Here is a 59,329-nt window from a genome sequence, read left to right on the forward strand (position 1 = left end):
AAAATGTTCACACGCTTTGATTATTACAGCTAATATAAGATTAGATGTATAAAACCCTGCTACACAGACATACAGCAGACTCTACAGTAGGGTAAATATTGCTGTAATCCACTTTTTTTTTGACAAAATGGGAAGCAGAAGAGCTGACGGGAACCATCAGTTATTGATCAGTGCCTGCAGCTCACCACTAACAGCTAATAGCAAACAACTTCCTCTCTGAGTTTACTTTCATGAAGCTGCTGTGCTATTAACAGTGCATTAATGTAAAGTAACCTGCAGGGTTCAGTGCATTCTAAACAAATCCTCTGAGCTACTTTTACTGTTAATATGTTTTGAATTACTTCCACACATATTGTATGCAAATCAAAGCGTTTCACAAGTGACTGATAAAGGCTAATAATGCACAAATACCAGAAGCAAAACAAGAAAACACAATGAATAAAATAAAGACAATTACTGGTTAGAAAGTACATTTATTTATTCAGACATTTACTCTAATCACACGTTAGGAGAATTAATTGAGTAATAAGACAACTTAACTACAAAACTTACAGTTAAAAAACAATAGACAGTAAAAATAAATCAAACAATAATACAATTTAGAAAAGGAACAAACACCATAAATTATATATAAAGAAATGATTTTATTTTATTTTATTTTATTGTATTGTATTGTATTGTATTGTATTGTATTTTATTTTATTTTATTTTATTTTATTTTATTTTATTTTATTTTATTTTATTTGTTTTGTTTTGTTTTGCTTTGTGTTCTGTTCCGCCCAAACCCGGAAGCTCTTTTCTGATTGGCTGCAGTACGGACCAATGCGAGACAAGAGCGCGAGGAAGCAAACATGGAGGAAAGGCAGAACCTAAACAGTGCTGCTGCATCTTTAAAAAACACAAAGCGGTGATTGAAAGCAGATATTTAGCACTTTAAAACATTGTCGATGTATTTATTTCAAACGTGGACGTTCTCTGGAGGTGTTCGGCCGAAGTAAAATGTCACTGAGTGCGACGTGTGAGTCGGTCTCTCAGAAAAGAACTCTCTCGAGTCTCCTGGGTGAGTTTTCATAACGGAGCATTAAACATCATGTCAGAACAGTGAGAAATGAAGATATTAACTTAAAATATGCTCAGACTATCGTTAACTCTAGTTCTTTATGCCACCGGGTTAATAACTGTATAATTTCCTATTTGCTTTCCTGACGTTTATAGCGTTATTTCAACCATCTTTCACTGTTAGCATGGTTCCCTTAAATTGACAGATTTTTGAGTGGAATTTGGCATGGCCCGTTTACCAAACAAGATTACACCCCAGATTAGAATGGAATTATAATGAACTTCCAGGAAGTGAAAGAGAAATTAGAGAACGAGGAATTAGTAAAATAAAGCTCAAGAAACTTAAATGGAAAACTTGATATAATTATTCATACAGGGAACAAAATGAAGTCTCTCAAAACATGAGAAGATTGTAAAGAATTGTCTTTGGTGAGTTTGGATGGGGGGCGGCAGGTGGTTAGCTCTGATGCCTCACGGCTAGACAGGACTGCTTCCTTTCTGTGTGTAGTCTGCATGTTCTCTCTGTGTCTGCGTGGGTTCTCTCCAGGTTCTCCAGCTTCCTCCCACCGTCCAAAGACATGCTGGTTAGGTTCATTGGTGATTCTAAATTGGCCGTAGGTGTGAGTGTCTCTCTGTGTTAGCCCTGTGATAGACTGGAGACCTGTCCAGGGTGGACCCCCCCTCTAGACCAATGACAGCTGGGATAGGCTCCAGCCCCCCCCCCAGGACACAGGACAAGCAGGACAAATTAATGAATGAATGAGTTTGGAAAGGAGGAACCCAACTATCATAGTATAAAAATACAAAACAGAATTATTTTTTTCTTTCCCAGCTGGCCGTGTGGTGAAGAAGCCGAAGCAGGGAGATGGTCGGCGGCTGCAGGAGGCAGCGATCCAGCTCCTGGAGCAGCAGCAGGACCTCTGCAGCCTGTTCAGGGAGGTCGGGGTGAGTGAGAGCAGGGAAACTACAGCTTCTGTCGTGTTTTAAATCTCCCTCACATGTCGACTAATCTGACTGCAGCGAGAGGATGTCATGCATTTGATTTTATCTGATTGACTTGTGCTTCTTCTCTGATTTCACTAATACCTTCTTAATGTCTGCAGAATCCAGATTCATGCAACATTTTCCACTCTCAGGATGGAGAGCAGAACCAGATCCCGTCCACAGGCATCTCGTCTGCCATCGCAGGCTCACTGTTGGGTGAGTGTTTGAGATGAGTCCTCACAAATGTCCTCTGCATGAGCTCTGAAACCAAAATGAACAGAGGTGATGCTTTATACCTTAAATCCTGTGTGGCATTTGTAGATGAAACTTCTCCTCAAACATTTTAGGATTACGAAATGTGTAACAGGGCTCTTCAGATCTGGGTTTTTGCAGCCAATCAGAGATGGGCCATCACAAAAAGCGCTATTGCTCAAACACAGATCACCGGTTCTGTCTTAAAACGTATGCAGTGTTAAAACTATCTGACTTTTCGTTGGTTTGTTTGTGGACAGCGAGTGAGCTGAGGCGTCAGGCTGCAGAGATGGGCGTCTCGGTGGCGGTGCTGTCGGTGAAGATGGTGCTGGAGCGACTGAGGGAGATCACAGAGGACGAGAACGAGAGGAGAGAGATGCTCACGTCCTCTCAGAGAGTGAGTATCTTTTACCTTTTAGTTTTATTTAAAAGGTTTTTGATTTTCATTTTAAAGAAACACTTTCATTGACTTGTTGCACTTTTCTTTTTTAAATCACATTAGTATAGAGAAAGCTAATTCCAATATTAACTTCCTCTATTTCGTTTTAGACTCCAGAATAAAAGTGAGTTAATTTGTGCATTTAGAAATAAAACTCAAATAACAGTTGTTTGTAGCATTTGTTTTTTTCATTTCTGGTTTTTAAACCAAACTTGAAAAGACAAAAAATGCTGCTCTGTGCCCTGGGGTTTTATTTTCAAGTCCAAAAACAAAAAAGAACCAGATCATTAAGATTTGTTGTGTGCACGATGGTCGCTCTGTGGAAAATCGTTTTCCTTGAAAAGCCGGTCTGTTGTGCAAAAAGATTGAAGACTGCAGCTAGGGAGGTTGGATCGTGTCCTAGCTGACCCTGGGTGATAGACAGGCCCACCAGTCTATCACAGGGTTAACACAGAAAGGCAGACAATCATAAGCTCAGCTAATTAATCTAACATGCACGTCTTTGATGGGAGGAAGCTGGAGTACATGCAAACCCAGAGCCTTCTTGCTGTGAGGCCTCAGTGCTAACGTGGTTGGGCTTTCTGGTTTATTCCCCTGACGCCAACACAGCTCTGAACATTGAAAACAGCTGCTGAGTCACATCTGTGCCGCAGATCTGTTGGCACATTCTCGCTTCTGTGGTTTAACATAGTTCCTGCTTCTTCACTAACGGCTTGTTTCCACACAGCTATATTTCAGAGCACGTGTCAAATATTAAAAGTCATGGTGTATCACTAACAGAAAGCTGACAGCGTTGAGACACTTGAGATCTGATCTCAGTGTGTGTGTCTGTAAATGAGCAGCGCCATCATGTGGTCAGTAGAATATTGTAGCAGCTGCTGTCTCTAATGGATCTCTACCTACCGCTGGATCAGAACCATCAACAGCTGCTGGTTGACTTGGAGACATGATCCAGATGTTGGAACAAGATGGAAAGACTCTCACATGTTAAGATCTGATTTATTTATGATGGTAGTTATTTTAGAGAAGGAAGGAAGGATAGAAAGTAGGAAGGAGGGATTAGTTTCTAGTTTAGTTTGGTTCTCAGCTCCAAGACCAGAATCTTTTAAAAGGCTCTCATTACTAATGAACAGACATCACTGATTCATGTGATCATTTCTACTAGTGGTTGAATGAATGAGTTAAACTCCTCTTCCTCAGATCAGCCCTGTTGAGTAGGTGGTCTTTAATGTGACCCAGGACTCACTGTGTGTTCACACTACCAAAGGAAGGAGGTCACATGTGTCCCAGACCACCTCCACATGGGTGGAAGTCCAGTTGTCTTTGCTTCAGCTTTGTTTTTGGATTTTAAATCTCTAGTCCTGTTCTCGTCCTCTGCAGGTCCAGCTGTGTGTCCTGTTGGAGTCCAGCCGTGAACTGCAGTCACAGGGATCCCTCAACCCCAAACTCCTCTGGCAGGAGTACAGGAGAGATCAGGTGTGTGATCACATATATACATTTTTTCTACAAGAGTCCAAAACATGGAATTCATGTCTCTCAGATTCTCAGTCTGATTTCAAAACACAACTAAACACCTTTTCTTCATCATGAGTTGTCAGGTGGAAAAAACAACTTGATTGCCCAATAGAAAGTAATTAAAACTCAGTTTGGCTTTGTAGTAATTATTTCACTGATGAGAAATAAGGCAAAGCATGTCAGCCTTGTTTTATACACCATAGTATTAGTGAATAAATGAATACATTAATTAGTAGCTGAAGATAAAATTCAATTTCTAAATTCTTTCTTCTGTCTAGTGTCAAATCGAACCAAAATAAACTATCTGACTGTTGTTTTTCAGCGGCTACCTAAACTGGAGGTGGTGTACCATCTCCACTTTTACAACATCCTCAATCTGAAATACATCGTAGAGAGGTAAGATATATTTATTTGTTAGTTTTCATCTACCTGATGTACGCTTCAACACGTTTAGGATCCTCTGAAACCTGAAGAAGAAAATGATTAACTGTTCACTTTCTAATGATCTGTACTTGGGATGTCCTGACCTGTATCGGGGGCCGATACAGGTATTTTTAAAACGATCTGATCTGTATCAGGCTTCAGTCAAGAAGGTGAAGAAGAAGATGAAGAAGAGGGTGTTGAAGAAGAAGAAGATGGTGTTGAAGAAGGAGGAGAAGAAGAAGAAGAAGAGGGGGTTGAAGAAGAAGGAGGAGAAGATCAAGAAGATGGTGTTGGAGAAGAAGAAGATGGTGTTGAAGAAAGAGAAGAAGAAGATGGTGTTGGAGAAGAAGAAGAGGGTGTTGAAGAAAGAGAAGAAGACGAAGAGGGCGTTGAAGGAGGAGAAGAAGAAGAAGAAGAAGGTGTTGAAGAAGGAGGACAAGAAGAAGAAGATGGTGTTGGAGAAGAAGAACAGGGTGTTGAAGAAAGAGAAGAAGACGAAGAAGAGGGCGTTGAAAGAGAAGAAGAAGAAGAGGGTGGTGAAGCAGCAGCAGCAGCAGCAGAAGAACAACAACAACAACAAAATCCTGTGACTTAACATGTCAGCTGTGTGAACTTTAGGACCTTTAAGATCAGATCGGTCGGTGCTCAGTATTAAAAGATCGGTATCTGATCGAGGGGCAACAAAATCTTGATCGTTACATCCCTAATCTGTACTTTGATCAATAAACTTGTTGGTTTTCCTCAGCGATGATGGGGCGAGGTCGTGGTTGGTGTCTCAGCTGAAGGCTCTGTGTGACTGGACGCCTCCACAGGAAGAAGAAGAAGAAGAAACCAAACGGGTTCAACACAAAGTCTTGTCAAGTAGGAGCTCAGTTTTTTACTCGTCTGGTTGTAATTCTTCTTAAAGTTAGTTTAGTTTAGTTTCCATACCATTTTAATTCTCTAACAATCTACAAAGACTGTAAGAATATTTATTGTTTGGAGGGGGGCGGGGGGGTCATTATTGGTTTATTAAGACGAGGTGTCCTGTGTTTCAGCTGTGGTCGGGGTCTTGGTGGGAACAGGATTTGAGCTGAGCCATGAACCAGGGTCTGCAGACAGGAGGACGTCCCTGCTCTGTTGCTCGGTGCTGGACGACATGCTCTTCTGTGAGTCTACGTGTCCCACAAGCCGTCTCATATTATTAATTCAGTTCTTTTCTGTCTTTTTAATATTTTCATTGTCATCTGTCTTCGTCCTCCAGGGCTTCTAGACTCTGTGGACAAGAGTGTGGACCAGCAGTCTGCCGGAGCAGGAGTGGAGCTATGGTTTCTGTTTTCTATTTGTCTTATTAACACTTATATGATCAGATAGAAAGAGACCTGGGACTGTGTGAAAGACGGGTTAGACGCCTGCTAGCTTCCCCACATCTCCTCTGAGCTCTGTAAATGCAGCACAGCTGACTGGACGGTTGTTCTTTCACACGGTTCTCGGTAAACTCTGACACTGGAGTGTAAAGAAATTCCTCACGCTTGTCTGGTCCTGAAGAGGCTGCAGCAGCTCGCATGGCGTCTGCGATCAGTCTGCGTTACCGTCTGCATGCTTCACACACTGAGTCACAGCTGCTGTCTGATTATTTGTTTTATTGTTTCTCTACATTGTAGATTAACACTGAAGACCTCAGACCAAGCTGGACTCTGAAGGAACATGTGGAATTATGTTGTGGACAAACCAGAATGTGTTTTATGTTTTAGATTCAGAACCACTCAACTTTAAGACTTAAGAGTCAGACACTCTGGACAATTCAGAAAAACAACTTTTCCAATTTTCAAGAGAAAAATCATCAAACGCTCTGATGAGGAAAGAAAGACCAAGAATTAGCTCTGCTGCAGAAGAGAAGTTCATTCAGAAACCATCTCAGATTAGAGCAAGGAAAGGTTGGAAGAAAGGATAAGAGAGGGAAGGTAGGAAGGAATGAAAAGATGGAAGGAAGGATATAAGGAAGACAGAAGGAAAGGAAGGAAAGAAGGGTATAAGGAGGACAGAAGGAAGGAATGAGAGGTTGGAAGGAAGATATAGGAAGGAAAGATGAATAAAGGATAAGAGAAGGAAGGTAGGAAGGATATAAGAAGGACGGAAGGAAAGGTTGGAAAAAAGGATAAGAGGACGAAGGTAGGTAGGAAAGAAGGAAGGAAGGAATGAAAGAAAGGGAGGAAGGAAGGATATAAGAAGGAAGGAAGGAAAACTTGAAACAGGATAAAGGAAGGAAGGAAGGATAGAAGAAGGAATGGTATAAGAAAGAAGACACAAGATGGTTCAGGATGAGTTGGACCTAAGAGTAAAGCTCAGCGTCTGTGAACTCCTTCAAGACTGTTTGATGACCTCCTGAAAACTGATGGAGAAGATTCTCAAATATAAAACACATTCTGGTTCGTTTCACACTTTTTTTTGGTTTCCTAAATAATTACACGTGTCCTTCCTTAGTTTTGACGTGTTAAATTCAAATCTACAAAAAAAGGTGTATCCAAACTTTGACTGGTTCTGCACATTTAGACGTTTCTGTTTCTTCCACTTCGTCCGCTTGTTTCCTGCAGGATTCAGATGTTTGACGCATCGCTCTGTGGAGTTTCAGCGTCACCAGAAACCCTTCAACGGTTCTTCACACACTCGCTCACTCAGACTCTCACCTACAAGCCAAGACTAACGGGTAAAGACCAGTTAAATTAATTAAACAGCTTGAATCAGATGACACCTTATTTGTCCTGCACGTGCAAAGATGGACGACAGACAGCTCCTCTAAAGTGAAGCCAAAGCAAGTAGAGCTCCCCCTGGTGTCTGGCTGCAGTATAGGTCATAAGCTCCACCCCCTCCATGTTAGTGGGCGGGACTTGGGCCAAACTAAAACCCTAAAATACACGTCAGATACATTTCTGATCAGAATCTGGCTCCAAACTCACAAGATGGCGCCGCCCATATCCCCGGGAAAACAGAGTCAGTTTGGCCAATGACAGAAATTTATATATTTATATACAGTCTATGCTCTAAACTCTCTGAATCCTGTGTCCTCAGTGTCAGACGCCATCAGTCTGCAGAACGAGTGGACCTTTGCAAAAGCCAGTCGCCTGTTGACCTGTCTTTTCTGTAAGGTAAATGTTATATGTGACCCACCTTTGAATATAAGTTTATTTAAAGGTGGGTTTAAATAAACTTTTAATATTAATATTTTATAATCTAGGGTTAAGGTAGATTTTGTATATAAACCGTTATAAACTGGATGTTGTTGTGTTTTCTGTGAAAGCTGGCCGTGATCTTCAGTGTGGAGCAGCTCCTGCGTCACCTGCAGCAGGTCCTGGAAACCCACGAGGTCAACTGGAAACACGTCCTGTGCTTCCTGTCCACTCTGCTGGTTTATTACCAGAAGGCCCAGCCCAGCCTCACAGGTAAACAGTCACAGTACCCGGGTCTAAGCCCCACCAGGCACCGGATGAAAAAACACTGGAAAGCATCGTCTACTTTAACTTTTCATGACAGAATTAATTCTGAATCATATTAGAGGGAAGCTCAGGCACGTCTGTTGTGTTTCTGTGTCTCTGTGACAGAGCTGCTGTCCAGACTGTTGAGCTCCGCGTTTGAAGGCTACGACCTCGAGAACATGATCACGGCCTTCTTGTTGGCTCGACAGGGTTCGCTGGAGGGGCCAGCCTTCTTCCCGTCCTACAGCGACTGGTTCAAGGTTTCAGATCGGCTTCTCTGCACCAAATTCACAGTTTACTGATAGTTTTAATTTTCCCAGATTCGTGACTAGCAGCTGTTTTTCTCTGACGTAAACAGTAGATCATATTTACTTTACAGCGTTACACTGCCAGTTCATTAAGGAGGAATTAATGCATGACTGTCGTACTAGAATGCATTCACTAGTGTACCTAATAAACTGGCGAGTGAGTGTCTGTGGCTTTTTGGATCAATAATGTAAATATTATTTGCTCCATCTTGTACAGTAACTCTACTAGATCTAGATGTTGAAAGTTTAGTCAGGAAGGTGGTGATTCACCTGAAGATCATTGTGGAGGACGGAGTTTGTGGTGCTGTTAAACTGGATTTAATTAATTTCTGTTATTTAGCCCAGCCCACTGACTGCTACGTCAAAATATTAGGAACACGTGTTAATCCAATATTACTACAAAATGAGAACACAGTTGAATCAACATCTCTCAGTTATTAAAAACTAAACCTGAACACCAGACTAGAGTTACTGCAGGAATATGTTCACTAGTGTACCTAATGAAGTGGCCAGTTAGTGTATTTTCAGTATTTTGAAATGTCAAACTTTGAAGTCAAGTCACTTTATTACCTTTAACCATTTATACTATTTATCTATCACCTTAAGCTCTTTCAACACATTTAGTGAAACATTTTAAGGCTTTGTCCATTTTTTCTTTAAGATCTTTATTATAATATTTATTAATTACTATTAATCCATTACATCTGACTCTTCATTCTGTACTTTTAATGTTTTCTCTACTTGCTGCTGCTCAGCTTTATCTCTCTTCAGATGTCAGAGCTGACTCTGTGTGTAGACGTATATTTCTGCATGAATCATAATGTGGGATCACTTGTCATTGTCAAATTGTACGTTTCCTGTTTTTTAATAATTATAGATGCAGTGGTAAGATCTGGAGTTTCTCAGTTAATATTTATTATTATTTGTACTAGCAGACTTTTCTCTTCCTGTGTTCCCCTCAGATGTCTTTCGGTGGCGGCAGCAGCTTCCATGCGAGCAGTAAGAAATCTCTGGTGTTTCTGCTGAAGTTCCTGTCGGACCTGGTTCCCTTTGAGCCTCCACAGTACCTGAAGGTTTGTTACAAGCCTCCGACCAAGAGACTTCATTTATAGGATGCAGAAATGTTAGATCTTTGTTAGTTTCAGTCACGAAAAACTTCAGAACTTAAAGTAATTTTCGAAAAAATTTTCTATTTTCTCAGACTGATCGTATTTATAAATTAGTTTAGATTCACTCACTTTGTCACCACAATACAAAACACAATCTTACAATGTCTTATGAAAAATAGAGTGAGATTTTCATCCCCTTTATCCCCTTCATGTCTCCTTTAAATTTGTTCTCATTACTTGTTTAATCAGTGATTTTGATTTAACTCTAAATTCTTTATTATGGCCTGGAAAAAAGTTAAATTCATATTTCTGATCATACATTTGAAAAGACAAATTGTGCCTCATTTTAAATAAATATCTGGTCGGCCCATAATTTAGAGTCAGTTCTTAATTTTGTCCCCCTCTATGATTGAGTTTGACACCACTGCATTAGTGTTTAATTCAACCCAGTTTAACAACACCACACACTCCAGGTGAATCACACACAACTCAACATTGTTTAGATCACTAGTGTACCTAATGAAGTGGCCAGTGTGTTTTTATTTGCTGCACTTTTGACTAAGCTCTGAATCACGAGCCTTGAACATCTAGATCCAAAACGTACGTTAACCTGTAAGATGGAGCAATTAATCTTTACATTAATGTGACATATTTTTCTGTGTGTGTGTGTTAGTCACATATTTGTTTGTATTATATAAACTCACTGGCCAGTTCATTAGGAACACTAGTAAATGCATAATTATGCCTGTTTCAACATCAAAATGAACATTAGAACAGTCGTGGAGGAGGATTTAGGTTAGAATACATTCACTAGTGTACCTAATAAACTGGCAAAGGAGTGTTTATTTATTGGCAAGAACTCTGGCCACTAAAATCCTATTTTCCATTAATCCTTTGCTTCATAAAACTGTTGAAAAATACCATCAAGTAGCTTTAGTTTAACTTTTCTCATGAAACCCAGATAAACTGTATTACCAAAGCAAACTCTGCTCTTACGTGTAGTATTTATCAGCCCACGAGAAAGAACTTGAGCTACAAGCCAGTATCAGAAATGTGTTATTTTACCAGGACGGTGTGAGCTCAGCTCTGACGTCTAACACCTGCCTGTGATTCTCACCTGGTAGGCTCACATCCTGCACCCCCCATACGTACCTGTGAAGCACCGCAGCCTCCTGATGGAGTACGTCTCCCTGGCCAAGACCAGACTGGCCGACCTCAAGGTAAATAAAAAGTAAAATGAATAAAGTTTATTCTTACTGTGTCACATTATTTTAAATAAAATATGTGTGTGTTCCTGTGTGCTCACGTTCAGGAGTCGGTGGAGGACATGGGTTTATATGAGGACGTGTCTGGTGCAGGTGCTTCAGCGCAGGTAACAGTGACACCCGGTGGTTTGTTGGGGTATTTTATGTTTTCATTCTGGAGGGCAGTGTCAACCTGCCACTTCATTAGGTACACTAACAAATGCAGTAAATCTTCTTGTTGAAAGTTTGACGTTTCAACAGTTTGAATATACACTCACTGGCCACTTCATTAGTTACACTGATGGACTCATTCTAATCTAAATCCTGGTTTGTGACTGATTGATGTGGAATAAATAAAGGCTTGTCTTAATCTTGTCTTCTCTTGTCCTCTCTTCTCTTATCCTCTCTTCTCTTGTCTTCTCTTGTCTCATCTTCTCTTGTCCTCTCTTGTCCTCTCTTCTCTTGTCTTCTCTTGTCTCATCTTCTCTCATCTTCTCTTGTCCTCTCTTGTCTCATCTTCTCTTGTCTTCTCTTGTCTTTTCATCTCTTCTCTTGTCCCCTCCTGTCTTCTCTTGTCCTCCTTATCTTAACTTGTCTTCTCTTGTATCACCTTCTCTTGTCCTCTCTTGTCTTGTCTTCTGTCTTGACTTCTCTTGTTTTGTCCTCTCTTGTCTCCTCTTCTCTTGTCTTCTCTCATTTGTCTTATCTTATCGTCCAGTTTATTTTATTTGTTTTTTTTAATGTTAACATTTAAATTTCCTGAATCGTTTTTTTTTTCCCACACATACAAAAATGTTGGAGCCGCTTTACTCAGCCTTTTCTTGGTTATTGCTTTTTCACTTCCTACCAATAATATTTGTAATAAATACTGAGATGTATTTAAGTAAAGAAAAGTAGAGATGTCTGCTGAATAAACTAAAGTAAAAGTGTCCCACATGAAACACTGAAGAGAAACAACAAAGAGGTTCATTTAAAATACATTCAAGGTTCAGTTACATTTATTTTACACCTTTATAACGACAGAAAGATGAAGAAGTGTTAATAATAATGATGTTTATGTGTCTGCAGCCTCAGTGTCAGGCTGCCCAGGATGTGGAGAAAGCAGTGTCTCTGTTTGAGAGCACAGGAAGAATCTCTGCCGCAGTCATGGAGGCCAGGTAAACCTTCTCCAGGGGCCCACAGGGACAGGAGGGGCCCCCTAGACCAGAGCCTTTGATATAATAATCCATCCACATTAATAAGTCAGTGTCTCACACGCTGCCTTGTCTTCTCACAGTATTTTCAGGCGGCCGTATTTCTTGACCCGATTCCTTCCTGCTCTGCTTTCACCGAGAGTGGTCAGTTCTTCTTTTTTCTGTTTTTTTTTCTTAACCTGCACCACATTGTCAGGTGTGTTTTCTGAATTCAAAGCTCACCTGCCTTTTATTCACAGCTTCCTGTCAAACCTGACGCACGCATGAGTTTCATAGAAGCGCTGAAAAAGTGAGTAACCTGAACATTTTATGGATAAATCATGTTGTGTTTGTCAGTCTAAGATGAGAAAAGAATCAGATTATTCATGTTGATCTGTGAAGGTTTTTTGTGTTTTCATTGTGCTGTTGTTTGTGTTTTTTATATTTAGAGCAGAAAAGATCCCTGGTGCCCAGTACTCATCGTATGTGGAGGCCTGTCAGAAGCAGAGGCAGCAGGAAAGTGAGTATTTTAAATAGATTTTAATCAGTTTTCAGAGCTCAGACCTCACATCAACATCTGGTCTCACCTTTCCATCTCTAAGTCCCTGTGTCTCCACCTGGTCTTAATCTAAATGTGTCTCTACATGCGTCCCCAGCCAGCACTTGAGATCTGATCTCAGTTTGTGTGTCTGTAAATAAGCAGCGCCATCATGTGGTCAGTAGAATATTGTAACGTGGAGTTAAATTAATTTGAATGGCTCTGATCGGTTGAAGGACCATCCAGTTGATGAAGAGATATTTTATTCTCTCTAAATCGGTTGAAACACGCCTCGCAATGAAATCAAGAAGAGGAATAAGAGTTAGAAGAAGAAAAAGCAGAAGAAGAGTAAGAAGAAGTAGAAGAAGAGTAAGAAGAAGAGTTAGACAAAGAAGACGAGTTAGACGAAGAAGACAAAGAAGAGTTAGGTGAAGAAGAAGAGTTAGAAGAAGAGGCAGACGAAGAGTTAGAGTAAGAAGTGTTGGAGGAAGAAGAAGGAGAGATAGAGGAAGAAGAAATAAAAGGAGAGACAGGAAGAAGTAGAGGAAGAATGAAGAAGAGTTAGACAAAGAAGAAAAAGACAAGTTAGATGAAGAAGAAGAAGAGTTCGGTGAAGAAGAGTTAGAAGAGGAAGAAGAGGTAGACAAAGATGAAGAGTTACAGTAAGAAGAAGTGTTAGAGGAGGAGGAGGAAGAAGAGTTAGAAGAAGGAGAGAGAGGAAGAAGAAATAAAAGGAGAGACAAAGGAAGAAGAGTAAGAGGAAAAGAAAAATGAGAAGAAGAGGAAGAAGGGGTAAAAGTGGACAAAGAAGAAGAGGAAAGAAAATAACAGGATGAAGAATAACCAAATAAGACAGAGAAGGAATGACAAGATGGAGGAAGAAGAGAAATAGATAAGGAAGAGGAAGAATGAAGAGGTCGGCTGATATTATTCTGGTCAGATCTGAGTGGTAACTTCCTGTTGTTGAGTTTAGAGACGTTGAGGATCATGTCTCGTTTTCAGGGAGTTGAGAGACATTGAGGATCATGTCTTGTTTTCAGGGACTTCGTCGTCCTCAGACTCTAACGTCGACCCCCAGGACGTCCTGAAGCTTCAGCTGCAGGAGTTCAGGAAGCTGGTGGCTGAAGGACACGATGGAGGTAGGATGATGGAGACTCTTCTTGGTCTATTTGTCCTCTTGTTTCCTGACGTGTCTCATCATTGGTGTCCTCAGAGACGTCCTCCCAGCTGTCCAGGATCTCTCACACTCTGAGCATCCTCTTCCCCGGCTGTCCCGATGAGCTGATTGGACAGACGGTCATCAGACTCCACATGGACAGTCCCCTGTCCTCTGAGCTCCACGTCACGGTACGCTCTGAGGACAGTCCTCCATGTTTTTATGTCTCTTTTAGTTCATGGTCTGTCCTTCGGTGAATGTTTGTCTTTTATTCTCAGGTCGTCAACATGATCCTGGAAAACTTCTGTCAGTGTCTGTTAGACCCGTCCCAAGAAAAACATCCTGATAAGTCAGTGGAAACAACACTTCTTCTTCTTCTTCTTCTTCCTTTTCTTCTTTTCCTCCTTCTCTACATATTCGTCTTTCTCTGTTTTCTTCTTCTTCCTTCTTCTTCCTTGTCCTAATCTTCTTCAGTTTCTCCTTCCCTGTTCTCTTGTTCTTCTTCCTGTACTACTTCTTCCTCTTCTTCCCATTCTTCTTCCTCTTCTTCCTTTTCCCTCTACCTCCTCTTCTCCTCTTCTTGTTCTTCTTCCTTCTATCTTTAGTGTCTTCTTTTTTCATATTTTTCTTTCTCTTCTAACTTTTCCTTTATCCCACTTCCTCCTCTTCCTTTTCTTCTTCCTCCTCTTCCTTTTCTTCTGTTTGATCTTCCTTTTGTTCTTTTTCTTCCTTCTCCACATATTTGTCTTATTTCTTTTCCTTTTCCTTTCCTTTCTTTTCCACCTATTCTTCCCATTTTCCCTTTCTTCTTCTTTCTTATCTACCTCTTCTTCCTCATCATTCTTTACAAGTTCGACCTTCTCCCTCTTCCTCTTCCTCTTCTTCTTTTTCAGGTTTTTCTTTTCCTCTTCTTTCCGTTCTTCTGCTTCCTTTTCATCCTTCTTTTTCTCCTTCTTTCTTGTCCTCTTCTTTTGCAGTTTCTCTTTCTTCTCCTTGATTTTGTTCTTCTTATTGTTCTTCTTCTCCCTTTTCTTCTCCCTCTTCTTCCCATTCTTCATCCTCGTCTCCCTTTTCCTCTACCTCCTCTTCTTCTTCTACCTTCTATTCTTTAGTTTCTCCTTTTTCTTCTTCTTTTTCGTTCTCTTCTAACTTTTTTCTCCCTCTTCCTCCTCTACCTGTTCTTATTCTTTTTCCACATTTTCCTCTCCTTCCCTTACCTATTCATCTTCTCTCTTTTTCTTCATCTTCCTCTTCCTATTAATTGACTGATTGTCGTTTCTCTAACGATTTGTGTCTGTGCAGACGAAGCCCGTGGGCCTCCAGGTTCGTCAGCGCTCTGCTTGGAAACACACAGCTCCTCTCCAGCCTCGTACACAGACTCTGGGACCTCTTCCTCCAACAGGTGCATAAATCAAACGCACCTGTTTTCATGCAGGGTGTCCGCGCGGTAGTGAAAGGTAGTAAAAGGTAGTAAAAAGAATCTACCCAAATTAAGGCCCTTGAAAGGTAGTAAAAGGTAACAAACGCGATTTGACTTGGTAGTAAAAATGTTTTTATCTCTGCCTCAATATTTAATGAGTTTCCATTGTTTGTGTATTATTTGTGTTTGCATGTTTGAACTTCATCTAGCCTATATAGTTTAAAAATATATACGGTGCTAACAGGACCTGAGTGAGGCGTAGTTGATAGCAATGACGTAGAGGTAAACATTGTGGAGTTGATAGCCTATCAGCGACGCTAACATTTTCCGCCTTTTTGCCGGGGCTATTATTAGAACCATCTCGGCGGGTCAGGGTTTCGGCGGCACGGTGTGGGAGGATCCCCTCAGCGGGACCTCTCCCCGGCGTCGGCCGGCCCCCGCCGGGCGCATTTCCTCCGTGGCGGTGCGCGGCCTGTAAGTGCTCGGGGCGAAGGTGGCTCGACGGCTCCGGCCGCGAGCTTTACAGCGACCCCCCACATCTCACTTCACCGCTTCCCTGGGGTCGTGGAATCAGTGCTCACTGCGCCCTCTCTCCGTGCGGGGAGGGACGGGTCCCACTCGCTCCCGGCGCGACTGCCGACCGGCAGCGGACTCACGCTCCAACCGCGTCGCGCCGCTCATTTGTTGTTATGTTCTTTATGCATACCATGTTATGGTAACTGTACGTTTTCAATAAATTAACCTAGTAGGATATTTTATAGGTTCAAATAGACACAAAACCTTGTTTTTATTCATTCTAGTTCGTTTTGCTCAAATAGAAATTAAGGCCTGCCTCTAATTCTGGCCTCCTTCCAATAAAGGCCTGGACCACGATGCGCTTGAGTAAAATAAAGGCCCGGGCCTGTATTAGACGAAAGACGGTATAAGACTTTTTTCTTTGTGTTTATTTGATTCATATTCAAGACACTTTGACAAGAATGACTTTATATTGTTACTTTAGGCTACAGAGCTTCATTTTTTTAACATTTTCGGTTGGTGGTGTGCCTTGTGATTTTTTCAATGAAAAAAATGTACCTTGGCTCAAAAAAGGTTGAAAAACACTGATATAAAGACTGGCTTAAACCCGTCATGGGAAATGACCGTGAGGCATTTTGCAGTGTCTGCAAAAAAACAATAAATATTACCTGGAACGGCATTACGGCTATCAAGTCACACAGTGGATCCAGTATTCACCAGCAGCAGCTTCGGGTGAGGGGGGGGGGGCAGCTCCCGATGTCGTTGTTTTGCAATGCTAGCAGCAGCACCGCACAAATCATGCCAACTTATCAGCTGTAGTCGCACCACTTCAGCAGCAAACCAGTGCCACCAGCACCACTACGGCTGCGATAGCCAAACAGCAGACGTTACCGCTACAAACATCAGCCCTCAGGGCTGAGGTTCTCTGGTGCCTGAACACAGCAGCCAACCATCATTCATTCAACTCGAATGAATGTCATGCATCAACTTTTAAACACCCATGATTACCATCCATTACCACTCCATGGGCTCTTTGGACAGTTTTTAAGTCCAGTGTAAGCTATTGTTACAAGTTACCCCTTGTGATGTATTTCTTGTGATTAAATAAATTGCTCTTTTGACAGTAATTAACTGCTTAAAGTCTGCATGTGTGAGAATGCGTGTTTGTGGGTAAGTGTGTGTGATGTGACACACTTTCTTATTAATCTTTATGGTTGTTAGGTGTTATTGTGTTTAAGAAGTGCAAAGGTTATTACTCACTTAATTAGGGCTAAGAATCAACTCGACACTACAAAAAACACATAATTGACAATGACAATATTTAATGATCACAATTAAACATTAGTGTACCTGATATGTATGATGGGTCTGACAGTGTCACACTTATACCTTATAATTAGTAGTCCAAAAAGGGCTGCTGGTTGATGTCGTGTTGGTAGTAAAAAATATTGTGGAGGTAGTAAAAAAGGTAGTAAAAGGTAGTAAATTCATCTCTGTGAATCCTGCATATACCCTGTCATGTCAGTGTTTAGAGACGGTTCAAGTCTTTATTCCTCCGGGTCATTAACTCGTCTCTCTTGTCCAAAGGGGACGTCGCTGCCTCCCGACCATTTGCTCGGTCTGGCGGGATTCGTGGTCCACCTGTACGCCTGCATGTCCCACAATCCTCTGGTGCAGCTGGTGCTGCCCACTGGGCCTCAGCCGGTGTCTGTTGGAGAAGCTCTTAGCTTAGCGCTGGTCTGCAGCACAAACACCGACATGATGTTCTGTCTCAGGTGAGGTCACTCGTACCTGGATCAAGTATTTAATAAATATTTAATTTAAAGTCAGTCAACTTGACAGTGACGTATTTAGTCACATGATTTTGGTTCTTCTTCTTCTTCTGGGATTTTTGGCAGCTGTGACCTCTCCTTTTCATTCTCATTCTCCTTCTTCCTCTTCTCCTTTCTCCTCTTCTTCTCCTCCTTCTTCTTTTCATTCTTCTCTTTTTTCCTCCTCTTCTTCTCATTTTCATTCTTCTTCCTCTTGTTCTTTTGGTTCTTTTTCTTTTTTCATCTTCTGATTTTCATTATTTTTCTTCTTCTTCTCTCTGTTTTTTCTTCTTTTTCTTCTTATACTTCTCTTTCTTCTCCTTATTTATTGTCCTCCTTTTCATTCTTCTTCTCCTTCCTTTCTCCTCCTTTTCATTTGTCCTCTTTCTCCTCTTCTCCTTCCCCCTCTCCTTCTCATTTTTACTCACCCTTTTATCCTCTTTTTCTTTTTTCTTCTCCTCATTTGCATAATTTTTCCTCTTCTCTCACAGTTTTTTGTTATTTTTCTCCCTATACTTCTCTTTCTTCTTCTCCTTATTTCTTTTCTTTCTCCTTTTCATTCTCATTCTTCATCTTCTTCTCCTCCTCCACCTTTTCAATCTTCCTTTCTTTGCTATTAAAACAGAAGAAAAAGTAGAAGAAGAAGTTTTGATGTTACAAGGACGTGGTTTTAGTTTATGACAGACCTAAAATAAATACCTACAAAAGATTGCTAGACACCGATCAGATCATTTTAAAATTTCCTGGACTGGGTCCGATACCGATTGGGGCATCCCTACTTGGGGTGTTTCTTTTATAAGCAGTATCTGAAAGAAAGAAAGAAAGAAAATAAACCGAGCACACCTTAATGTCCATTGTCCATCCGTCCTGGTTGGGACAGTGTCTCACAGATGTCTTGTTGCTGTCCAGGTTGTGTGTAGCTGCTGTGAGTTATGGGATCTTCAGAGGGAACTCCCTTCCTCCACACCAGCAGCTGGACTACATCCCCACCAGCCTCTACAAGAAGGTAGCAGCTTCTCAACAACTTTAAACCCGTCACATTCAGACCTTTTTCTAAAATCCTCGTTGTGTGTCTGTGTTTAGCTTCTGTACCTCGTCCCTCGACTGGTGCCTGAAGCCAGAAGACCTCCAGCTGATGGAGGAGGACTGAGTGAACAGGAGGTGGGGAACCTGTACAACCTGTGGAGGAACTTCACCGACACCAACGGCAGCAGCTGGAGGACGACTGCCTGGCAGCTGTGGAGGCTTCCTGTCTTCCAACAGCTGGGACAGAAACCAGAGTATCAGGTGAGACGTCTCCACTGAAGCATGGAGCTTCCTGGTTGGACTGAAGGGACATTAGAAGCTCCAGGTGACGGTATGTCCAAAAAGACAAAGCTGAAACAGGGATGACTGGACATGTGAGGTTTCATCCAGGTAGCTTCTCTGGTTGAAACAGACTGGAGGGTGACGATGTCCATCTACACCTGAGGGACAAAGGACAACAATGTCCAGATTTAAGTAGGAGAAGACATTAGAGGACAATACATGTCCAGTTGTCTTTGTTCTTCCTCATTGAACTGGCCCTTCTCTTCCTCCTCCTATTTCTTCTTCTTCTTCTCCTCCATCCTTCTTCTCCTCCTCCTCCATCTCCTCGTCCTTCTCTTCCTCCTCCTCCTCCTTCTCTTCTCTTCTTCCTCTCCTCCTCCTTCTCGTCCTCCTCCTCTTCCTCCTCTGCCTCCTCCCCTTCTTCTTTTCCTTCTCCTTCTCCTCCTCCTCCTTCTCATTCTTCTCCTTCTTCCACTCCTCCTTCTCCGACTTCTTCTCCATCTCCTCCTTTTTCTTCCCTTCTTCCTCTCCTCCTCCTTCTTCTCCTTCTCCTTTGTCTTTTCCTCATCCTTTTTCAGGTTCTTCTCCTCCTCCTTGTTTCTTCTCTTATCTTCTTCCACTCCTTCTCCTTCTCCTCCTTTTTCTCCGGCTTCTTCTCCTTCTCCTCCTCCTTTTTTCTTCTCTTCTTCCTCTCCTCCTCCTTCTTCTCCTCCCCCTCCTCTTCCTCCTTCTTTGTCTTTCCTCTCCTACCCTCCTCCTTCTCATTCTTCTGCTCCTCCTTCACCTGCTTCTTCCTCCTCTGCCTCCTCCTCCTTCTTCTTTTCCGCCTTATTCTTCTTCTCCTTCTCCTCCTCCTTCTGTTTCTTCTCTTATCTTCTTCCACTCCTCCTCCTTCTCCTTCTTTGTCTCCTCCTCCTTTTCGTCCGTCTTTTCCTTCTCCTAGCCTTCTTCTTTTTTTTGTCTTCTTCTTCTCTACAGATAAAGACACTGGGATGGTCTTTAAACTTCAGATCAGTGGCCCTCAGATTAAAAACAACAACTTTCTTCTTCTTTCTTTAAATTCACGTGTGAATCCTGTAACTGAATCGTTTTCTTTTGCTGTGTTTGTCTAGTTGTCGTTTTCAGAATGGCTGGACAATGAGCTCCGAGTGCAAAGAAGTGAGGACGTCCTGTGTGACGCTGAACGGTGAATATGTAGACTAACTCCTCAGTATGCAGACTTCCTCTTTTGTTCTTGTTATGTTTTGATCCGGCTCCTGAATCCAAACCTTCCTTGGATGTGTGTCACTATTTATTCTTTCCTTTCAGTCAGGAGTACCAGCAGTGGGCCGTCCTGGAGGTGTTCCTGACCCGTCCTGAGGAGCAGGGCGGCTGTGGAGGAGACATGAAGATCCTCTGCTCTCATCTGCTGAACGCCGTCATGGACCATCAGTCAAGGTGCTACTGATAAGTCTATGTATCCTTACGGTAGAACAGTTATATTAACTTATAATGTGCTGTAGCTAAAGAATGAAGTAACTCAACTTTGTGTTTGACATCAACAGTGACCAGAGGCTGGAAAACCTGAATCCTAGAGGGTCAAAAACAGGAACCTGTCTGCCCGACATCCTGTCAAGATTGCAGGTGTGTATATACTCGTATGTATGGTGTGTATACTAAAGGGCCAAAACATTATGGCCACTCAGGTTTGAGTGGATGAATTTTGGAAGCTCCAACATCCAGGAGAGGAACCAGGTCACTGCTGAGGGAAGGAGCTAAGGAAGGAAGGAAGGAAGGAAGAAAGTAGGGATGGAATGAATGAAGGGAGGAAGGACGGAGGGAAGTAGGCAGGGAAAGAAAGAAGGAGGGAAGGAAGTAAGAAACGAAACACGGAAGGAAGAAGGAAAAGGAGGGAAGGACAGGAGGAACAAGGGGAGGGAGGAAGGTAGGAAAGGAAAGAGGGACGGAATGAAAGAGAGAGGAAAGGGGTTTGGAAGGAGGAGGAAGGAAAGGGGAGAGGAAAGAAATTCAGAAGGAGAGAGGGTAACCTGGACTCTATAGACCAGATCAGTGTTCACACCTGGACCTGTTTAACCTGGACACTAGAGACCAGATCAGTGTTCACACCTGGACCTGTTTAACCTGGACTCTAGAGACCAGATCGGTGTTCACACCTGGACCTGTTTAACCTGGACACTAGAGACCAGATCGGTGTTCACACCTGGACCTGTTTAACCTGGACACTAGAGACCAGATCGGTGTTCACACCTGGACCTGTTTAACCTGGACACTAGAGACCAGATCGGTGTTCACACCTGGACCTGTTTAACCTGGACACTAGAGACCAGATCGGTGTTCACACCTGGACCTGTTTAACCTGGACACTAGAGACCAGATCGGTGTTCACACCTGGACCTGTTTAACCTGGACACTAGAGAGCAGATCGGTGTTCACACCTGGACCTGTTTAACCTGGACACTAGAGAGCAGATCGGTGTTCACACCTGGACCTGTTTAACCTGGACTCTAGAGACCAGATCACTGAGGACGGATGAAGGACTGGATGAGGTCTTTAACATGACTTTGTGTTTGTGTCCAGGAACTCGTCTATGAGATGGAAGTGACCAACGTCTCCAGCAGCCGTGGTGGAAGTAGAGCAGATGTGTGTGACTTCCTGTTTGAGGTGGTCTCTCAGAGATGCTCGTCCACAGAGACCTCGACGTCACAAAACATCAGCAGCGAGCTCGACCTGCAGGGGACACTCCAAAAGTGGAACAGGTTCGCTTTCAGGAAATGTTTGAATTCCAGATCAAACTGTGTCTGTTCTGGTTGACCGAGAGCAGAAGGACACATAAACCTACTTTGTCTCACAGAGTGCTGCTGTCTCTTCCTGCTGTGATGTTCGTTAAAGTAAAGGCTGAAGGAGGGAGGACGACTCTGGATTGCACCAGGCTGATAGAACATGTCAACCAGCATCAGGTGAATTTATTCTCTTTTCTCTTGAGTGCAGAATTACTGTTTTTTGTCAGTAAAGCTGACTCTTTGTTTGTTTCCTCTCCTTCTGTTCATGTCCATCAGAGGATGGCGTGTTCTCCAGCCGGCCTGCTGCCCTGCCACATAACCTCACACTTCCTCAGAGTGAGAATCCTTTTTGAAAAGAAATTGTAAAGACTGTAAGTCGTAAAGACATTTAAATCCTTTGCTGAGCTCTTGTGTCTGTTCGCTGTGCTTCCTCTTCAGGGTCTGCTCTGTGCCGGTAGACGCTGTGGACGCCCCAGAGACGAAGTCAACAAAGCCTGGTCTCAGATCAGTGACCGCTGTCCTCTGCTGCTGGTCTCCACAGTGGTACTGTCTGTTATTATCTGTACAGCTAATAATAAATACTCCATACATCTTAAAGCAACACACGTCCATCAGTAACAAGGCTACTACTTTCATAGTTTTGGTGTATTGTTGTATTTTTTCCTACATTTATGCATAAAAATGACTCAAAACATCAGTGGGTTTTCACCTCTCAGACTATTATGGAGTGATCTTTGTTGGTGGACCACTCCTGTGGAGGGGAACAGTCGTCTTCAATCTGTCTGACTGTGGATTATTTGTGGGTTCCAAACTCTTTAGAGATGGTTCTGGAACCTTTTCCAGCCTGATGAGCAACAACAACTCTTTCTCTGAGCTCCTCAGAAAGCTCCTTTGTCCACAAACATGTGTTGTGAAGATCAGACTGAGACAAATCTCTGATTTATTGAAACTAAACCAGGACCTGAACCACACCTGAGTCTCATTACATTGATGGAAACACCTCTGAACACATGGACTCTGACTGAATCCTAGAGGAGCACCTCTCTGATATGTAATATTGGCTCACTTCATTCCAAATAAACAAGACTGCTCCAACTCTCTCTCTCTGAGTCTTAGACTTAACAAAACTCAGTTTGTCTCTTTGTCTGTCCTTCTGTTTGTTGTGTAGCGCTGGTGGCAGCGTCTGTCTCCTGTGGTTCTGTCTCTGTGGCGTCGTCTTTGTGACGGAGAGTCTCTGCCGGAGCAGCTACAGATCCTGGATGAGTGTCATCGCTGGGCCTGCAGGTAAAAGATGATCCATATGTTACCATTCACACCTGGAACAAGAGAAAATACAAACTTTAATCCATGCAAAGGTCGAATTGTTTATTTATGGAGCACCATTTAGAAATGGCTGATGAATTAGATTCTTTCTCGTATTAATTAAAGTCTCAAACTTGGCGCAGTCTGCAGAAACCTCGTGTTAAAGTGTTTTTTTTAAATTTAATTCCTCTGCTCTGTAGTCTGGAGAAGAGCCAGCTGTTACCGACGCCTCCAGCTGCAGCTCTGCTGTTGGCGTCCAGCCTTCAACGCGTCGGTCGAGGACGTGAGGGAAACGAGACGAGCTTCAGATCTGCTCTGAGCTCACTGCGACCGGAGAGAGACGCCAAACACAGACAGGTGAGAAGAGTTATACGGTTTAAACTAATGTTCCTTTGGTTCCTAGGGGTTAGTTTTTGTTTGTACTAGGAGGAGTAGAAGAAGGAGTAGTATTAGAAGGAGGAGTAGAAGGAGTAGTAGTAGAAGTAGTAGAAGAAGAAGGAGTAGTAGGAGTAGGAGTAGTAGTAGAAGTAGAAGAAGGTGTAGTAGTAGTAGGAGGAGTAGTAGGAGTAGAAGGACTAGGAGGAAGAGGAGGAGTAGAAGAAGGAGTAGGAGTAGTAGTAGAAGTAGAAGAAGGTGTAGTAGGAGTAGAAGGACGAGGAGGAGGAGTAGAAGGACGAGGAGGAGGAGTAGAAGGAGTAGAAGAAGAAGAAGGAGTAGTAGTACAAGAAGAAGGAGTAGTAGTAGAAGTAGAAGGAGTAGTAGTACAAGAAGAAGGAGTAGTAGTAGAAGTAGAAGAAGGTGTAGTAGTAGGAGTAGTAGGAGTAGAAGGAATAGGAGGAAGAGGAGGAGTAGAAGGAGTAGTAGTACAAGAAGGAGTAGTAGTAGTAGGAGTAGGAGGACTAGGAGGAAGAGGAGGAGGAGTAGAAGGAGAAGAAGGACCAGGAGGAAGAGGAGGAGTAGAAGGAGAAGAAGAAGGAGTAGTAGTACAAGAAGGAGAAGGAGTAGTAGTAGTAGTAGTAGTAGTAGTAGAAGAAGGAGTACAAGTAGTAGAAAAAGGAGGAGGAGAAGAAGGAGTAGGAGTAGTAGTAGTAGTAGGAGTAGAAGGACTAGGAGGAGGAGGAGGAGGAGGAGGAGTAGAAGGAGTAGAAGAAGAAGAAGAGTGAGTAGTAGTTCAAGACGGAGTAGTAGTAGTAGTAGTAGTAGTAGTGGAAGTAGTAGAAAAAGGAGGAGGAGTAGGAGTAGGAGTAGTAGTAGAAGTAGAAGAAGGTGTAGTAGTAGGAGTAGAAGGACTAGGAGGATGAGGAGGAGGAGTAGAAGGAGTAGAAGAAGACGAAGAAGGAGTAGTAGTACAAGGAGTAGTAGAAGTAGAAGGAGGAGGAGGAGAAGAAGTAGGAGTAGTAGTATTAGAAGAAGGAGTAGAAGTAGAAGAAGGTGTAGTAGTAGGAGGAGGAGTAGTAGGAGTAGAAGGACTAGGAGGAAGAGGAGGAGTAGAAGAAGGAGTAGGAGTAGTAGTAGAAGTAGAAGAAGGTGTAGTAGGAGTAGAAGGACGAGGAGGAGGAGTAGAAGGACGAGGAGGAGGAGTAGAAGGAGTAGAAGAAGAAGAAGGAGTAGTAGTACAAGAAGAAGGAGTAGTAGTAGAAGTAGAAGGAGTAGTAGTACAAGAAGAAGGAGTAGTAGTAGAAGTAGAAGAAGGTGTAGTAGTAGGAGTAGTAGGAGTAGAAGGAATAGGAGGAAGAGGAGGAGTAGAAGGAGTAGTAGTACAAGAAGGAGTAGTAGTAGTAGTAGAAGAAGGAGTAGTAGTAGGAGTAGGAGGACTAGGAGGAAGAGGAGGAGGAGTAGAAGGAGAAGAAGGACCAGGAGGAAGAGGAGGAGTAGAAGGAGAAGAAGAAGGAGTAGTAGTACAAGAAGGAGAAGGAGTAGTAGTAGTAGTAGTAGTAGTAGTAGTAGAAGAAGGAGTACAAGTAGTAGAAAAAGGAGGAGGAGAAGAAGGAGTAGGAGTAGTAGTAGTAGTAGGAGTAGAAGGACTAGGAGGAGGAGGAGGAGGAGGAGGAGTAGAAGGAGTAGAAGAAGAAGAAGAGTGAGTAGTAGTTCAAGACGGAGTAGTAGTAGTAGTAGTAGTGGAAGTAGTAGAAAAAGGAGGAGGAGTAGGAGTAGGAGTAGTAGTAGAAGTAGAAGAAGGTGTAGTAGTAGGAGTAGAAGGACTAGGAGGATGAGGAGGAGGAGTAGAAGGAGTAGAAGAAGACGAAGAAGGAGTAGTAGTACAAGGAGTAGTATAAGTAGAAGGAGGAGGAGGAGAAGAAGTAGGAGTAGTAGTATTAGAAGAAGGAGTAGAAGTAGAAGAAGGTGTAGTAGTAGGAGGAGGAGGAGGACTAGGAGTAGTAGTAGTAGTAGTAGTAGAAGGAGTACTCAGTGGTGGAGCCACATGAATCAAGTTTATTTCTTTGTGTAAAATGAACAGGGATGAACTCTTTACTGACAAACTTTATATATTTTTATTTAATTAATAATATCTAATCCCTTCAGGTCATTTAAACTCTAGTCCAGATTTAACCTCTTCACTGCTCTCCCATAAAACCTTTAATCAGGTTGTTGTATTCATCAGCTGAAGCTTTAAACTCCTCCTCATCAGTCATAGATCTTTTATACGTTCAATGTTTCCGTCTCATTTCTGTCTCCAGGTTCTGGTTTTTCTTCTTTTCCTGTGTGTGAACGACTTCCTGTCAGCCCTCCTCTACCCTCAGGTAACTACAATCACTCCCAGTGTCTTTATTTCCGTTCTCATCAGAGATGTGTTTTCTGAGCAGTGACATTACTCTTTTTTGTCCTCATTAATCATTAGACACAGGAGGAAGTCGTAGTGTTAGCTCCAGTATGGATGAATTAAGGGAATGATTACAGTGAAATCTAATTAACTGAGCATCTGAAGGTGACTGAGGTGTTTTCCTTGGTTGTGTTTGCAGGAGAAGAACCTTGTAAACCTGAGGACCGTCTGCTCTGAGCTGCTGACTTTGCTCCTGGACTCGGACGACTGGCTGCTCATCTTCAAGTCCAACGGTCTCAGTCTTCATCATCTCTCCTTCCTCTCCCTCCTCCTCCTCCTCCTCCTTCGTTATTACTTGGCAGGTTAAACCTAATCTCCTTTTGTTTTCGTAACTCCTAGAACAAGGTGCTTATCAGTCGGTTACCATGGTGACGACGGACAAGTTCACCCGGCTGATGCCCTGGGCTTTCTGCAGGTGAGATGTTTTTTCTGACTCTCAAACAAACATGAACCTGAGAGGATTCCCAACGTCAGACCAAATGTTTCCCGACGGCTTCTTAGTCAAATAGTTTGATGAATACCAGGACACTTCTCAACCCCTGCTCTCTGTGTGTGTTTGTGTTTAGTTTGCTGCAGCAGCAAAGTGACGAGCTGCTTCAGAGAGCTGCACGCTGTCCAGAGTTCCTCCACACCGCCATCGTCTGCTACCTCAGCGTCCTGCAGCTCTTCCTGGACGGACTCACGCCTCCACCAGACACCGGCCCGTCTGAGAAGAAGGTGAGAACTGGAGTCGTAGTACCCGATCTGGATCAGGGTCGATCCAGGCAACTTTAAAATGACGTCACTGGGATTTCAGACAAGCCTGATGTGAAGCAGGAGGAGGAGAAGAACAAGGAGGAGTAGTGGTGGTAGTAGAAGGAAAAGGAGTCGTAGTGGCAGTAGTAGTAGTAGAAGAAGAAGTAGGAGTCGTAGTAGTAGTAGTAGTAGTAGTAGTAGTAGTAGAAGAAGGAGTCGTGGTAGTAGTAGTAGTAGTAGTAGTAGTAGTAGAAGAAGGAGTCGTGGTAGTAGTAGTAGTAGTAGTAGTAGTAGTAGTAGAAGAAGGAGTCGTGGTAGTAGTAGTAGTAGTAGAAGAAGGAGTCGGAGTAGTAGTAGTAGTAGTAGTAGTAGAAGAAGGAGTCGTGGTAGTAGTAGTAGTAGTAGTAGTAGAAGAAGGAGTCGTGGTAGTAGTAATAGTAGAAAAAGGAGTTGTAGTAGAAGAAGAAGAAAGACAAGGAGTAGTAGGAGGAGGAGTAGAAGAAGTATTAGTGGTAGAACAATGAGGAGTAGTAGAAGAAGATTATTAGTAGTAGTAGTAGTATTAGTAGTAGTAGAAGAAGAAGGAGTCATCGTAGTAGAAGGAGTAGTGGTAGAATAAGGAGTATTAGTGACAGAAGAATGAGAAGGAGTAGGAGCTGTAGTACTAGAAGTAGGAGTCGTAGTAGAAGAAGAAGGAGTCGAAGAAGGAGGAGGAGGAGTCATCGTAGTAGAAGAAGAAAGACAAGTAGTAGTAGGAGGAGGAGGAGTAAAAGAAGTATTAGTGGTAGAACAATGAGGAGTAATAGAAGAAGAAGAAGATGAGGAGTAGTAGTAGTAGGAGTCATCGTAGTAGAAGATGGAGTCATCGTAATAGAAGAAGACAGATAAGGAGGAGTAGTAGTGGTAGAAGGAGTTGTAGTAGAAGAAGAAGAAGGAGTCATAGAAGGAGGATGAGTCATTGTAGTAGAAGAAGAAAGACAAGGAGGAGTAGTAGGAGGAGGAGTAGTAGAAGAAGATGATGAGGAGTAGTAGAAGAAGAAGGAGTCATCGTAGTAGAAGAGAGACGAGGAGGAGTAGAAGAAGAAGAAGGAGTAGTAGTAGTAGTAACAGTAGAAGAAGTGGTATTAGTCGAAGAAGAAGTGGTATTAGTGGAAGAAGGGGAAGTGGTATTAGAAGTAGTATTAGTGGAAGAAGGGGAAGTGGTATTAGAAGTAGTATTAGTGGAAGTACTAGTATGATGTGAATGACGTCTCTACTGTGTTTTATTTATCCGTCAGACTCTAAAATCATTGACTTGTCTCATCAGGTGGATTCTTCTCAGATCCTCGTTCTCATGAAGCAGCTTCTCCTCAAACTCATCTCCTCTCAGACGTCTCCTCCTCTGTCGTCCGGTCGGCTCAGACAGGTACCCCCCCCCCCCCCCCCACACACACACACACACACACATCTTCCTTTATCCCTCCCTCTCTCCTCATCCTCACCTTCATCTCTCTGGTCCTCTGCTTCCAGCTGGAGGCCCGGTGTGCAGAGCTGGACCCGGAGCTGTCGGCGGCTCTGTCGTTACACCTGGACCCCCCCGGCCTCAGCCCAGACCTGGACTTCTTCTGAGGCCGGGGACGGTGACGGTGACGGGACTAAAACTCAGAAACTTGTTCGACGGCCAGATTTGTAAAAACAAACGTCTGTATTTTATTTACAACACTTTAATGCACACATGTACATCTGAAGCCCTTTCACTGCTACAATCCACAGATACACTCTAAAAAAAAGAGTAATAACTTAATAAAAACAGAGATGTCCACTCAAACTAGACTGCATCGTGTTGGTGGAGATTCTTCTACATTACATATTACATTAAAGGACTTCCAGCTGCATTTATTCAGTGACACAGTTAAAACATGTCTTTAAAAGCTGAAGCTCTGAGGGCTCAACGTGCTGCAGCAGGTCAATATTTGATTTACCTTCACGTGAGAGAAGGAGAGCAGCAAAATCTCAACTCTGAGACGAATCTAATGTAAAGAACAATTAATATATTTTAATTTCCGTCTACGTCCAAGTAGAGAAAGCTGCAGGGTTCAACATTTATCCTCTGATTGTAGCTTGTTTCTCTCCATGCTAACATGTTTGTAGCATGGAGGCTTGAGATTAGAATGCATTCACTAGTGTACCTAATGAAGTGGCCAGCGTTGAGCTCTCAGGGCTTCAGAGTCTAAACTTTACATCATATCCGTAACAGAGGCACCACAAGTGTTCAAGTTTTATTCTGAAAGGATTCCTGTGGAATCAGACGTGCTCACATCCTGTCCTGCTGCTTCACAATAAAAGCGTTACAACACAGGCTTTTATTGTGACGTAGCAACAGGAAACTTGGTCACAGATGTTGGCGCAGAGGCTTTTATTATTTATTTATTTTTTGGAGGAAGTAATTAAACAGACGGTCGTCCCTCTGGAGCCGCTGGTCCCTCAGTTTATTGTACCTGTGCAGCAGCAGGCGCCGACTTCCTGTCGTCATCTGTCCTGCTCGTGTTGAACCACCTCCCCCGTCAGCGTGATGGTGGTCAGGTCCGAGTACGACGGCGGCGGCTGCTGCTGCTGCTGCTGCTGGACGCCACCGCCGCCTCTCGGAGCCTCGGCCTGAGTCAGCGGGTGGACCATGGACATGTGGACGTTGAGGTTGTGCGCCTTCTCGAAGCGCTTCCTGCAGATCACGCACTCGAACTCCAGGTCGGCCTCGGCCTTGTGCTTGGTCATGTGGTACTTCAGGGACGCTCGCTGCCGACACTGGAAGCCGCACACCTCGCATCTGGAGGGGAAGGATAGTAGCGTGACTTCTACATTTGCTTCTGGACATTAAACTAGAGCTGAAGGTTTCAGGTTTCAGCTGCAGGGTCAACATCTGTTAACACATATTTAAGAAATGGTTGTTACTTAGTTTGAGATCAAACAACTTTGTTTCCTCTTTGAAATCTGAATTAAAGATAGAAAGTTGTTCTGGAGTTTCTCCGTTGGGAACTGATTCCGATTCTGCAAAGATCTGCTGGGTCAATCAGATAGTTTTTGGGGGGGTATATCTTTATATCGGCTGAAACGCGCCTCATAATTAAATCCAGATGTTACCAGACTCTCAATCTGACAAACCCTGAGTCTAACACATTGTCGTTGCCAGTGTCCAGACACCAGGGGGCGCTACAGACATGACTTTATCTCAATTTCACTAAAAGCCAGTGAAATAAAAAAACATTCTTTCAGTGTTTAGTTGTGAATGTGCATCTAATCGGTGTTATTCACTTCACCTGTCACTGGTCATAATGTTATGGCTGACAGGTGTATAACACAGATGCAGTTATAAATTCATTAAGCTAATAATATCTGTCTCACTATGTTTTAACAGTATTTCATCTCCTATCTGTTCATGCAGGTGAATCATTAATAATCTCTCCATCTAACGGGTCCAGGTGTTAAAGCTCCGCCCCCAGGACTTACTGCAGCGGCTTAGCCCCTGAATGCCTCATCTGGTGAACCGACAGGTGTTTCCTCTGTTTGAAGGTTTGACCGCACTGATCACAGATGTAGTTCCTCTCCTCTGGAATCACAGAAACACGAGATCAGCACCAGTGATGAGACGATTCATTTAACTTAACTTCCTCCCTCAGACCTCAGACCTGTGTGGATGAGCTTGACGTGTCGCTGCAGGTAGCGGTCGATCATGAACACCTTGTTGCAGCCGGGATGAGGGCAGGGTCGCTCCCTCACCTCCTCGTGATGCTCCTTGATGTGTTTCTAAAAGCAACAAAAGGGTCAAAGATCAATCACATCTCCACCCAGAACACATTGATTTAAACTATTCTGCTCCAGCATAGAGACATACACCCACTTGGCAAAATATTAGGTACACTAGTGAATTTGATCTAATCTAGAGAAAACAGTGACTTCTGACCTTCAGACCATCAGGAGCTCGATAGACGGCCGTGCAGCCTTGATACGGACACTTGTAGATGTTGGGAAGCTCCTCTCTTTAAAAAAAAAAGAATAAAATACGTTCGTTAAATGATCAGAAACAAAGCGCCAGGTCTGGACAGACTCCGAGCAGCCGACAGGACCCACCCTTTAGGTTTGAACTTGTTCTTCCAGCCTGGTTTGGGTCCAGGTTTCTTTTTGACTTTGGGCTCCTCTGGGGCCTTTGGGCTCCGTCTCCTCTTGGTCGGGACGTTGATGCTCCGAGCTCTGGGAGGAAGAGAGGAGGGTTCAAGGGCCGACCACATCTGAATACTGTTCCAGTCATGTCTGTGCTCCGTTTAGACCGACACAAAAGATCTGAAATCACTGACTGATGGAAACTACTACTTCTTCTTTCTTCTTCTTCACCTACAAAGACTCTTCCCTCTATCTTTTTTATTTCAGAGTCTAAACTCAATCAGACGGTTCAAAATAAAAACTGTTCCAGTCAAACACGTGAGGTTATTTTCAGTTCTGATCAGAAACAAAGCTCAGATTCTCCTAACGTTAAAAGCAGCTGAGGTCAGACTCACCTCTTGTCTGGGTACGACTCGAACAGCTCCTCGTCTGAAAGGCCTCCTTTCCTGCTCTCCTCAAACTCCTCCTCAGATACGACCCTGGACACAGAGTTAGATTTTATCAGTCTCATCTAGAACTGCACCAGAGAAAAGGAAACATTTAAGATATGCGAGTTTTTTTCCCCTTTAAACTATGTGAAATCAAATCAAACAATCTGTGAATTTTATTTAGAAAATAATTAGTTGCAGTAATATACAAATATGCTCAGTGGCCACTTTCAATCTTGCTCCAAAATCTGGATCAACAAGCAGCTGTTGATGGTTCTGATCCAGCAGTAGGTAGAGATCCATTAGAGCAGGGGTGTCAAACTGATCCTGTGGCTGCAGGTTTTCATTCCAACCATGCAGCACCCATGCAGTGGGTGTGGCTGGCAAGTTTTTGTTCCAATCAAGCAAGAGGACACCTGAAATGACTGCGTGAAGGCAGTTCAGTTGATTGACTGAGCCAAGTCAGGTGTGCTGCTGCATGGTTGGAATGAAAACCTGCAGCCACATGGCCCTTTCACGGATCAGTTTGACACCTGTGCACTAGAGACAGCAGCTGGTACAATATTCTACTGACCACATGATGGCGCTGCTGATTTACAGACACACAAACTGAGATCAGATCTCAAGTGCTGGCTGGGGACGCATGTGGAGACACATTTAGATTAAGACCAGACGATACAGAACATGAGTTAGTTATGAACCTGTCAGACAGATCGCTGTCAGCAGTCCTGTCCTCCAGCTGAGCTGCAGCAGGAGACAAAGGCTCCTCGGGACCGGCGAAATCTGATGAAGGACGAGAAACAACGAGTCACAAAAAGTTCAGATCTGTGTCGGCATCGTCAGAGGAAAAACTAAATTCCTAAACACCGTTCTTTTAAATCCAAATCTCTACAAATACATTTACCGCAACGCTTTATTTTAACTTCCAGCTCGTTTCCTAAAAACAAAACCGCAATAACTCGTGTCCACTTTCCAGTCACTACTGCACAACGACTGCATCCACTTCTGCTTTTGGCTTTGTTTTTGTATAGTTGACCTTTATATCGCTTTTTTTTTTTTTTCTCAGCTGTAAAAAATAAATAAAAATAAATGAATAAATTCTTCATTTTATTTCTTATTCTTAACTCTTATTTAAGGAACATGTTCCTAGTGAACAGGCTTTAAAAGGACCATGTCACCAGGTTGATGAATCCGTCGGTAGCGTCCTGAGCTACGGTGGCGTGTAAACCTGATGCCAGGACGGCGGTCTAACGTTCTCACCTTCGGCGCCGCCCGTCCAGTCGTCCAGCGCCGAGCTCTCCGTCTGTGCTGTGACTGCAGGTGGAGAGCTCTGAACCAGAGTGCTCATACTTCCTGCTGAGCTCCTTCCATTCCTGCCTGGTTGCTGCTGCTCCTCCTCTTCATCCTCCTCATCCACCCGTTCCTGCTCCTCCTCCTCTGACATCGCTCCATCGCCGCCGCCCCCGCTGCCCATGCTCACCGTGGCGGTGTCGCCGGCGCATCGGGCGTCCATGATGTATCGGTGGCCGTCGACGCAGCTCCACACGGCCTTGACGGAGCCCCAGCACTGGCCCTCCAGCACCTCCTTCAGGTCGGGGCAGGAGCGGCAGGCCTCTCCGTGGTGGTGAGCCCAGGATACCAGTCTGTGGAGGCACTTGGGGTCGGAGGTGAAGGACGGCGGCGCTGTAAGAAAACACATCAACGTGTGAGTAACGCAGTCAGTTTATGGAACTTCTGAGAGCAAAAGCAAAGAAGACATTATTTACTTGTTGAACCATGTTTCACTGATGACTCTGGATACTTAGCATTCTTCCTGAAAGACAAACAAACAGATGTTTTTATTTCTACGTGTTCTGCTATAGAATCTTTAAGACTGATTCTCTTCTTGGACTCACCGGCTTCGGAGGTTCTCCTTCCCCAGAGGCGGGAGGTTGACCCTCTGCAGGAACCTGATCAGGATGCTGTGGCACTTGTAGAACTTGGCATGGCATTTCTTGCAGATGAACTCAGAGAGCCGGGGGTCGCGGTCCAGCTGAACGCCGACCAGTCGCTGGAAGTCCGTGTGGAACAAAAGAGGCGAAGGGGCAGCGGCGGCGTCCGACTCGTCGTCCACGATGTCGAGGGATTCCTGAGGCCACTTGATGAAGGCGTGACGGAGGCTGCGTGGAGAGAACTTCCCATGGCAGAGCCGACAGACTGCAGTAGACAGTCGACCTGCAGGGAGACACGACACACCGAGGTCAGTTTATTAGGTACACTGGTGAATGTATATGTACTGGTGAACAGTCCTGCTCTAAATCTAGCAGCATGACCCAGTTTCTCTTCACATTCAGCTCATGGACAGATGTCCTGACATTTTCGCTGGTAGAATTCACAATTCATTGGTCCATCAATGAGGACAAGCCGTCCTGGTCCAGATGCAGCAGAACAGGCCCAAACCAGGACATTAGCACCCTGGTTCCAAACTCTTTAGAGATGGTTCTGGAACCTTTTCCAGCCTGATGAGCAACAACAACTCTTTCTCTGAGCTCCTCAGAAAGCTCCTTTGTCCACAAACATGTGTTGTGAAGATCAGACTGAGACAAATCCCTGATTTATTGAAACTAAACCAGGAACTGAACCACACCTGAGTCTCATTACATTGATGGAAACACTTCTGAACACATGGACTCTGGTTTAATCCTAGAGGAGCTCCTCTCTGATATGTAATATTGATAATCCACTCTCCATGACTTTGTGTCCACTCACCTGAAGACCTGGACTGACTCTCTGTATGTTTCTGTGTGTCGTCAGCTGTCGTCAAGCTGAAGTCTGTCGCGGCGCTGTCGTGGTAGAAACCGTCTGCAGTTACAGGGGCGGTCTTTCGAGGTCTCCCTCTGTTTCCTGGCGTCCTCTTCTCCTGGCCAACGTCCTCCGTCGACTTCCGTGAAGTCTCCGAAGACCTCGCCCGTCGGCTTTTCTTCTTCATGGCCGTGTGGCTGGACGGTCAGCAGCTGATGAACGGAGCCCTGCTGCTGCTGCGCCACTGAAAAGGTAAACAACACGAGATGCTAACGTTGAGTTGATGTAGAACCAGAGTCAGAAAGGTGGTGATTCACCTGGATGAGGAGGATGGAGGATGGAGACTGTGGTGCTGGTAAAATGGACTGAATTAAACACTGAAGTGTTTCTGTTATTTAGTTTAGCCTGTTGACTACTATGTCAAAATATTAGGGACACGTGCCAGTTCAATAGATCGATAAACCACAGTCTCCACAATAAAAACTCAGCTGAATCAACATCTCTCTCTGTTGCTAGAAACTAAAGCTGAACACCAGAACCTTTATTCTGTCTCCATTTCTGTTCACTCTCTACACCTCTGATTTCCAGTCCAGCTCTGGGTCCTGCCACCTGCAGAAGTTCTCTGATGACTCTGCAGTGGTTGGGTGTATTAGAGATGGACATGAGGAGGAGTACAGGACACTGATCGCGGACTTTGTGGAGTGGTCCCAGACAAACCACCTACTCCTGAATGTGGACAAGACCAAGGAGCTGGTCATTGACTTCAGGAAGAAGAGGACACCAGTGGAGCCCATCACCATCCAGGGTCTGGAGGTGGAAGTAGTGGACCAGTATGAGTACCTGGGAGTCCACATGAACAGCAGACTGGACTGGAGGGACAACAGTGATGCTGTGGACAAGAAGGACCAGAGTAGACTCTACTTCCTGAGGAAGCTCAGGTCTTTTAACGTGTGCAGCAAGTTGCTGGAGATGTTCTACCAGTCTGTTGTTGCGAGCGCCCTGTACTTTGCTGTGGTTTGTTGGAGGAGCAGCACCAGCAAAAAGGACATAAGTAGGATCGACAAACTGATCCGAAAGGCTGGTCATGTGATTGGCAGTGAGTTGGAGACGTTTGTCTCAGTGAGGGACAGGAGGACACTGGACAAACTGCTCTCCATCATGGACAATCCGTCACATCCACTACACCAGACAATAGAGGGACAGCGGAGCTCATTCTCCAACAGACTGATCCAGCTCCGCTCCCACACTGAACGCTACAGGACGTCATTCATACCATTCTCTGTCCAGCTGTACAACAACTCACCTTTCTGTAACAGATAACTCCATGTTATTAATGTTAATGGACACTATTGCACCTTACACCTTACCCTGTGTATATAATTTATATTCTTCCATTTCTTGTACATTTGTTCATATTCTAATATGATAATTTGTACATTTTGGCTTATACTATTTCTATTTTATGTTACTAGATCTTATTCTACTTATTTTTTATTTCTATTTTATTTAATCTTTTCTTTTTATCTGAGGTTCTTAAGAGTGTGTTTTTTATGACAACTAAGCTACTGTAACCAAGCAATTTCCCTTGTGGATCAATAAAGTTTATCTAAGTCTAAGTCTAAGTCTATTCACTAGTGTACCTAATGAAGTGGCCAGAGTGTAGAACACTTATTAACATTCCTGTTTGAGGAAAAAAATAAACTAACGTTAAATGACATATTATTATTATTTCAGTATTTAATAAATTGCAATTATTTATTTAATATTTCCTCATTTAATACTGACCACTCTGGATCACTTTAAATTTAAATATATGTAAATATTTGACATTGAAAACACTTGTTTAATTGTAAATTAATCCAAGCCTTGTGTCATTGACACCCTCAGTTTAAATATCTATACACAAACTAACACAAAACAACACCTAGAACATTTTTACATCGCGACGTGTTTCTGTTTACAAGCATCTTTTTCAAGCAGCTAGCTGTTAGCCGGTTAGCTTGAGCGAGCCCGCTGCCTTCGTTAGCTGCTTTCTAAGATGAGATCTACGCAGCGTAAAGTTAATTTAGTCTTTAAACGGTTCTTACCGTGACGGTCTACAAGTCCTAGCGCGTAGAGAACATGTTTTTAACATGAAAGATGGTTTCATTAACCAGGAAGACCAGCTCTGTAGCTTCAACGCTGCTGCCAGTTGTAAACATTAGAACCCGGAAGTGTAACCGGATGAAAACACAGGCGGGATTATTACACAGCGCCACCTGCTGTCAGTGGAAAACAACACCACCAGCAGCAGCAGCACCACCACCAGGCTTTATTCAGGTCTGTAGCACAAAAAAAAAAATCACAAAATGAAAGTAAGATGCTTGAAAAAAGAAAAAACAAACAAACACTTAAAACAACACTTGTCTAACGCTCTTGGTCTAAAACTGGAGGTGTGAAGACGCCACATCAACAGCTTACAGTCTCCTGTTGACTTGAGAAGAGCTGAAATCCATTACTAGTGTTGACCACGTTTATTAGTTTGTAGTTTTTCTGAGTTATTATTATTAATCCTAGGTATTTTATTGAAATTTATTGAAATTGTATCTCTTCCTGATTTCTCTATTTGTCTTGTAATTAAAAGTTAAAACCAGAGTTTTTGACATATTTAATTTGTGGCCTGACATCAGTCCATATTCTTTCATTATCTTTACTAATCTAGTAAACGTTGTATTTGGGCCTTGAAGGAAGGTAATTATAGACCTATCTTGTGTTCGTCTCTTGCTGTCTTTATTCCTGCCAACTCATCCTCTTGTCTAATTATTCGATTGTTATTTATTGCATAGAGGCCGGGACTACCACAACAGCCTTGTCCCTCTGTACAGTTTATAAGCGTCTGTAGGTGTCCATTAATTTTAACTCTGTCTGATGGGTCAGTAGACAATGCCTTCATGCATTTATCACTGAATCCCATCCTCTCTAGTACTTTATACAAAAAAAACTATGTATACTGGGTGATATGACTCACAGTGTTGTTTATTTTTCTCCTCTTTGAGAATGACAGATATCACAGCATCAAATATCCATTTAGCTCTGAGCCTATCGAGGGGACGCCCAGTGAAATCAGGAATTGTTTAATTTTCTCTTCGTCATCCTTCTCAGGCTGTGAATATTAATAAACATATATTATTATAGACATGTTTATTAATATAAGGTGTCAGTAGTTTTTAAAGAGTCTATGAATTTCTCCTGGATCATATTTTAATGTATTTGTTAAAGGTTCTCTGATCTCATTTGTTATTCCTCACTAATATCCGTGTTGCCCGTGGGCCTGATTCATAGTAGGTTTGCTTCATGAATCTCAGTTTCTTTTCTGTTTCATCATTAATTAAGTTTACTATTAGTTTCTTTATTTCTTTAATCTGATCCCTATTATATCTTTATTGTCTTGTTGTTGTTGTTTCTCTAGTTTTTCCAGTTCCTCCTCTAACTGATCATATTCTCTTCTCTGGATGAGATGAGCTGTTCCCCTCTCATAACTGCTTTGACTGTGTCCCAAATAATAGTTGGGTCGACCTGGTCGTCCTCATTATCAGTCATACATTCACCAGTTTCTTTTTTAATTTCTTCCTCTGTGGATTTATTATTCATTCAGCCTCCATAGCGTGTTCCTTGGCTCGCTGTTTAAATGTATATTTCGATAAACAGTGCTGTGATCAGATATATCTGCTCTCATGTACCGTGTGTCTACCTACGGTGTTCATCAGGAGACGGTCCAGCCTAGAGTCAACAGAGTGAATATTTAGGACTGATAAGGATCCACGTCTGCTCGTGCTTGTTGTGTCTAGTTGGTGGTTCAACATTGTGTTCCAGTCTCCTGAACAGACAAGGATTCCCTCACTCTCAGAAATAATAATAATAAATAATAATAAAAAAGGAGGAGCATAATAGTATCATTATCACAACATCTCTCTTTCTACTATTTTTACATGAACTATAATATGTTTTGGAGAACCCAGACTTTCTCAGCTTCTCGTGTTCTGGTTTTGACGTGTGTCTCACTCCTATTGGACCAGGTTTCTCCACCCACTGACATTCAGAGAAGCTATTTTTGAAATTATCTGATCTTATCACTCAAACATAGACAAGTGTGAATGACTTTGTAATAGTGTCGTCTCCAAATGACACAGTAAAGCAAGAACAAAGACAGATCAAAGTCAACTGAACATAGTAAAAAGGAGTTATCCTCCCCTCACCGAGACCTCTGTTGGTGAGTGGGGGGGTGAATCCTATCACTAGGACGGGGCCCTATGCGTAGGGTGGCTGAGCCATGTGAAGGAACTAACTCTACCATCCTAAAGTCTAATGTCTCATCGTGGCAGTAATCTTACCGGCCTCTAATGATTTCTAATTCTTCATTTTACTCTGAGGTCTGGATCCACGTGCACGTTGTATATTTCTCGACAGATTCCAGCACCGAGTCTTCTCCCTCTTCTCCTTCTGCCACTCCAAAGATGCAAATGTTATTGTGTCTGGAGCGTGACTCTAGATCATTTAAGTTATGTTGCAGGACGTTTTGCTGTTTCAGGCCAGAGCTCAGGGCCTCTGTGGTTTCAGCCGTCCATCTTCGACTGTCTCCACCCTGGACTCTGCTTCTTCCACTCAGTCTGATAGGTTGCATATTTCTGCCCCGATTTCTGTCCATGATGAGTGAATTCTTGTCACAAAGTGTTTGTTAACGCCTTTTAGGTCGGTACCTGGTCAACTTCACCGCTGCTGACTCTTTCTGTCGTCATGTTTTTCTGTTTTCTCTTAAAACTGAAGTGTTCTTCCCCAATCCATCTGTCTTTCTTATCAAGCAATAACGGATTTTAAGTTAGTTTGGGTGTAAATTGTGATTTGTCTAGGAGAGTGATCTCACCGTGCATCTGGCTAGTCCATGTACAAACCTGGAAGCCATTGTTTTATTGTTTATAATTGTTTGTCTTATGTCTAATGTTCCTAATCTTAACTATGTGAAGCGCTTGTTTCGGCTGTGGTTGTTTTTAAAGTTCTCTATACATAGAGTTGAGAGTTGACTTTGTGTGGTTAAGGGGGGTGGGGAGGTGTGAATGTACCAGAGAAGACTTTAGACTCATTTAAGGTGCCGTGGGACACTCGGGTTCATTTGTGTTTCCACTTGATCGTATCTCTGAACCTCCTCAGTTAACCTTTCCTCCGTGTGTTCCATCTTTATTGATCAAAAACAATTCGAAAATTGCGGCGATACAAAAGCAGAAAGTATTATCTTACACATTCACACCTCTCCACCCCCCTGACCACACAAACTCAACTCTCAACTGTTTGTGTGGCCTTTTTAGAGAGCGAGCCAGACTGATGAGTGCACAAGTACTAATGGCTTGCACCAGCGTAGGCTACGTACGTAAGTTAAGGCGTCGAGGTCCTACAGTGCTTTAAGATAAGATGAGATAAGACATGTTTATTAATCCCACGTATGGGAAATTTCCTTGTCGCAGTAGCACGGAATTTGGCAAATATATATACAGAAGACAATGACGACTTCGACATGGTTAAAAGAGAGTTACCAAAAAGACACAATACAAATTTGAAAAATATATACAAAATAACAATGCTCTGAAAAATATATATAGAAAAAAACCAGAAATATAAAGACATTCTGTATATACAGTTTGCCAACGGTGGAATAAACTCTACAAATAAATAATTGCTTAAACTATGAGATGGTGAGGAAGTGGTTTTGTGCACAAAGGCAGTGCAAAAGAGCGGATTTATTTGTGCAGAAAGACAGTTACTATTGACTCAGGCTTTAAAAGCGCCTTAAGTGTGGGGGGTCAGGGTTGAGGAGCAGGATAGCTGTGGGCAGTGGATCCGTCATCCTGAGGGGAGTCACTTGATGATCTTTTCTGCTAAACATGAGCGTCTGTCGGTCATGTATGTGTGATAGAGTTCTGACTGGCAGGCCAGTGATCTCAGAGCAAACCCAGACAGTCGGTTTCTGTTCTGAAGTGACTGACGGAGTGAAAACAGCAGATTATGTAGAAATAACGATGCTCTCAAGGAAACTGGAGCCGTATCCCAGCTGTTATTGGTCTAGAGGGGGGGTCCACCCTGGACAGGTCTCCAGTCTATCCCAGCTGTTATTGGTCTAGAGGGGGGGTCCACCCTGGACAGGTCTCCAGTCTATCACAGGGCTAACACAGAGAGACACTCACACCTACGGCCAATTTAGAATCACCAATGAACCTAACCAGCATGTCTTTGGACGGTGGGAGGAAGCTGGAGAACCTGGAGAGAACCCACGCAGACACAGGGAGAACATGCAGACTACACACAGAAAGGAACCAGCAGGACCATGGATTAGAACCCAGAACCTTCTGCTTGCTGTGAGGCATCAGTGCTAACCACCACACCACTGTGCTGCCCCTATATCATTTCCTTCTTTAAAAGAAGACTTACCTCATATCTATTTTTCTCTCAGTCTTATTATTAGAGATTTCTTTTGCAGTGACTCACACGTAGAAAGCTGTAAACGCATCGAGCTTAAAAAAAAAAGAGGAATTCCCCTGCTGCTTGGCACATGAGGACTTCTCACACAAATCTTTAAATCAGAACAGGTGTGTGTTTGTCCAGAGCTTCACCTGGATCCAGACGGGTCTGATGTCAAAGCTCAAAGCGTGTTAGAGCTGCAGCTCGCCGTCGGATCACTGCTGATGATCTTTCTCACAAGGAAACTGGTGGTTTGCAGTTGTAAGCAAGTGATAAAGATCGATCAGAGAGGAACTGTGATAAGAACTTGTGAACATCAGGGAATCTTCATCACCTCAGCTGCACCACAAACATTTACAGAAGAACTGAGTCATGATGCGTGTTACCACCGAGAGGAGGCAGAGACATCGGAGAGACCATCGGTGGGTTTTTCTGTTTATTTTTACTGTCGCTCCGCTGTGAAATCCCTGCTCCGTGTTCTTTCTTTGAAGAGCAAATGCGTTTTCCATTTATGGTCGTCTTCCTGTGCGTTGGTGATATTTAGACGCGCTTGTTTAGGCGACCAGCAACATAAACACACTTTTGAAACTTCCCCATCAACAACACCTCGGTGACCGAGAGGCCATTTTGGTCCCATCGGTCGCAGCCACTCCTCTTCAACACCTTTTAATCTTATCTTCGAAATCGGAGCAAAGATTAGAAGCAGATAAAGGAGCTGATAAAGGTCTAAATGCATAAGAGCGAAACTCATCAGATGTTTAAAAATATCTCTCGTTAATTTAGTAAAATGTGACCTGAGCTCCTGACCTCAGGCCTCCTGTGTTGAGCCGTGTGTTTGTCTGAAATAATATAAAAACTTAGATGAAACGTTTCCAATAAACCTCAGCAGGTTCCTCTGACCAACACCTGCAATACATAAGCTAAGATGAAATCATAGGTAGTTTTTAGTCCGAGCAGAGCAGCATTTAGTTCCTAAATGATCTTAATAAACTACTATAACTTGTTATTGTGATAAGTTAATGATTAAAATGAGGAGTAGCAAAACTCTAAAGGTTTTAGATGAACACAACTATTCTGTCAAAGCCAGAATTTGTATAATTTCTCTTTTTCATCTCTTAACATGTTAAAAACAGATCATGACCACATGTAATTCATTGTTTTACTGTCGTGAAATACAATACAGAGCAAAGTGCATACTTACTGTAATGTCACAACTATTACTACCAAATAAACTGCAAAAACTCAGCTTAAAAACTAAACAATGATCCGACAATAGAACAGGAACATTTAATTATTTTTTTTTTTTAATCAAAGAACCAAGATCTCAGATTTCTTTCAGAGTAAAACAAGTAGATTTCTTGACTCTGGATGTCCTCCCACAGATCAGCTCAAAATAGAATGGGAAGTAAACCTGGGTTTTTCCATATCGGTGGATGCTTGGCCTTAAGTGGCCTAACTAGGTATTGCCTGTCATTGCCTACTTCAGTTTAAAACAGTGCACAAAGGCACAAATCTCAAAAGCAGGACTATCTTCCATGTAGCCCACAGTCAGTTAGTCCGTACTGTGTCAGATCTAATGTTGCTGTCCTAGCCTGATCAGCTAGCTCAGCTTTTAAGTGTCAAACTGGAGCCAAACCCCCTTGACCACATTATCTGGGATCATGGAGGGACGGGTCAGATTGCCTTCGCCTTCCTTTTTGCACGACGGGCTATTCTGTGACTCAAAGAATGACATCGTGGTTGTAAGTTGCTGAAACGAGGTTCCTCTGAAGGGTGACTGGGCTCAGCCTTAGAGCTTGGCCATTCAGAGGGAGCTCGGAGTAGAACCGCTGCTCCTTCGCATTGAAAGGGGTCGTCCCCAGGGCTTTGGCCAGTTGGGAGGAGACCCCAGGGCTGACCCAGAACTCACTGGAGGGATTATATATCACAATGGCTGCAAGACTTCATGTCCTGCCTAAAGAACTCAGCCCAAGTTGATCTGAAGGGTCAGACCAGTAACATAACAGAATAATAACCAATAAGTATCGACAACTCCAACTTTTTCCATTTGTTTTAGTGCAAAGAAGAAGAAATAAATTAGGAGAATATTTACATTTAATAAACTATCCTTTAAACAAACATGTGGTCACACTGCTGTCAGCTGTTTTGTCCTGGGTCTTGTCTTCTGTCCCCTCTCGTACTGAAACAGTGGACACATTAGGACTAGCAGTTATTTTCATTTTAAAACTGCCTTGCCAGTCTTCTGTGTAATTTTCACACTTTCATATTCATATTCACCCTCTGTCGCAACACTTTAGGCCCTCAGGCCGCATGTTTGACACCTGTGTGTTAAACCCACCTCAACACAAGGTCTCTGCGGGCTGCACCGAGTTTAAGACTTTAGTTAAATCTAGAAAGAATCTAATCTAACAGCTGATTCACCGTCGTACCGTCCAGAATAGGGGAGTACGACAGAAGTAACCACACAAACTTTCTCCATTCACAAATGTCGGGGACTGATTCTTGTCCTGCATAGATCTGAGTGGTACCACTCGTCTCCTCGGGACGTCCTGCTCTGATAACTGAGTCAACTGTTAGTTTCTTGTAGACATAAAGTCACTGAAGTAAAAAGTGATGAGTGTGTTTAAGGGAAGTCAGATCACCCCGACCTCAGAACAACAAAAAGCATCCGAGATCAACTGATAACCGTAAATTGTCTTTTGGTTTGGATTCTGTGAAGACAGATGAGACGATGCAGAGGTGTGAACGCTGTTACCGGTGATATTGATCTGCGGCGACAGTCTCGTCTGTGATCACCTCTCAACGTGTGATGTTGAGAACGTGCACAATCCACATAAAGAAAGACGCAGCTCGTCAGCGCTTTGACCTGCAGCCTCGTCACAGGACGTCTAATCTAACACCATCTCCTTCAGTTTCACTTCCTGCTCCGTCCTCACGTCTCTGCAGGGGCTGACATCTGCGTCCCTTCGTTTACTGTGCGTGCTGGAAAGAGTGCTGACATTTTATTTTAAGCTTTACTTGATCGTCTTGTTAATAATGTGACAGATATGATTTTATTATTTAATTTATATTTATTATCTCTGAGAGGAAAAGACTTTCTTGACTTCATGTGTCTCCTTCTTGTCTCAGTGGGCCTGTTTGTCTTCTACCCATAATGCATCCTGCTTCCATCAGGTCTGATCCTCCATCAGAGGTCAGAGGTCACCGTGGAGACCCTGACCAATGAGCCTGACTCTGGTTCTCCTCCTTCACTGGACCACTGTTGACCTCCTCCTCTTCTTCCCCCTCATCTTCCTCTTTTTCCTGCTACTCTTCTTGCTCTTCATCTTTCATCTGTTGATCCTCCTCCTCCTCAACTTATTCTTTCTCCTCTTCCTCCTCTTCCTATGTCTTCTCCTTCTCATACTCCACCTCTTCCTCCACCTCTTCCTCCTCCTCAGTGATCCTTGCTTCATGACCCTGTTTTTGGTTCATCTTCTTCCTCAGACCACTGTTGACCTCCTCCTCTTCCTCTCCCTCCTTCTCTTCCTCAATGATTCTTGCTCCATGATCCTGCTTCTTCTTCTTGCTTGGACCACTGTGGGCCTCCTCTTCCTCATATCCCTCATCTTCTTCCTCTTTCTCCTGCTCCTCTTCCCGCTTTTCATCTTTCTTCTCTTGATCCTCCTCTTCCGCTGCCTTCTCCTCCTGCTGCTCCTCCTCCTGCTCCTCCTCCTCCTCCTCCACCACCTCTTCCTCCTCCTCAATGATCATTGCTCCATGACCCTGTCTTTGGTTCTTCTTCCTCGGACCACTGTTGACCTCCTCCTCATCCTCCTCATCCTCTTTGTTCTCTTTCTTCTCCTCCTCCTCCTTCTTTTCCTGCTGCCCTTCCTCCTCCTCTTCCTCTTCTTCATCTTCCTCCTCCTCAATGATCCTTGCTCCATGTTCCTGCTTCTTCTTCTTGCTTGGACCACTGTGGGGCTCCTCTTCCTCCTCCTCCTCCCCCTCTTCCTCATATCCCTCATCTTCTTCCTCTTTCTCCTGCTCCTCTTCCAGCTCTTCATCTTTCTTCTCTTGATCCTCCTCTTCCTCTGTCTTCTTCTCCTCCTCCTCCTCCTCCTCCACCTCTTCCTCCTCAGTGATCCTTGCTCCATGACCCTGTCTTTGTTTTTTCTTCCTCGGACCACTGTTGACCTCCTCCTCATCCTCTTTGTTCTCTTGGTTCTCCTCCTCCTCCTTCTTTTCCTGCTGCCCTTCCTCCTGCTCTTCCTCTTCTTCATCTTCCTCCTCCTCAGTGATCCTTGCTTCATGACCCTGTTTTTGGTTCATCTTCTTCCTCGGACCACTGTTGACCTCCTCCTCATCCTCTTTGTTCTCTTGGTTCTCCTCCTCCTCCTTCTTTTCCTGCTACTCTTCCTCCTCCTCTTCTTCATCGTCCTCCTCAATGATCCTCGCCCCATGACCCTGTCTTTTGTTCTTTTGCGGCCCACTGTTGACCTCCTCCTTCTTCTTCCTCTTTCTCTTCTCCCTCTCCCTCCTCTTCCTCCTCCTCTTCACCTTTTATATTTATAAGCAGCACATCAACAGAGTTTTATTTACACCGTGTAGTTTAATGTGATTGACTCAGCAGATCTTTGCTGGAGCAGAATCAGACTCGTGAGTAACTTTCTACCACAAACTAATTCAGAGGAAGTGAAAGTCTGTCTGTCTGTCATCCAGACTATAAAACTATAAAACAGTAAAACTCATTCATCAATCTGATCAACACCACCACGCCTGGGTTATTTCCCCAATGAGCAGAAATCTTTTTTTTATTTTTTATTTTTTTTAAATCTGCAGCTTTTTTTTGTCCTGATCTGCTTTTGGTTTTTCTGTGAACAGAGGAGGGGGGAAGTCCGTCTGTTGGGACAATGAGAAGAAATATAAAAATATAAACGAGAAGAAATTCACTGGAATGCTTCTCTGTTCTTCTTCTTCTTCTGAGGAACTTAAAGTTAATGCAGAGCAGCAGAAGGAGTGTTACTTGGATGTGTGATGTCATGTCTCACCCTCTAATCACTTCCTCTCAAAGAGACAGTAACGCCCACCATGAAAGATTTCTTAGAAAATGCTGAATGTGCTCAGAGGAGAGAGTATTTAATCAGCTGTAGGACGCAGTCACCAGAACAGATCACATCAGCTCCATCATCATCATCATCATCATCATCTTCATCTTCGTCATCATCTTCATCATGAAGACTCTCCGCTTCACCTTGGGACTGATGCTGCTGCTGTTCACCGTTCACCGCTGCACCGCTAGTAGTAAGTCTGATTTTAACTGATCTCTTTTCAGAAATGCTATGTTCATAACAGTTTAACTGAAACACAAGAAAATATTCAAATACTAGAAGTTTTGTTTTAGGATTTTACACTTTCATGCTGACTGGTTGTGTTCTGAGCTCAGAGAATGAATCATTTAGAAAACAAGTCTCTTTATCTCTTCCAGCTCCGGCAATGAAGGAAATACCTCCTGAAAAGTGCTGCTTTAATCTCTTTCCGAGTCATATTCCACGGGATCGGATTGCCTCCATCAATGCCACAGACATCCGATGTCCTATACCTGCATATGTGTACGTCTCTGCTTCACTTTGACACCATCAGAGAAATGAACACAGTTTCTGTCTGATGTTTTTCAGTCCTAACTCTGTTGTTATGGATGTTTCTGCAGGATCATAACTACCAGAGGGAAAGAGTTCTGTGTGCGTCGGGATGCTCGCTGGGCACAGAGAGTTTATGAAGAGCTCAACCCATCCACCATCTCCAGTACAGCTTCATCTAATTAATACTCCCAGCATCTTTTATCAACTGTGTGGAAGTCATTTATTCTCCTTCTGTGTATCTATGGATGTTAAACCACTTTATGAATGTTTGTTTTACTTCGTTCTGTTCAGAAACTATTTTAAATAAAAACAACTCTGCTCTGAAAAAGAATTTGTATTTTGTTTCTTCTTCTTAACATTACATCTACTAAAAGGTCTGGAGATGACCAGGGAGCATACAGATGTGCAAATAAAGATAAAGAGTTAAATCAGAGTAGAAGGATCAGTGTGTAAGGTCAGGACTTTGACTTGGCCGTTCCTAAACATTCATCTTGTTCTTCTTTAACCGTTCTTTTGTAGAACCACTTGTGTTCTTGGTTCTCGTTGTCTTGCTGCATGACCCAGTTTCTCTTCACATTCAGCTCATGGACAGATGTCCTGACATTTTCTTTTAGAGTTCACTGGTAGAATTCAGAATTCATTGGTCCATCAATGATGACAAGCCGTCCTGGTCCAGGTGCAGCAGAACAGGCCCAAACCAGGACATTAGCACCCCCATGTTTGATGGAGGGATGAGGTTCTGATGCTGGAATGATGCAGTGTTGGTTCATCTCATTTAAACCAAACTATTCTACTTTGGTCTCATCTGTCCACTAAACATTGTCCCAATAGTCTTCTGTCTTGTCCACATGATGTTTAGAAATGTTCTTCTTGGAGAGCAGTGTCTTTGTCCATCACACCATGGTTGTTCAGTGGATTCATCAACATTAACATCAGCCAATGAGAGAGAGGCCTTTAGCTGCTTAGAAGTTCCCCTGGGTTCCTTTGGGACCTCTCAGACTATTATGGAGTGATCTTTGTTGGTGGACCACTCCTGTGGAGGGGAACAGTCGTCTTCAATCTGTCTGACTGTGGATTATTTGTGGGTTCCAAACTCTTTAGAGATGGTTCTGGGACCTTTTCCAGCCTGATGAGCAACAACAACTCTTTCTCTGAGCTCCTCAGAAAGCTCCTTTGTCCACAAACATGTGTTGTGAAGATCAGACTGAGACAAATCCCTGATTTATTGAAACTAAACCAGGAACTGAACCACACCTGGACACACATGGACTCTGATTGGATCCTAGAGGAGCTCCTCTCTGATATGTAATATTGGCTCATTTTCCTTCCTTATTTCTGTTTCATGTATTTAATCAGGTTCTCTTTGTCAACTCTCAGGACTTGTGTGAACATCCGTTGATGGTTTTTGTCATTTTTATGGAGAAATGCAGTCAACCAGTTCCCTCCATGCAGATCTCAACTCATGTCTAAAAATCATGTAGAAGTTCTTTTTTAAAGCTGCAGAGGTTCCTAATACTTGATCTGAGTTGCATGAACGCATTTTATTTTTTTATCCTCTGTGGAAATAAGAGGTAATGGAGAACAGAAATAGACGATTAGGTTCACGTGTGATCTCTGATCTTCCTGTCACCCAAAAAAGCATCAACACCTACACTCTCGGTCTTCTCAAAGCTACTAATTATACACGGAGGACAGTATATAATGAGGTGTAAGAGGCAGCGACCAGGACAGACCACATCAGACTTCATCTGAATCATCTTGATCATCATCATGAAGACTCTCAGCTTGGCTTTGGGACTGATGCTGCTGCTGTTCACCGCTCAGCGCTGCACTGCAAATCGTAAGTCTATCAGTCTGCTTTTTATCAGATCTAGCCGAGGTTCATATTGTGATTATAAAATACTTTGAATAGCAATAGGTAGAAAAGTGTTAAATACAGTGATGCTTAGAGGTTTTTCCAACAGTTACCCGCAACTAAATGTTTCTGGTAACTGTTGATCAGGAATTTTAGCCATTCTTTTCATCTCATTGATGGAAACACTTCTGAACAGACTACCTTGAATTCCTAGAGGTGCACCTCACTGATATGTAGTATTATCTCACTTTACTGAATACACAAATACTGCAATATTTCTGTTCCATGTGATTGGTTGTTTTCTCTTTGTCCTCTTTCAGGACGCATAAACTTTAAAGTAGCACTGTAAATACGAGCTCTTATTAAAAATAGGTTTGTTCACAGTTCTCAGATACCTCCTGTAAAGTGCTGCTTTAATGTCTCTACAACACAGAGATCACGGGGTGAGACTGTCTCCATCTCTGCCATAGACAGACAATGTTCTGTAAATACGAGCTCTTATTAAAAATAGGTTTGTTCACAGTTTTTAAACATATCTCTACAAACTAAACTGCATAAATATAATAAACATGTGACATGAGAAAGAGTGTTTCTGCCGTCTGGTGTTTCATGTTTAAGTGCCACATATTTAGAGATGCTTAAATGTTTGTTCCTTTTCTTCCAGCTGTTGCTCCGGGTCAAATTCCTCCTGAAAAGTGCTGCTTTGATTTCTTTACGGGGTGGATTCCAACTCGCAAAATTACCTTCATCAATGTGACAGACAGTCGATGTCCTAAACCTGCATTTATGTACGTCTCTGCTTCACCTTGACACCGTCAGAGATATTCTGTCTGTACACAAAACCAAAACTTACCTTTTATTTCACAAACAAATGATATTTTCCAGTCTTAACTCTTGTTCTGATGATTCTTTCTGCAGGATCACAACTGTCGCAGGGAAAGAGTTCTGTGTGAATCAGACCGCTCCCTGGGCACAAAGAGTTTATGAGAACGCCATCAACTGATCCAACATCTCCAGTCCAGCTTCATCTGATGTTAACTAATACTCCCAGCATCTTTGATCAACTGTGTGGAAGTCATTTCTTCTCCTTCTGTGTATCTATGGATGTTAAACCACTTTATGAATGTTTGTTTTCTCTGTTCTGTCCAGAAATGATTTAGAATAAAAATGAAAAAGAATGAATTTGTACTGAACTGTTTAAACTAGTGGATGAACGATGCCTCCTCTAAACATCTCTGGATGAATTCTCAGTCAATTAAGAGAGAAAGAGAAATAAATGAAAAGCTTCTAAAAGGGGAGACCTCAGGATTATCTAAGATGTACAAGTTATAAATGAACTTCTCTGAACATCTAATCCATCTCTGACGGTTGAAGGTTGTTGCTCCTCTCGTATCAGCTCGTATTATTCTAAAAGTGAATTAACCTCAGAGGAGGATTTAAAAGGACATGAATCTGTTTCCTTTTCTCTCAATGTGTTTTCAGCGTTTCTTCAAAAAAAAAACAAAAAAAAAAAAACTCCAGGGCCCGTATTCCTAAAGATTCTTAGCGCTAAGAGTTACTCCTAGTGGCCAAATTCTAAGAAAATTCTTAGAATCATGACGTTTCCCTCTCAAAGTTAGGAGTAGCTCCTAGTAAAGATAAAAGCTATTCCTAAAGAATCTTAGCTCTTAAGAGAGCTCCTAAGGTGAGATCTGCTAAGAGCAGGGAGGAGGACTTTTAGGAGGCTTAGGAATTTCTTAAGCAGAGGAGAAAATGTCTGAAAGAAGAGACAGGAGAGATATTCTCCAAACACTGAATGACAATCAAGCTTGTTACAATCACAATGCAGTGGTCCCTCGTTAATCGCGGGAGTTACGTTCTAAAAATAACCCGCAATAGGCCAAATCCGCGAAGTAGTCAGCTTTATTTTTTACAATGATTATAAATGTTTTACGGTTGCTAAACCCCTCACTACACACTTTATACACTTTTCTCAATAACTTACAAACATACCGCACTTCAGTCACACTGCCAGCGATCAAAGATACTGTATATGTAAATGTGGCAAGCTGAACGCATTCTGTACTGTACAAGAGACACCGTACGGAGGAGACTGATTGACAATGGGCTACAGTCCCTTAGCCAATCAGGACGCAGAAAACAATGCGCTGTAAAAAAATAAATAAAAAAAAAATAAAAAGCATGCAAAATTGCACTGAAAAAATCCGCGAAACTGCGAAAGGTGAACCGTGTTATAGCGAGGGACTACTGTATCATCGGAAATGAAAGTCATCACAACACTGAGGTATTTAGCAACAGGATAAATGCAACAATGCAGCAGTGATGACTTGGAGTCAAATCTACTCTAAACACTTTTATTCTCATTGACCAGTTGATCCAGAAGCAAACACTGTTCCTCTTCAGTTGGGTTTCCTACTTCATTTCTTCTCCACTGTTGTTCAGTTTGTGTTAGATTTGAACACCAACCAACACTGCTTCTTCTAGGCCGGTTATCAATCACAGAAACTGATGAAAGCTGAGCCACTTTACTCTTGTTAATACCAGATGGGTGAAGTGCAAAAAGTTACCAGTGTGGTAAATGAATGGAAGCAGATAAATAGAACTATCAGCCTGTGAACACTGTGGTAGTGGCCTGAGTTTAATCACACATTTTAGAGGATCATTTTTTTAAAGTATAGCGTACTATTTATTTATTTTTATGTAAAGTATTATTTATAATTCCACAGTCTTCATAGAGATTAGATTCTGTTATTAAGTCTATTAATTTGACGTCCATTTTAGGCCAATTATCACCAAAAGTGTATTTTTATCTAGCTTCTAGGATCAACCAATCACACCTCTAGAAATGATGACTCATACCTAGCAACGGGGTCAACCACACCTCCTCACTAAGATCAGAGTTTCTGTCCATTCCTTGCTCAGAGTTCTCTGAGAATTTTCTGGAATCACTCCTAAGCTAAGACTCCTAGCTAGGAACGTTTAGGCTGAGTTAGGAGCTCTGAGAGGATTCTAGGAATCTTTAGGAATACGGGCCCTGATCTGTGAGTTAAAAGTGAAACAAATTTAGAAGCTGTAGTCGAGTCGTAGCTGCAACGATGGGGAAGTACAAACTAAAGCTCATCCAGGTCTCTTCATGCTCTATGAAAACTTTATTATACAACAAAAACAAAAAGCAGAAGACATGAGAGAGGAAACACTTGGTCCTAATGTTTTGGCTCATCAGTGTAATCTCATTTAGTTGAAATGACGTTGGAGTCTCTGTAGAGAATTTACAGCCATCTAGCGCCCTCTGGTGGCAAACAAAGAGGAAGATCAGCTTTAAATGAATTATTTGTTTTACAGTGAATCAGAGTTTATTTGTGTTTTGGTTTAATAAAGTTGACACATGCACTGATCAGCCACAACATTATGACCACTGACAGGAGAAGTCAATAACATTTAAACCATCTTGTGACAGTTCAGTGTTCTACTGGGAAACTTCTGGACCTGGCATTCATTGGTGTGGATGTTACTTAGACATGTAGCACCCACCTAGACCAGACCAGGCACCCCCACCCCACCTAGACCAGACCAGGCACCCCCACCCCATAGCAATGACACTCCTTGATGGCAGCAGCCATCCCCAGCAGGATGCAGCCTGACACAGACACACACTTTAGGAACAACTAAAAAAAAACATGAAGAACAGCACAAGGTGTTGACCTGGCCTCCAAATTCACTAGATCCCAAACTGATCAAGTATCTGTGGGATGTTTCCTCTGAGCCTTTAGTTTCTTCCTCCGCGTGTTTCCTGTTTCTGAGAGCGACTCCTCGTTTCTGTGAGCACAGGTGAAGAGTTCAAAGTCACCACGACCCGTAGAAACATCATGATGAATAACAGAAACCAGGACTCTCTGGTCTCCTTGGATCATTGGACCCAGACGTAGAACACAGACCCAGAGGTTTAGTATGTCCTGGTCTCCAACGTGGACTCATCAGACCAGAGTTGGTCTAACGTCCGTTCAGGAGGAAGAGGAGGAGGAGGAGGAAGAGGAGGAGGAAAAGGAGGAGGGAGAATATCCTGAGGAAACCATTTCAGACCAATCACAGCAGCTGTTGTGGTCGGCGTGGCTGAGAATTGCACTTCTTCAAAAAAAGCCAAAAACATCCAGACCCAGAGTTTCACTGGAATGAAGCAAGAGAATAAAACGAGGTGAAGGAGGCAGAGACCAGGACAGACCAGATCAGACCAGGACAGACCGGGACAGACCAGGACAGACCAGGACAGACCGGGACAGACCAGGTCAGACCTCATCTGAAACATCTGGACCATCATCTTCATCATGAAGAAGACTCTGATCTTCACCGTGGGACTGATGCTGCTGCTGTTCACCACTCACTGCTGCAGAGCCAGTCAGTCTGACTCTAGGATTGAATTGATTTGACTTTACCAGAAAGAGAAACACTCTGCTCATTGAACCTGAAGACTAATTAGAAATGACTGGTTGTGTTCTGAGCTCAGAGAATGAATCATTTAGAAAACAAGTCTTTTTATTTCTTCTGGGTGAGAACATTCCTCAGATACCTCCTGTAAAGTGCTGCTTTAATGTCTCTACAACACAGAGATCACTGGGTGAGACTGTCTCCATCTCTGCCATAGACAGACAATGTTCTAAATACGAGCTCTTATTAAAAATAGGTTTGTTTACAGTTTTTAAACATATCTCTACAAACTAAACTGCATAAATATAATAAACATGTGACATGAGAAAGAGTGTTTCTGCCGTCTGGTGTTAAATGTTTAAGTGCCACATATTTAGAGATGCTTAAATGTTTGTTCCTTTTCTTCCAGGTGTTGAAGTGGGTCAAGCCAAACCTCCTGAAAAGTGCTGCTTTGAGTTCTTTACGGGGATGATTCCACGTCGCAAAATTACCTCCATCAATGTGATAGACAGTCGATGTCCTGAACCTGCATTTATGTACGTCTCTGCTTCACCTTGACACCGTCAGAGAAATTCTGTCTGTACACAAAACCAAAACTTACCTTTTATTTCACAAACAAATGATATTTTCAAGTCTTAACTCTTGTTCTGATGATTCTTTCTGCAGGATCACAACTGTCGCAGGGAGAGAGCTCTGTGTGAGGCAGAACGCTCACTGGACACGAGTTTTTGAGGACGCCATCAACTGATCCAACATCTCCAGTCCAGCTTCATCTGATGTTAACTAATACTCCCAGCATCTTTTATCAACTGTGTGGAAGTCATTTATTCTCCTTCTGTGTATCTATGGATGTTAAACCACTTTATGAATGTTTGTTTTCTCTGTTCTGTCCAGAAATGATTTAGAATAAAAATGAAAAAGAATGAATTTGTACTGAACTGTTTAAACTAGTGGATGAACGATGCCTCCTCTAAACATCTCTGGATGAATTCTCAGTCAATTAAGAGAGAAAGAGAAATAAATGAAAAGCTTCTAAAAGGGGAGACCTCAGGTTTCTATCAGAGCAGCTGTGTTTGACGCCTGGTGGTTGATGTGAAGAAAGAATAAGTGATATTTAACTCAGATTATCTAAGATGCACAATTTATAAATGAACTTTTCTGAACATCTAATCCATCTCTGACGGTTGAAGGTTGTTGCTCCTCACGTATCAGCAGCTGACAACAGCTTTATTCTAAAAGTGAATTAACCTCAGAGGAGGTGTAAGAACTTGTTCTGCTGGTGACTGGATTATATATATATATATATATATATATATAGCTTCTACATTGGCATATCAGTCAAAATATGAGGACCAGATGAGAGCCATTCAACCTTTTATTCTCTTGCCAGAGTTGATCGTTGTACAGATGATTCATTTGTCAGATAATGCATCCAAAGTTAACAGTCAACTGGAAGGATACAGCTCCATAGCCAGGCAGCATGCTCTGGCAGACAAAGGAAAGGAAGGGCCGAGCAGAGCCTGGCTGAGGTTACTTAACACCTCAGGTGAAGTCTGTTTGGTTGATGAGTATAAGTTCCGCCCACCTGGGCCTGTGCAAGTGAGAGTATTTTCTACAGCCGCCCCTCAAATATGGCGACATATTTGATAATTACGCTAAATTTTACCAGACTCTGTGGGCTCAGGATCCACTATTGAAGGGAGGGTTATTAGCCTTGCAACAGGTCTGATGTATGATTTCCCACTGATGTTTACCTCCACTTTCCGAATACGCCCGTCATCACTGGGAAAAAGGCGGGTTACCTTCCCAATAGGCCAGAATCCTCTAGGCAGCTGTGGGTCCATCACCATTACTACGTCTGACACTGTTAGGTTGATTTTGTCCCTTTGCCACTTCTGGCGGGTTTGAAGGCTGGGTAAATAGTCTTTAATAAAGCGTTTCCAAAAGTGGTCCGCTAGGATTTGGCTGTGTCTCCACCTTCTTCTGCCGATGAGGTCTAAGTCACCATACACTGCCTGGGGAAGGGAGGCATCCCGCCGCCCCATAAGAAGCAAATTTGGGGTCACGGGGTCAGGATCAGCCAGGTCTGATGACACGTACCCCAGGGGTTTTGAGTTGAGGATACCTTCGATTTCTATCAAAACTGTGTTGAGTACCTCCTCCGTAACAGTTTGTGCTCCCAGTGTCACTCGTAAGGCTGTTTTGATAGATCTTACCTCCCTCTCCCACGTTCCTCCAAAATGGGGAGCATTTGGAGGGTTAAACTTGAACTGGATTTTCCTTTTACCCAACTCCTCCTTTAATTCTGGGTTCAAGGCCTCAAAAGCATTGCTGAGTTCCTTTGCTCCCCCTTTAAAGTTTGTCCCACAGTCTGACAAGAGTTCAAAGGGTTGACCTCGGCGTGCTGTGAAACGTCGTAAGGCCATAAGAAAGCTGTCGGTGTCCAGGCCTGTTAGAATTTCTACATGGAGGCAGTGGGTTGTAAGGCATTTGAACAGGAGGCCCCATCTTTTCTCTGTTTTTCGCCCCACCTTTATGACCAATGGACCAAAACAGTCCATACCTGTGGACCAGAACGGAGGCTGGGTTAAACGGACTCGGGAAGGGGGCAGGTCTGCCATTTTCGGGATAATGGGTTTAGCTCTCCATTTCCTGCAGTCTGTACAGGTCCATTGATGTCGCTTAATGGCTTGTCGGCCTCTGAGAATCCAGTAGGAACGTCTGATCTCTCCAAAAACCCTCTCAGGACCAGGATGGAGAAGGCGGATGTCGTAGTCCTTTATTATTAGGCTGGTTATTGGATGGTTGGGGTCTAGGACAATGGGGTACATTGCTCCTGGTTCAAGTTCAGCTGCTAATCGTAGTCTACCTCCTACTCTGATTAGATTTAGATTGTGGTCGAACTGCGGAGAAAGGGAAGAGAGGCGACTATTTTTGGGGAGTTCTCTACTAGACTTAAGGGCTTGGACATCGTCTGGGAAGCTGTCTGATTGAGCTTTTGAGAGAAGAAGTGTCTCCACCTCAGCTCGGGTGAAAGATGGGGTTCCAGTGGGGTTGTATTTGGCAGTATCGTGAAGGCTTTGATGGGTTGCCTCAACAAGATCTTGCCAGGTAGCAAAGTGACTGGGGTCAGGTAGATCTGAGTTCTGATTAAGCTGAGTGAGGCCACAAAACAAAGGTTTCATTAGATCTGGGATTGGATCCTGAATGTGTGGTGGCCGAACGGGCCATTGATCGGAAGGCATAGCAAGGAATGCTGGGCCTCTGTTCCATCTACACGGTTCTGTCAACTCCATCAAGGTTTTGCCTCTGGTAATATCATCAGCAGGGTTTCTGCATGTATCGACATAACGCCACTGATCAGGGGAGGTTAGATCTAGAATTTCTGTGATGCGGTTTGCAACGAACACTTTATATCTACATGACTCAGACTGTAGCCAGGTCAAGACTACAGTGGAATCTGACCAAAGCACTGTTTGGTCGACAGGGATGGTTAACTCACTCTTAAACAACTGAGCCAGTTGAGCTCCTGTCAGTGCAGCTGACAGCTCAAGGCGCGGGATGGTAAGCTGTTTTTTGGGAGCTACCCTTGATCTAGCCATGATAAATGAAACATGAGTCCCTCCCTGCTCATCCTCCACCCTCAGATAAGCTACAGAGCCATAGGCTCTTTCAGAGGCATCACAAAAATTATGTAGTTGTCTTTGCCTTACCGGATAAGGTACACTAAATTCATACCATCTTGGGTACTGGATTTTGGCTAGGTCAGGGAGCTCCTTTTCCCACTCCATCCATGCTTGTTGAAGTTCGCCATAAGGTATGGGGTCATCCCATTCTCTTTTTTTCATCCAGAATTGTTGGAGGAGAACTTTAGCTCTAGTGGTGTAGGGTATTATATATCCAAGGGGATCATACTGAGTGGCAAGTACTTTGTATATGTTCCTCATGGTTAACTCATTATACACTACTGGCCTATGCTTGTAACCGAGAGTGTCAGATGCAAAGTGCCAGCTTAACCCCAAAGTGCCCTCTGTTGGTTCGATTTTGTCATGGCTCAGCCAGTGTTCTGTGCTGTCAGACTTGGCCTCGGGGGGTAACTGGTGTACAACAGACCGAATGTTGCTGGCCCACTGCCTGATGTCGAAGCCTCCAGTGCTCAACACATTCCTTAACTCAATCACCAGTTTCTCTGCCTCGTGAGGGCAAGAAAGGGAATGCAGACAGTTGTCGACATAAAAGGACTGGAGTACCATGGCTGTAACATTGGGGTTGTGCTCTTGATATTCCTGTGCATGTTTTTGAACTGCATAAATGGCACAGCAGGGGCTGCAGGTGGTGCCAAACGGAAGTACTTGCCACTCGTATACATCAGGAGGGTCTTCTCTTTTAAGGTCACGCCAGAGGAATCTTAACAGTGGTCTGTCTTCTGGGAGGAGTCTGATTTGGTGGAACATTGATTTAATATCTCCACTGATTGCCACTCTGTGCTGTCGAAAGCGAAGCAGCACACCTAGCAGTGATGGACCTAGTATTGGTCCTGGGAGAAGTTGGTTATTCAAAACTTGGCCTTGGTAGGAGAATGAGCAATTAAAAACTATACGGGGTTTTCCATTGTGCTCTACTATGTGGTGAGGGATATACCAAGACTCTAGTGATTTGGATATTTGATCAGAAGTTAGTTTGGATACATAACCTGCCTGCACTAACTTGTCAATCTCTTTACTGTAGATTTGGGCCAGTTCTGGGTTTTTTACTAAGTGGCGTTCAGTATGGCGCAGGAGGGGCATAACAGACTCCTTGGATGCTTGTAGGGTTGGAGCATTATGGGTACGAAGTAGTGGCGTTGCATAGCGTTTGATGCCATCCATCTTGACCTTGACTGTTTTGGCCTCCAGCAGTTTCATAGCCTCTTGATCTTGTTTTGATCTTGTGATTAGTTTCTCATTTTTAAAGGGGAGTACATCTACCTGCCATAATTTCTCCACATGACGAATGAGATCTGCATAAGGGGTAACAGATGAGGTGGTGAAGAGGGTTTGGGTGGCATCTGATTGTTCATGCAGGAAGGTCGGTCCCTGCAGTGTCCAACCTAGCTGGGTGTGGACGGCTGCTGGTGTCCCTGGTGGACCGGAGCAGACTCTCTTGGTTGGAGTTATCAGATGAGAGTTATCTGCTCCTATCAGGAGAAGAGGCTGGACTTTCGAGAAAGAGTGAAGGGGAAGGCCCTGTAGGTGGCGGTAGCGCTTTTGGAGCTTCTCTACTGGATAACTCTGGTCTACCAGTGACAGCTTATCAGATGTGAATGCATCTTTAATGTTAAATGTTTTTTGTGGATTCAGTGCCGGGGATATCTGGAAACTGACTGAGGCACCGTCTAAACCTTCTGTTCTTTGTCTAATGGTACGCACAACGAGGCGTTCCATGGGCCCTTCAAGTCCTAGCTGTTTACAGGCTGCTGGAAGGAGCATTGTACGCTGGGAGCCGTCATCCAGGATGGCATAGGTGTCTAAGGTGCGGCGTTTATGCCGTAGGATTACTTTGACCACTTTCAAAAGGAGTTTAGGGGAGCCAGACTGAGGATTCAGGTACAGGACTTTCGAGTCTGTCTCCATTTGGTTCACTCGATGGAGAATGCCCAGATGTTTCCTATTGCAAAGGGGACATGGCTTTTTTAGATTACAGTTCATTGCCATATGTGGGCCGGCACACCTCCAACATCTCCTTTCCTTCTTAATCCAGGTGATTATGTCCTCCGTCCTCTGATCCTTCAGTCCTTTACATCTTATTATTGAATGATTAGTTGAGTTGCAGTATTGGCATGTTCGTGTTCTAGTTCCCAGCTTTTCTGTAGGAGACGGGAAATGGGGGTTGGAGTTGGTGCCATGTAATATGGTAGCAGCTGTAGGAGCAGACTTTAGCATAGGCCTCCTCATTTGCATAGGGTTTTCTGTGGTTAGATGTCTGACTTGGGCAGCTACGGACTGACACTCTGCTTCACTCTGGAGCCACGTAGCAAAATCTACTAGGGTGTAGGAAACTCCTGGTCGGGCTGAACGGATATAGCGTATAAAGTTAGCAACTGAATCAGACGGCAGCTTACTGAGGAGATGTTGCACATGTGAGGAACATGCTAGCTCTGCTGCTCCCTCATTCTGCCCCATAGCCTGTAACATCCCCACTAGAGACTGGACTCTGACTGCAAAATTATGGAATGCTTTAGCGTCACCAGGTTGGACTTTTGGAAGATGTATTATCGTGGTTATTTCTTTGAGTGCTAAATGGTGGGGTTGCCCATACTGCTGATCTAAAGCGGCTAAAGACTTGGTATAAGGCTGTGGGTCATGGGCGTAGGCTAATGCAATATGCCGTGCTGAGGGTAGCTTGAGATGGTCTAGCAAAACATGATACTTATAAATTTCTGTCTCCCATGGGGGTAAGAGATTTCTAAGGGCCATCTTAAGCATTGTGTATTCATGAGGATCTTCTTTATCAAAACTGGGAAAAGTGGGTCCCTCGACACGTGACCTGTACCCCGGTGCATACAGTTGTGGGCTATGTACTGGGGCCGGGGGCCATAATGAGTGGGGAAGATTACTGTAATATTGATATGCTTGGTTGGGGTACTGGGGCTGCATATCAGGGGTTGGCCTTCCTGAAGGAGCAAAAGGCACCTGAGGAGGGTGGGTTACTAAGGAGTCTTGAGGTGCTGGAAGCAGCTGCTGGGTATTAGGTGCCAGAGCCCACGGAAATGGGGGAAACACTGGGGGCCACTGATGATATGGTGGCACTGGGGGCCACTGATGAAGAGGTGCTTGATGTGGGGGAGGCCCTGGGGTTACCAGCACTGGATGAGGCACTTGGTGGGGGGGAGGCGCTGGGGGCACCAGAGATGGAGGGGGCACTTGGGGGGGCGGAGGTGCTGGGGGCACCAGCGATGGAGGGGGCACTGGGTGGAGGAAAGGTGCTGGGGGCACCAGCGATAGAGGGGGCACTAGATGGGAGGGAGGTGCTGGGGGCACCAGTGATGGAGGATGGACTGGGTGGAGGGAAGGTGCTGGGGCCACCAATGATGGAGGAGGCACTGGGAGTGCAGACTCAGAGCTTGCTCTGGCGGGGGGGTCAGGCATGTAATCATCATGTTGGTGTGCTGGTAATAGACATGCACTATGAGCACGGGTTTGAGTGTGCTTACTTGTTGGCGAGTTTGGCTCATAAGCTTCTTGGTCTATCTCAGATTCACCCTCACCATAGCTTGAGG

At 43.4% G+C, this 59,329-nt stretch overlaps 3 protein-coding genes and 1 long non-coding RNA gene across 4 annotated transcripts; 3 read left to right on the plus strand and 1 right to left on the minus strand.

The window, feature by feature from the left end:
- Window positions 1-945: 945 nt before the first annotated feature.
- fanca (FA complementation group A) lies at window positions 946-27,972 on the plus strand. Its single transcript, XM_084555033.1, has 42 exons — window positions 946-1,060; window positions 1,892-2,004; window positions 2,163-2,259; window positions 2,556-2,692; window positions 4,115-4,210; window positions 4,572-4,645; window positions 5,418-5,533; window positions 5,710-5,820; window positions 5,916-5,979; window positions 7,246-7,358; window positions 7,721-7,797; window positions 7,950-8,091; window positions 8,251-8,384; window positions 9,395-9,505; window positions 10,666-10,761; window positions 10,854-10,913; window positions 11,854-11,942; window positions 12,062-12,122; window positions 12,218-12,267; window positions 12,407-12,477; window positions 13,536-13,634; window positions 13,709-13,842; window positions 13,930-14,000; window positions 14,954-15,053; window positions 17,175-17,362; window positions 18,308-18,404; window positions 18,482-18,685; window positions 19,819-19,892; window positions 20,015-20,143; window positions 20,251-20,329; window positions 21,284-21,462; window positions 21,558-21,663; window positions 21,763-21,822; window positions 21,925-22,029; window positions 22,655-22,770; window positions 22,989-23,145; window positions 25,467-25,529; window positions 25,749-25,842; window positions 25,949-26,024; window positions 26,176-26,326; window positions 27,651-27,749; window positions 27,854-27,972. The coding sequence occupies exons 1-42, from the start codon at window positions 1,000-1,002 to the stop codon at window positions 27,950-27,952; spliced, it is 4,353 nt and encodes a 1,450-aa protein (XP_084411159.1). The 5' UTR covers window positions 946-999; the 3' UTR covers window positions 27,953-27,972.
- An 873-nt stretch (window positions 27,973-28,845) lies between these two features.
- On the minus strand, window positions 28,846-35,951 carry znf276 (zinc finger protein 276). Its single transcript, XM_084555032.1, has 12 exons — window positions 35,775-35,951; window positions 33,655-33,931; window positions 32,802-33,120; window positions 32,673-32,719; window positions 32,167-32,589; window positions 31,608-31,689; window positions 30,874-30,957; window positions 30,449-30,568; window positions 30,282-30,357; window positions 30,007-30,124; window positions 29,828-29,927; window positions 28,846-29,147 (listed from the first exon to the last, which is right to left on the minus strand). The coding sequence occupies exons 2-12, from the start codon at window positions 33,872-33,874 to the stop codon at window positions 28,853-28,855; spliced, it is 1,884 nt and encodes a 627-aa protein (XP_084411158.1). The 5' UTR covers window positions 33,875-33,931; window positions 35,775-35,951; the 3' UTR covers window positions 28,846-28,852.
- Window positions 35,952-45,321: 9,370 nt separating this feature from the next.
- LOC311495570 lies at window positions 45,322-46,190 on the plus strand. The gene is made up of 3 exons (XR_014699330.1): window positions 45,322-45,456; window positions 45,641-45,764; window positions 45,863-46,190. It is a non-coding gene; the product is annotated as an uncharacterized lncRNA (long non-coding RNA).
- A 5,551-nt stretch (window positions 46,191-51,741) lies between these two features.
- On the plus strand, window positions 51,742-53,127 carry LOC311495142 (C-C motif chemokine 3-like). The gene is made up of 3 exons (XM_084554487.1): window positions 51,742-52,041; window positions 52,481-52,607; window positions 52,738-53,127. The coding sequence occupies exons 1-3, from the start codon at window positions 51,972-51,974 to the stop codon at window positions 52,817-52,819; spliced, it is 279 nt and encodes a 92-aa protein (XP_084410613.1). The 5' UTR covers window positions 51,742-51,971; the 3' UTR covers window positions 52,820-53,127.
- Window positions 53,128-59,329: the final 6,202 nt, after the last annotated feature.

The sequence above is a fragment of the Chelon labrosus genome (genome assembly GCF_963514085.1).
Source record: "Chelon labrosus genome assembly, chromosome: 11".
In the NCBI taxonomy this organism is placed as follows: Eukaryota; Metazoa; Chordata; class Actinopteri; order Mugiliformes; family Mugilidae; genus Chelon; species Chelon labrosus.

What these genes read in the sequence shown, in the direction of transcription:
- fanca (XM_084555033.1), top strand. Translation starts at nt 1,000, where the DNA reads ATGTCACTGAGTGCGACGTGTGAGTCGGTCTCTCAGAAAAGAACTCTC. An exon ending in CTGAAATACATCGTAGAGAG is followed by an intron (nt 4,646 to 5,417) that starts GTAAGATATATT and finishes GGTTTTCCTCAG; the next exon opens with CGATGATGGGGCGAGGTCGT. An exon ending in ATGCCCTGGGCTTTCTGCAG is followed by an intron (nt 26,025 to 26,175) that starts GTGAGATGTTTT and finishes GTTTGTGTTTAG; the next exon opens with TTTGCTGCAGCAGCAAAGTG.
- znf276 (XM_084555032.1), bottom strand. Translation starts at nt 33,874, where the DNA reads ATGAAGAAGAAAAGCCGACGGGCGAGGTCTTCGGAGACTTCACGGAAG. An exon ending in GAGTCGTACCCAGACAAGAG is followed by an intron (nt 30,569 to 30,873) that starts GTGAGTCTGACC and finishes TCTTCCTCCCAG; the next exon opens with AGCTCGGAGCATCAACGTCC. An exon ending in TCAGGGGCTAAGCCGCTGCA is followed by an intron (nt 29,148 to 29,827) that starts GTAAGTCCTGGG and finishes CTTCCCCTCCAG; the next exon opens with ATGCGAGGTGTGCGGCTTCC.
- LOC311495142 (XM_084554487.1), top strand. Translation starts at nt 51,972, where the DNA reads ATGAAGAAGACTCTGATCTTCACCGTGGGACTGATGCTGCTGCTGTTC. An exon ending in CACTCACTGCTGCAGAGCCA is followed by an intron (nt 52,042 to 52,480) that starts GTCAGTCTGACT and finishes CTTTTCTTCCAG; the next exon opens with GTGTTGAAGTGGGTCAAGCC. An exon ending in TGTCCTGAACCTGCATTTAT is followed by an intron (nt 52,608 to 52,737) that starts GTACGTCTCTGC and finishes TTCTTTCTGCAG; the next exon opens with GATCACAACTGTCGCAGGGA.